Here is a 72,089-nt window from a genome sequence, read left to right as displayed (position 1 = left end):
ATATAACATAAAACATGTAACCGAGAATTTCTAGTATTAATTTATAGTAACAATTTGAATGAAATAAGTGTGTAATTAAATATTCTAGGATTAAAAATGATCGATAATTAAAATAATTAAAACTAAACAGTTGTTTTGAATATTTTTCTACTTGTTAGATATTATTCTAAATTTTAGATCTTTCTGAGTCATAGTCTAAATATTAGATTTGGGTTCTAAATTTTAGACCTGCTTGCAAATATTAACCTAGTTTTACATTTAAGACCTAGTTAACTTCCCGTAGGGTAGTTATAGTAATGAGCCGAAAATCGAAAATGAAATTTTTGCATTTCTCGAAGCTTTGAAGGTTTCTGAACATTTTGGCATACCTCAGAAAAAATAGATGTGTGTGTGTACGCATTTTTTCGGGCGCACGGATCCACCGAATTGAATGGTTCATTTACCATTCGATCCCTATTGATAGGGAGATGTGCTGATTAGTTTTTGGCAAAGGTAGGTCCAGCCGTTATGGAGATACGGAGCAAAGAGTGCAGAAAATACAAATCGAGTTTTTGAGAGAACGGAGTATCCGATTTGAATGATCTAAAAACATTCAATTTGTAATGGTTGAGAGAAGAGGTGATTAGTTTTTGGCGAAGGCAGCTCTAGTAGTTTTGGAGATACCGAGCTAAATGTACAAACATTGCAGTTTTTAAAGGCAAATTGCTGGTACTTTACGTACCGAAAACTAAATTTTGTGAAAACTTTAAAAAAAGAGATTTTTAAGAGCAATGAGATCGATTTATTTTTAACATTTTGATTTTTTCTATATTTTGATTTATTTTTTGAAAATTCTGAACTTTTTTTCAAAGCAAACGTATTGCTTTAACTGCATAGATACGAAATATAGAAGCGCGTAAGCGCCGCGTCGCCGTCTAACGGATAAACATTGGTACGGAACCCACAGGAAGTAAACAAAATTTATACTTGTTGTTAAATCTCTATAAAATATCTAATAATTTGATGTGCGTATGTCTAAACATCATTTTTGACCGTCTTACCTTTTTCACTTGATCTCCAAACCCGCTAAACCTGCCTTTCCAAAAATTCAACCAGTTCTTGTCAATACAAATAAAATGTTTTTTAGTATCATCCAAATCGGTCAAGAACTGAATTAGCATTTTTGGCACTTTTTGTCCCGTATCTTCAAAACGGCTAGACCTGCCTTTGTCAAAAACTAAACAACACGTCTCTAAAAATAAATACATCATATAACAATTTTGAATAATGTTTATTAGTAATATGATGGTAACACTCGTGATGCACACATTTAATAGTGTCCACCATTATACACATTTACATAATGATAAATTATATATTATATATTTATAATAGCATTGAAAATATGTATAATATTTAAAAACAATAATGTAATAGAAGTCATACTTCAAATATGACATGATCGGTTTGTCATTGTAATTAGCATTTAGAACTTGAACCTTCATTAGAGAAATGAAGTAATTGCTGATTAAAAAATTCTATAATATGTTAAACAACGCCTAAACAAATATTGTTTTCACAACTCCACTCATCATGTAATAATCGTGTTTGAAGAACTTCATGTAATTAAAATTAACATACATTCATTGACTGCTTATAAAAGTTATAAACACTTATATAACGCAACTACATAGAGTAAAGTTTTATGGCAGAGCAAAAATGTATAAAGGCTTGAGTGATAGTATAAATTTAAAAGGCTGACTTTGAAGGCTTATTGTACTTAATCTATTAAGAGATAAGGCTTGTAATTTTGGTGTAATAAACCTTAAGGCCTTGTTTAAACGCTAAAAAAATCCCAAGACTTATTTGTTAAAGTATTAAAAGTTAGAAATAATTTAGTAGACCAACGTCATAAACAAATTAACATTTACTAAGGCCATTTTAAGAGACCTGGTGTGCTAAATCTATTAGTACCAGGAAGTTGTAATTTGGGTATAATATACCAATAGAAACAATAATTTAATTAAAGTCATACTTCAAATACGACATGATTGGTTTGTCGTTGTAATTAGCATTTAGAAATAAACCTTCGTTAAAGAAATTAAGTAATTGCTGATTAATAAAGTCTATAATATTCGTTCACACAGTGGATTATGTTAAACAACGTCTAAACCAATATTGTTTTTGCAACTGCACTCATCATGCAATAATTGTGTTTGAAGAACTTCATGTAATTAAAATTAACATACATTCATTGACTGCTTGTATTTTTTTTTAATTTTTCGCTGGCGATATAATCTCATTCTTTGAGCAACTGTAATATCTGTCTTGCCTAAAAAATTGAAGCCATACTTTTATATTTGTTTTATTTATCAAGCCTAAACAAATATTGTTTTCGCAACTTCACTCAACATGTAATAATTGTGTTTGAAGAACTTCATGTAATTAAAATTAACATACATTCATTGACTGCTTATATCATTTCCCTTTCACTTAAATACCACACATTTTTGCATTCCCAATCAGTTAATTATACTAATAATATTATAAAAATATTTCTTATGGCCAAACAAAGTTTGGCAGGCCAACTAGTATATATATATATATATATATATATATATATATTTATATATAATATATATATCTATTGGTGTTTCGTTTCGAATAGCATACGCCCAAAGAATATATAAGTGAGCGGCGCCGTCCTCATGCATTTTACATGATATTACAGAGGCACTAGTACCAGAACACACACACACACACATTTATATATATATATATATATATATATATATATATACATAAAGCGTTTGAACCGAGATACACGACTCTCTTCTGTGTATCTTTTAGGGGTAATCATACATTTCACACTATTACGGCTTTGTATAAAGTTAACAATCACGCTTAATACGATTGCACCTATAATACGCCATTGCAACTTGAGACATTATCAACTTCCTTTATGTTTTCGCCAAAAAATCCGATTTACTAATTTTATATTTTCTCGACGTTTCAAGCCATTCTGAATCGAATAAGACCAACAATTGGAAAAAAGTATTTGTGAACAGATTTTTGACTTTTCGTCGACGTTTTCTCAAAAACAGCTGGACCGATTTCAAAAATTCAAAAGCCATTCGATGTATCTCGATGAGGACTTGGGTTTCTCAGTTTTGTGCGACGATCAGACGAGCCGTTTCTTTGTAATCTGCAAAAAAGTGTAACACTTTTCGTCCGAAAAATCCGATTTGCTAATTTTATGTCTTCTTAAGACATTCTAAACTTGGAAAAAGTGTGTGAGTGTGAAAAGAAGACGTTTTCTCAAAAACGGCTGAACCGATTTCAAAAATTTAAAAGCCATTCGATGTATCTCGATGAGAACTTGGGTTTGTCAGTTTTGTGCGACGATCGGCCGAGCCGTTTCTTTGTAATCTGCAAAAAAGTGTAACACTTTTCGTCCGACAAATCCGATTTGCTAATTTTATGTCTTCTTAAGACATTCTAAATTTGGAAAAAGTGTGTGAGTGTGAAAAGAAGACGTTTTCTCAAAAACGGCTGAACCGATTTCAAAAATTTAAATGCTATTGGATGTAACTCGATGAGGACTTGGGTTTTTCAGTTTTGTGCGACGATCGGCCGAGCCGTTTCTTTGTAATCTGCAAAAAAGTGTAGAACTTTGCGTCCACGTTTTAGCTCACGATTCTGACTCGATTTCAAAAATTCAAAAACTATTCGAAAGATATTGGTTGGGATTGATGCTGATCAGTTTTGGACAAAGATCTGCTGAGCCGTTTCTTCGTTTTTGTTAATATCACATTATAACCAAGCAAACATTCATAAAGTTTCAAAAGATGCACTAAATGTTTAGGCTTGAATTTCACGCCTAAAATAAAAAGTCTGATTTCAAGTACGATTTTAAAGTATACCGAGTTGCTGTAGGTCATCATAATGTTAGTGCCAATTAAAGACCTATCAATTTTGCACATTTTTACTGAATGTCACATTATGCACAGACAAATAATTTAAAAGTTACCAGGGATGCAACAAACTAATACACAAACTGATTACAGTTAAATTTCACGCCTAGAGTAAAAAGTCTGGTTTCAAGTACGATTTTAAAGTATACCGAGTTGCTGTAGGTCATTATAATGTTACCAACTATTAAAAACCTATTGATTTTGCACATTTTTGCAGAATATCACATTATGCACAAATGAATAATTCAAAAGTTACACAAGATGCACTACACGATTAGACTTAAATATCACGCCTAAAGCAAAAAGTCTGTTTCAAATAGATTTTAAAGTGTACCGAGTTGCTGTAGGTCATTATAATGTTAGTACTTATTAAACACCTATTCATTTTACAAAAATTTCTCTGATATATCAATAAAATGAAACTAAAATTTCAAAAGTTACAAGAAATTTAATACAAAAATGCACACAGCGCGCATCCCATCTTTAGACACCACAAATCTCATACATATCAAAACTATTACTACTATATTATAAACAAATATTTGACACATAACTCTGTTATATATATTTTCATTTTTTTTACAATTTTGTCGTCCTTAAAGTGCGAAAAGAGCCCTTTTCCTCGTACCGAGTGTATGGCAAGGAATTTGTAATGAGCCGTGAACTCGGAGACAAGTGTCCTAATATATATTTAAAACAGTCCGCGCGGCCGACCCTGTCTGATATTTTCTATTTGTATTTGCCAAAAGTACAATATCTTAATATATTTTGGTAAAAAACACATGTACACACATGTAAGTATATATCGGCATATATAGATGTAGATATATGCATCTATAAATACGTTAAAAATGATGTAATGCCGGCGTAAAAGTATTGATGCATTTATTTACTATAACTTTTGAAAAATTTATCTGATCAGCCTGGTGTATTTGGGTAATTTGTTTAAAATTAAATTATCTACAAATTTTTCGAACACCACAAAACCCTGCAGTAACTCGGTATACCCATAAATCCCAACAGAAAACGTATATATGTATATATTCAATTTCTCCCACAAATATAAGTTGAACCAAACATCAGTTATTAGAGAGTTTTGGGAAAGTTTTGATATGATGATGTGGTTTGAAGAAAGTTTCAATTGGCCAATAATCTGAATATCATGTACGAGGACGAAACTTCTAACTGAAACCAAAATTCAAACTTTGGTAATTGAAAATTTTTGGAAAATAGATAAACGTTTGAGATAACGAGGTGCTAAAATTGGTACACTGGTAATAGTATTATGGGGTGTATTAAAAGTGGTTTTTTATTCAATAATTCAGAGTCGTAGATGAATTTGATGTAAGATAAAATTTTAGATAATTTATCTATCTAAAATTTTGTCTAAGATTGTTTAAAGTTTTGATCAAAAGTTTGGGAGTTATTAAAACTAATACAGAAAAATAATTCAAAAGTTACAAGAGATGCAACAAACAAATGCACAAACTGGTTAGAGTTAAATTTCACGCCTAAAGTGAAAAGTCTATTTTTAAGTTCGATTTTAAAGTATACCGAGTTGCTGTAGGTCATTATAATGTTAGTACTTATTAAAAACCTAATAATTTTGACAATTTTTGCAGAATATTACATTATGCACAAACAAATTATTTAAAAGTTACATGAGATGTAACAAACAAATGCACTAATCGATTTGGCTTAAATTTCACGCCTAAAGTAAAAAGTCTGAATTCAAGTACGATTTTAAAGTACACCGAATTGCGGTAGCATATTATAATGTTTGAAACTATTAAAGACCTATTAATTTTGTACATTTTTTCCAAATATTACATTATAATCAAGCAAGCATTTAAATTTATAAAAATTTATAAAGTTACACGAGATCCAATAGACAAATACACTAAATAAGTAAGCTTAAATTTCACGCCTAAAGTAAAAAGTTTAGATTTGAGTACAATTTTAAAGTATACCGAGTTGCTGTAGCTCTAGAGTTTTATGATGTTAGAAGGTATTTTAGATTATTTAATTTTGCACAAATTTGTCATATATAATGTTTAAATCGCGCCAACTGTTCGAAAGTTATACATGATTTAAAAAATGAATCTAGAGCTTCATGAGATTATTGTCAGATTCTTACTGAATCCTTATAAGATTTATTATTTTTATTTCCTTATTAGATTTATTTAAGATTCTTATTGGATACTTATTGGATCTTATCAGTTTTTTTTAAAAAAATTCTATTCGGATCTTATTCGATTTTTGCAATTATTGCTATTTCAAATTTGACTCTAGTGAGAAAATTTTATTAGATCCTTGTTAAATTCTTATTGGGTTCTTATTAGTCTTTTACAGGATCTTCTTGGATTCTTACCAAAATCATATTAGATTCTTGATTAAAATAAAAAAATTACGTAGTTAGAAAATGCCAGTGGTTTGATTTTGTATAGTTTTAAGCGCAATTTAAAGTGTATTTAATCTTCTTATATATAAAAATCTCTGAATAAAATGATCCGCTAAAACTCGAAACGGCTAAACCGATTTGGCCAGTCTCAGTCTTGAAAAATTCGTGCTAATCAGTAGGTCGTCGGAAAGGTGAGATACTATTTCAAAATCGCGTAGAAACTTTACATTTTTAATTTGAAATTTTTTGTAGAAGCGTAATTTGAATAGAACAATAGACGGTGGCTAATACGTCAAATGCCAAACGTTTTTGACAAATGATGTTCAATTACTTTTAATAGGATGTTGTAAGTGAATATTATTCAATTTTGATTAAATTGTAGTAAGTAGTTTTGTTTGTAGTTTTATTCATACACAAAAACGTTAGTAAACGTTTTGACGTAAACAAATTGACGGCTTAAAATATATTTTAAAAATATAGAGCTTTGTAATACAGTTATGAAATTATAGTATGTTATTTCTTAATATGTGTACTGAATTATAAAAATATAAAATCAAATATGTTTCTTAAAGAAGAAACTAAAAAATTGCAGTACACACTTGCATTCTCTATTTTTATTAGTTGCGAATTGGCGGTTGGATATGATATGAGAAGTACTTTTGAAAAATGTTTTAAAAATATACTATATTATACTAGAGCTATGAAATTTTAGTATGTTATTACCTAATATATGTACTCAATTATAAAAATATAAAATCACACATGTTTCTAACAAAAAAAGCTATAAATGTGCAATTTTGTAAACAAATGCACTCTTGCACGAGTTGCAAGTCCACGGTTTGATGAGTACATATTTTGAAAAATATTTAAAAATATAAAACGTTGTACTAGAGTTACAAAATTTTAGTATGTTATTTCTTAATATGTGTACTGAATTATAAAAATATAAAATCACACATGTTTCTTACAAAAACAGCTATAAATTTGCAATTCAGTAAAATCATGTAATAGGGCTGCATGTGTTACTACAAACTCAACAATATCAACTTTTTTGAAATGTTAATATGAAAATGCACTTTTTGGCGTTGTAGCACTCTTTTTTGCAAATCATATTTTTCTCAAACACGGTGCTCTGAAAGATCTCATTTGTATCAGTATATACTCATTGGTATTTATAAAAAATTTTCTAGGTTATATTATTTTTTATTTATGTTATTTAAATTGAGAACCTAAATTTGGTATCGATCAAAGGGACATTTTGTCGAATAACATTTTCTCAGTTATAATTTCCCAAAATTTATCAAATAATAGATAAGGATATATGAAGATCCGGGGTTAAAAAGGATCCAGTGAAGCATACTACTATTCATTTCTAAGGCAAATCTACACCCACTAGCTCTCTGTCTATCACCCGTGTAACCAGCGCAGAGCACGATGCTGAATTTTAGGAAAATGCCAGCATAAGGTACCCGTACACGTTATATATATATATATATATATATATATATATATATATATATATATATATAAGAGCAAGTGAGATGAGAAAGAGAGCAGTGTATCGATCCCATAACATCCGGATAATGTACCGGCGGGCTCGAATAAACATATGTGATATGTGTTGCAGTGGGACGAAATCTACGAAAAATCTACTATCTACTCCAGAGTCTATTTTACTATTTAAGAAAGATTTTTTTTACATCAGTACATTTTTCGTACTTCTGGCTTAATTATCACTAGTGGTGTATGGCATCGTGCCTTAAGGCAAATTGCTGCAACTTCGCGAACCGTAACAAAATGTTCGAGAAATTTTAAACGTTTCCAAATATATTATTACAAATTCTGTAACTTTCATTATTTTTGCTATCTTATGTTATTTCTGAGCAAATCAAATGTATATCATAAATCAATGTATCTCCAGAACATTAGCAATCGTCATTTCATTTCAAATTCAATTTCAACTAGCTGTAAGTGGAATTCTGTCTTAGGGCAATTAGGGCATCGTGCCTTAAAGCAAATTGCTGGAACTTCCCGTACCGCAATTCAAAATTCGAGTAATTAAAAATAATCAATAATAATCATCAATAAAAGTTGATCAATGATTTGAAATTTTTAATAGAATTTCGAAACATATTCGAACCATCATGTGCAAAAACATACCGTGTTGAAATAAAAACATAATTTCTGAAATATGTTATAATTAATAAATAACATATTATATATATATATATATATTATATATTAATTATTAAAATATAATAATTAAATAATACAATAATCAAATGATTCAAAAAAATATTTTAACATTAGCAATTCCCAATAAATTAATTTCAACAAATGAGACTGATTATATTTTAAACAAAATGTGACTATAAATACTTAATTATTTTTTATTTGTCAAATTTTACTTAAAATTTAAAATGTTTACTTAAAATGATATAATTTTTATGAAGTACAAAGAAAATGGGAAATAATAAATAGAATTATATATACTGCGGAATATTGAAAACTATTCGTATTCATACTGAAATTTTATTTTATTTATATTTTTATATTTATCTAAATTGAGGCAGTATTGTTCAGTGAGTAAAATAGTATTGTCAATAGAATAAATAAAAACATTGCTGCCGAATAAACTTTTAAAGTCGAAAACAATTTTTGAACTTAATCATATTTTATTTGAAATAATATTTTGTTTGAAGTATATTAGAACAGAATTAAAATGAAAATCTCAATTATTTTCGATATACAAAAACAAAAAATTTTTAATCAATTATTTTGTTAAAGCAAACAGAAAGTTCTTTGAATCATTCAAATCGGACGCTTAGTTCTCTCAAAAACTACATTTTTTTGCACATTTAGCTCTGTATCTCCGAAACCGCTGGACCTGCCTTTGCCATAAACTAATCACCACTTCTCCCCGTCATTACAAATTGAATGTTTTTTGGATCATTTAAATCGGACGCTTAGTTCACTCAAAAACTGCATTTTTTGGCACATTTAGCTCTGTATCTCCGAAACCGTTAGACCTGCCTGTGCCAAAAACTAATCAGCACATCTTCCTATTAATAGGAATCGAATGTTTTTTGAACCATTCAAATCGGTTGATCCGTGCGCCCGAAAACGTGGACAGAATTTTTTTTATCCGAACACATCCATTTTTTCAGAGGTATGCCAAAATGTTCAGAAACCTCTGAAACGTAAAGAAATGTAGAAATTTTCAAATTCGATTTTTGGACGATTACAATAACTCTACGGGAAGTTAATAACTAGATGTGGATTCAAAGATATATGACTAATGTTTTAGATTTTTTAGATTATTTAAAAAAAAACAGCACTTTTATTACAGTATAGTATTAAGCAATATTGTAGCCTATAAAATTCACTACTAGACTTATTACAACAGTTTTTTGTAACTTAATTTTTTTTAACAATTTTATTTTCCAATGTCCGATGTCATTCTGTAGTCTATTTGAACAATGACGCCTTGACAATTTTTTTTTAATATTTAAAAAATTAGTTTTCAATTTGTAGTATAATGTTAAGCAATTTTTTAGCCTATAAAATTTACTATAAAACGTATTATAACACATTTTATATGAATGAAAATTTTAGAACAAAATAAATTGCTTTATATCAGATTTGGATTTACGGATGACCAATGTTTAGTTCTCAAATATTTCAAAAATGATAATTTTTATCATAGAATAGTATCAAGCAATTTTTTTTAGCTTACAAAATTTTCTATAAAGCATGTCATAATAATTTTTTGTTATTCTTGAAATTTTTGAGGAAAAACGCAGATTATACAATTCTACATACAAAATTTGTGAATGTGAAAAAACTCAAATGTATAGTTTGTAAATTTCAATATTTCGAGTATACCGAATTGCTGTAGAGTGGATAAGTATAAGAAATAATTATTTGTTATTTCATTCTGAACAGATTTGTCTAACATACCACTGAGTTATTCTTTATAGTTTTCAAGATATTAATATTTGAACAGACAAATGTACTATAGGTAAAAGAGTTAATTAAAAGTTAATTAATTTGCACATTTAGCTCTGTATCTTCGAAATGGCAAGACCTGCCTTTACCAAAAACTAATAACCACTTTCCCCAATCATTACAAATTGAATGTTTTTTAGATTATTCAAATCCGATACACCGTTCTCTCAAAAACTCGATTTCTTTTTCTGCACTCTTTGCTCCGTATCTCCCTAACGGCTGGACCTACCTTTGCCAAAAAACTAATCAGCACATCTCCCTATCAATAGGAATCGAATGGTAAATAAATCATTCAAATCGGTTGATCCGTGCGCCCGAAAACGCGGACGAGTAAATGCGGACATACAACACACACACACATCCATTTTTTCTGAGGTATGCCAAAATGTTCAGAAACCTTTGAAACGTCGAGAAATGCAAAAATTTTAAAGTTAAAAATATACAACTTCCAACCCTCAACAAATCAAAACTCCTTCATCGTTCCTATGAATATTCAACCCGAATTCTGTTCTAAAATGCACAAGTCTCCCCTAAACAAAAGTAATTAATGAATTGAGTTGTGAGAAATAATGGGTTTTAGAAGAGGAGACAGAGGTGGATGTTTTGGCGGACGAAGTGGCGGTGTCGGACACAATAACCTTATAAAATATTCAAAATGTGGCGGTGCCGAGAAAGATGGACGATTTTTAAAGAATTTAGAACACGGATAAATTTATTTCGGGGAAAAAAAGATATATGATATTATGGGGATGTAAAATTTGGGTTAAGTGATTGTTTTTGTGAACGAAATGCAAGTCTAAATTGGTTTATCTATAAATAACTTCTCGAAGGAGAATTCAAATCCGATTTTATTTTTATTTTTTCTCGATGTTTCAAGCCATTCTGAATCGAATAAGATCAAAATTGGAAAAAGTATCTGTGTGTGTGGAACAGATTTTTTGCCGTAAATCGACGTTTTCTCTGGACCGATTTCAAAAATTTAATAGCCATTCGATGTATCTTGATGAAGACTATCGTTTGTCAGTTTTGTGCGACGATCGACCGAGACGTTTCTTTGTAAATTTCAGAAAAGTCAAAAATTTTTCGTCCATGTTTTAGCCCGCAATTCTGAATCGATTTTGAAAATTTATTCGATAGATATTGGTTGGAAATCTTGCTGATTAGTTTTTGGTAAAGATCGGCCGAGCCGTTTTCTTGTAATGAAGAGTGTTAAACTGGCACCCTACGACTTCATCCTGGCAACCTACAGTATGAACCTGGCATCCTACGACATCATCCTTACATCCTATGACATTATACTGGCACTCTATAACATTCTACCTGACATTCTTCAACATCTACCTGACATTTTTTAACATCAACCTGACATTCTTCCATGTTGATCTGACATTCTTCCACGTCCACCTGACAATCCTCTACATCGACCTGACAATCCTCTACATCAACCTGGTATTCCTCTACATCAACCTGGTATTCCTACATATCAACCTGGCATTCCTACATATCAACCTGGTATTCCTACATATCAACCTGACATTCTTACATATCAACCTGACATTCTTCTACATCAACTTAACACTCTATAAAATTATCCTGGCACCCGTTAACATTATCCTGACACCCGTCGATATTATCCTGACACCCGTCGATATTATCCTGACACCCGTCGATGTTATCCTGACACCCGTCGATATTATCCTGGCAGTCGTCGATATTATCCTGGCAGTCGTCGATATTATCCTGGCAGTCGTCGATATTATCCTGACACCCGTCGATGTTATCCTGACACCCGTCGATATTATCCTGGCAGTCGTCGATATTATCCTGGCAGTCGTCGATATTATCCTGGCAGTCGTCGATATTATCCTGGCAGTCGTCGATATTATCCTGGCAGTCGTCGATATTATCCTGGCAGTCGTCGATATTATCCTGGCAGTCGTCGATATTATCCTGGCAGTCGTCGATATTATCCTGGATATTATCCTGGCAGCCGTCGATATTATCCTGACACCAGTCGAGCAGTCGTCGATATTATTCTAGCAGTCGTCGATATTATCCTGGCAGTCGTCGATATTATCATGGTGGTCGTCGATATTATCCTGGCGGTCGGCGATATCATCCTGCCGGTCGTCGATATTATCCTGACACTCTATAACATTATCCTGGCACTCTATAATATTATTCTTTTACTCTAACATTATCCTGACACTCTACGACATTATCCTGACACTCTACGACATTATCCTGGCACTCCATAACATTATCCTGGCACTCCATAACATTATCCTGGCACTCCATAACATTATCCTGGCACTCCATAACATTATCCTGGCACTCCATAACATTATCCTGGCACTCTATGACATTATCCTGGCACTCCATAACATTATCCTGGCACTCCATAACATTATCCTGGCACTCCATAACATTATCCTGGCACTCTATGACATTATCCAATTTCGATATCAAAAATTATTTTGATAATCAAATGCCTACTGATAATATTTGATACTTTCTTTTCAACAGTTACAATTATTACACATTTTTTATTTTCCATAAAATATTTTTATAATTTTGGATTCAAAAAATTACCCCGGCTAAGCACAGTCTAAGCGCCACTCTGGTACCAATCTTTAGCCAAGTGCATTTAGACTGTTTATGTGCTGGAGCACTTTTCTAATTTTGTGAAAACTATTGAAAAATGTGAAAATGCCGCCAAGCTAAGCACAGTTTAAGTGACAATGTCGCACAGAATTATTTGCAAATGCGTTTAGACTGTGACTATACGGGAGCACTTTTTCAATTTTGTGTAAGCAAAATTTTGTAGGCAAAATTTTTTTTTTGAAATTGTATTCGAAATGATGAATGACGATTGTTAGCGTTCTGGAGATACATTGATTTATGATTTACATTTGATTTGCTCAGATATAACAAGATAGCAAAAATAATGAAACTGACAGTATTTGTAATAATATATTTGAAAACGTTTAAGATTTCTCGAATATTTCATTACGGTACGGGAAGTTCCAGCAATTTGCCTTATTCAGAATGTTTTTCTAGAATATTTTAGAAATCGCTCTAGAAGTTTCACTTCAATAAATTGTAATAATACTATTCTGTCATTTTAAACAAAAGTTCAAAAATTACAAGGGATATAATAAATAATTTGTGTGCCAGCCAATACAATCCACGATCCTCCTATAAATAGTACATCAGGCCAAACTTGAATTATTTCCTCGTTTCGGCGTCATATTTCCGCGTCCTAATTTTTTTCAATTCCGCTAATTCCGCTTATGAGACGTTATTGTCCGGCGGACATAAAAGCGCCGTTTGGAGAGAACACAGATAAAACTGTTAAATAAATGATGCTATAATTTCAAAGCATTTCAGCTATAATAGCTATAACTGCTGCAGCTAGGTAGCCAGGTATCAGGTAGGTAGGTTGGCTAGTTGCTGCTGATGCTGAGGGATAAATGAGGGATAAATGACTCTGTGTGTGTGTGTATGTATGGGAAGAGTGTTTTTGTGTGTGGGAGCTGGGTAGTGTTATTGCTTTCTGGGCAAACACACGGGGAGAGGATAGTAGGAGAGCTGGGGGAAATTATTGTACTCTTTTATCTGCCAGGATTATAACAGTCTGCAACTAGTGGTGTATGGCATCGCGCCTTAAGGCAAATTGGTGGAACTTCCCGTACCGTAATGAAATGTTCGAGAAATTTTAAACGTTTTCAAATATATTATTACGAATACTGTAACTTTTATTATTTTTGCTATCTTATTGTTATATCTGAGCATATCAAATGTAAATCATAAATCAATTATTACATTAACAATCGTCATTTCATTTCGAATTCAATTTAAAAAAAAAAATAGTTGCCTAATTTGCACAAAATTGAAAAAGTGCTCCCGTATAGTCACAGTCTAAACGCATTTGCAAACAATTCTGTGCGACATTTTCACTTATACTGTGCTTACCTCGGCGGCATTTTCACATTTTTCAATAGTTTTCAGAAAATTGGAAAAGTGTTCCGTACATAAACAGTCTAAACGCACTTGGGTAAACATTTGTACCAGAGTGGCGCTTAGGCTGTGCTTAGCCTGGGTAATTTTTTGAATTTTTGATCCAAAATTACAAAAATATTTTATGGAAAAGAAAAAAAAGATTGATCAAGTTTTGTCAATACAAGCATAAACTTCTTTGAATCATTCAAATCGGACGCTTAGTTCTCTCAAAAATTGTATCTGTATCTTCGAAATGGCTGGGCCTGCTTTTGCCAAAAACTAATCACCTCTTCTCCCAATCAAACATACAAAACACACACACATCCATTTTTTCTGAGGTATGCCAGAATGTTCAGAAACCTTCAAAACGTCGAGAAATGTAAAAATTTTCAATTCCAATTTTCTGCCCATTACTATAACTACCCTATGGGAAGTTAAAAAATCATAAATTACATAAAAGGAGTTTAATATTAAAAGGACTTAAAATACTTATAAAGAGCTTGGATGTAAAAGGTCCTAAAGTACTTAAAAAAAGTTTTTAAAATTATCAAGTATCTAAAGTATTTAAAAAGAGTTCGTAATCAGAAGGTCTTAAAGTACTCAAAAAGTTAAAATTCTAAAGGTCTTAAAGTACTTAAGAAGTGTTTAAATGTAAAAGGTTCTAAAGTATTTAAAAATAGTTTATAATCAAAAGGTCTTAAAGTACTCAAAAAGTTTCAAATCACAAAATTTTAAAATGCTTAAAAAGATTAAATTTATTAGAGTCCTAAAGTACTTAAAAAGAGTTCAAATTTGAATGTTCTTGAAGTACTTAAAAAGAGCTTAAATTCATAAGATCCTAGTGCTTGAAAAAGTTTAAATTTTGAAGGCCCTAAAGTGCTTGACGGGTGTTTAAATTTTATTTAAACTTTTATTTTAGAAGGTCATAAAGCGTTTATCGAAATTTTAAATTTAAAAGGTATTGAAGGAGCTTAATAAACTTAATTCTTTTCAGGCACTTTAAGATCTTGATAAATTAAAACTTTAATTTAGAACCTTTTGATTTTGAACCCCCAGATAAATTTAAACTCTTTTTAGACACTTTAGGACCTCTTACATTTGAACACTTTTTGAGTATTTTAGGACCTTGATATTTAATTTTTAATATAAAATTAATTCGACGTTTCGATAATTTGAAAAGTATTCTTCTTCAGGGATTATTTAGAACAAAAAATAAACATACATTTTTACTGTTTTTTAAATATTAAAAAATAAATATCAATATATATATATATATATATATATATATATATATATATATATACATATCATAAAGCCCCTTAGATCATGATTATTTTCCAGTAACAAAGACAAGCTGGATTAAGGTGTCAGACCTTTGTCATTTTAAACCCTAAAACTCTTTGGGTGAGCATATATTTAGTACCTTTTCGGGCCGACATTAGGAATTTTATGAATTTCAGAATAAATGTTCATATTAAAAATATTTGGTAATAGAAATAAGAAGTCTAATAATATTTAGTAAAATACAATAAATAAAATTGCAAAATTTTTGGCAAAAAATATAATATAATAAAGTGAAGACTAATTTGAGATTTTAAAGTATACTGAGTTGCTGTAGGAACTTATGTTCTTACAATACATAATTTTAACTTAAAACTGTCTTGAATCTAACTAGAGAATATTATATTTATATTTATATTTATATTTATACAACACAATTGTACAATTATAGATATTATATGGTACATAACTTAAATTAATAGATAATAATACAATATGAAAATGAAATATAATTTAGAAAAACAAATGTTCACTTAAAATCTTATTCTAATTTTCACAGAATTTTAAGTAGGTTATGATTAGATTCTAAATGGATTCTAATTACTCTAAGTAGATTATAAATATATTCTGAGTGAGTTCTGAACAGACTAACTGAAATTGTACTAGATCCTAAATAATTTTATACAAGATTTCCAGTAGATTTCCATTAGATTTTTACTAGAACCTCTTCAGATTATGACTTTATTCTCATTAGATTTTTGTTAGATTCGTTAAAGTTTCTCATAAGATTTGTACCACATTCTGATAAGGTTCATACAAGATTTCTAATAATAATAGAAATACGAAGTCTAATAATATTTAGTAAAGTACAATAAATAAAATTGCAAATTTTTTTGCAAAATCATATAATAAAGTGAAGACAAAAAATGCAGTTTTGAAGTATACCGAGTTGATGTAGGAACTTATGTTCTTAAATCATATTATACAATACATAATTCTAACTTGAATCTGTCTTGAATCTAACTAGAAAATATTATATTTCTCGATCTATTATATTATTTTATTTTATTATTTAAGTAGATTATGATTCTAAATGGATTCTAATTACTCTAAGTAGATTCTAAATAGACGTTAAATGGGTTCTGATCAGACTTTAACTGAAATCTTACTAGATCCTGACTAATTTAATACAAGATTCCTAGTAGATTTTCATTAGATTATTATAAGAAACTCTTCAGATTGTGACTGAATTCTTATCAGATGCTTGTTAGATTCGTTCTAGTTTCTCATAAGATTTGTATCACATTCTGATAAGGATCATACAAGATTTTTACTAGATCCTTACTACAATCTTATTATTTTTTTACTTTTTATTAACTTCCTTATCAAATATCAAATTTAAAGTCGTTTTATTCAAAACTTTTATATCGGAGTGTATATAACTGTTTTAATAGAAACGTAGTAAATAAATTTTTTGGAAAGGCAGGACCAGAGGTTTCGGAGATACATAGGGAAAAGTAAACAAAAAATGATATTTGGCAGTCAAAAATTATCATTAATGTAATAATAATTAATTTAAAAATGTGTAGACAAATCCTAACTAGTTTTATATAAGATTCCCAGAAGATTTCTATTAGATTATTACTGGAATTTTTTCAGATTTAGCCTGTATTTTTATCAGATGTTTGTTAGGTTTCTTATAAGATTCTTACCACATTCTGATAAGATTCCAACTAGATTCTTAGTGCATATATTCTTTCATATGAAATTTTTGAGTTATTTGACAAAAACCAAAAAAAATGTCTCGAATTTTCATCAAACTTACATAGAATTCGTATTAGATGCCAACCAGATTCCAATTACGTTTGTATTAGATTCCAACTAAATTTGTTTTAAATCCTCACTAATTTCTTATTAGATCCTGACTAGATTCTTACAAAAAACGTATCAGACTCAGAATAAACTCTAGATTTTTTCCTTCTAAATTTTTATAAATTTATTACGATGAAGACGTCGGCGATTAAACAGTAGTAAAATAGAATGAAAAAAATAATAATTAAATATTTTTACTTATCTTTTTATTAAATTTACAAGTCCTTTTAAGTTTACAAGTCCTTTTAAGTTTACAAGTCCTTTTAAGTTTACAAGTCCTTTATGAATATGATACCTTTTCCAACTATTGGTTTCATTCAAAGATTTCAAATCGTGTAGTTTTCCCGCAAATTTTCCGGATGCTGGAAAATGAGGAAAATGCGCCTGCGTCGCAGGCATCAATAACACACTGTTTCAGGAGAGAAAAGAAACATTGTACCAAAACATTTGGGATAGATAAGGAGAGAATAGATTGTTATATATATATATATATATATATATATATATATACATATATATCAAGTTTAGATATAATAATAAACATAAGAGCGATGATGATGTATAAAACGCATTTATTTATCATATCTCTTGTAACTTTTGACTCGTCCGTTTTTTATTAAAAGTATTTTTGACAAATCCGTGCAAAATTGAGTGGTTTATAATTTTATTTAAAGTTGTGATGCCCTACAGCATCTAGGTATACTTTAAAATTTATTCCAAAGAGCCGAGCGTTTATTATTATATAAATCAAAATATTGTTACTGAGATTGTAGAAAGTACATATTTATTTGTTATATCTCTTGTAACTTTTAAACCCAATGTTTTATATAAAAGGTATATTCGGCAAATTTGTCGAAAAATGAATGGTTTATAATATTGTCTAAGGTTGTGATGCCCTACAACAACTCGGTGTACTTTAAAATCTGTACAAAAGTATGATATTAACTGCAGATTGTAAATGCAGCTTTTGCTTGTGAACTAGTATTTGCGCATTTATTTATTACATCTATTGTAACTTTTAAACCGTACGTTTTTTACTAAAAGTATTTTTGATAAATCTGTGCAAAATTGAATGGTTTATAATTTAGTCTAAAGTTGTGATGCCCTTCAGCAACTCGGTATACTTTAAAATCGCCGACGAATATAAAATATCAATATGATATGCTAAAATTAAAAAATATCAAAAAAAAAAATAAAGTCAAAAGAAAGCAATTTTATAAGAGACAAAATAAATAAATAGTTCAACTCTGATGATGAATATTTTTGACAAAATACCAGATCAAGGTTGTATACAGTGTTATCTGTGTACAAAATGCACTCAAAATTTATATTTACCATAATGTAGGTATTTTGAGACCTCCTGGCTCAAATTGCTCAAAGTCAATGTGGACCTTTATGCCCCCGCCCTACCCTATTATAAAATAAATATTATAATAAATAAATACAATATAATAATATACAATACAATTAAAAAATCTATTGTTCGATATTTTTTTCTATATTGTTTAATTATATTAAAGGTACTACAACCACAAAACAAGAGAAATTAATCCTGTACAGACCATATAAGACATTACAGGGTCCTTTTCTAGTATATATATATATATATATATATATATATATATATATATATATATATATGTATATATTTATATATGATGCGAGCGTGACCTCACAAACGTAGAGGTCTTCGACCAAACATAGCTGCTACATTTATATATATATATATATATATATATATATATATATATATCTCGAAAATTTTATTATAGACAGAGAGCTTAATACCTGATTACTTCAATTACATTTGGAAAGGAATTTCTAGCAGCAAATATATACCGAAACGAAAGATTTAACTGAAGGACGTTTCGCAGATTCCTGTTTCATTCAACTTGTTAATTGATTGTTTTAAAATTTAGTTAATAATTCTATTCTGTTTTAATACTTAAAAAATTTTATACAATATTATAATAAATAATAAAATAATATATTTCTGAACAATTTAAATGAGTAAATTGATCTACTAGCAAGTTTCTCGAAAAAAAGAATCAGATTTAACTTAAAGACGTTTTGCAGAATCCTGTTTCATTCAACTGTAAATCGATTGCTCTAAAATTTAGTTAATAATTTTATTCTGTTTTAATACCTAAAAATTCTTATACAGAACTATAATAAATGATAAATTATAATTTTTCAAAAACTCAAAAAAGATATAAAAAGAAAGATTTAACTGAGAGTCGTTTCGCAGAATCCTGTTTCATTCAACTGTAAATTGATGGTTTTAAAATTTAGTTAATAATTCTATTCTGTTTTAATACCTAAAAAATCATATGCAGAATTATAATAAATGATAAATTAATATTTTTCTAGTCCTCTATATATATATATATATATATATATATATATATATATATAAAAGAAAGATATAACTGAAAGACGTTTTGCAGAATCCAGTTTAATTCAACTGTTAATTGATTGCTCTAAAATTTAGTTAATAATTCTATTGACATAATATATAATGAATTAATAATTTTTAAGTTGCCTTAGGGTAAGTTACATTAATCGCAAAATAATTAAAAATAAAAAAATACGTTTGAAAGATTTCTGAACATTTTGGCATACTTTAAAAAAATCGATGTCTAAGGATATAAATTTGGTATAAGTTTCGTCGACGATTTCGGGAACACGGATCAACCGATTTGAATGATTCAAAAGACATTTGGTTCCTATTGATTAGGAGACGTGCTAATTCGTTTTTGGCAAAAGCAGGTCCAGCCGTTTCGAAGATACAAAGCAAAAAGTAAAGAAAATACAAATCGAGTTTTTGACAGTACGGAGCGTCCGATTTGTTTGATTCTAAAAACATTTTAATTATGTGTATTGACAAAATAAATAATTGATTAAATTTTTTCCAAGGACAGGACCAGCGGTTTCGGAGATGCTGAGGAAAAAGTAAAAAAATGCCATCTGGCGGTCAAAAATGATCATTAGACATATGCACATCAAATTATCAGATATTTTATAGAGATTTTAACAATGAGTACTAATTTTGTTACATTTTTTTGGATTCCGTACCAAGATTTTTAATTTTTAAAGTTTACTTATACAAATTCCAAAATTTTCATAATTTTTTGTTCCAAATTTTCAAATATATACATAGTTTTATCCTTACAATATAAATTTTAAACTCACAATTCAGTTTAAAAATGTAAATATTTCATATGAAATGTTATTTTTAGTTTTTAGCGTTATTTTAATCGTAAAAATTTATCCTCAGATGGATTCATTCGGATCTCTTGTTAATGTAAACATTCTTCAGTATTTTACACGAAAATATCGTTGTTATATAATATATAAGCAATAAAATATATAGTATGTATTTATCCATTTGAAAATATTTAAAACAATTGTTATCAATCATTCTTCAATATTGATTATTAATTGTTTTTACCTCAAATTTTCAAAATTGGATCAGGAAGTTCCAGCAATTATCCTTAAGTCACAATGCGATACCCCCTAGTTCGCTAGATATTTTAAAAAAAGAATTTACCTTTCGGATGGAGAGCTCTCCTTCTAAACATTATGAGAGTAGGTACACTCATCTGTATATATATATATATATATATATATATATATATATATATATATATATACTCGTATATATATATATATATATATATACATATACATATATATAAATGTGTATGTGTATATAAGTGTGTAATGTTAAAACACACCTAGATTTTCAGACACACAGACACGAAATGCTGGAAATGTGAAAACTCTCTCTCTGTGAGATCACACACTCCTGTGATGGTGGTACGTACGCATAGGGGAAAACACAGTGGCGTAGGTAAAGGAAATATTTCATTGACTAAAATAAAAAAGAATGCGCGTACATGCGATTGAAGTAAAACTTATTTGATACTGTACAAGATGGCATTTAAATGAAAATAAATAGATCATATAACAATTTTGAATAATGTTTATTAGTAATATGGTAACACTCGTGATGCACACATTTATTAGTGTCGTCAATTATTATACACATTTATATAATGATAAATTATAAATTATATATTTATAATAGCATTAAAAATATTTATAATATTTAAAAACAATAGTGTAATTAAAGTCATACTTCAAATATAAGATGATCGGTTTGTCATTGTAATTAGCATTTAGGACTGAAACATCTTCATTACAGAAATGAAGTAATTGCTGATTAATAAATTCTATAATATTCGTTCGCACAGTGGATTATGTTAAACGTTTTCGCAACTTCACTCATCATGTAATAATTGTGTTTGAAGAACTTCATGTAATTAAAATTAACATACATTCATGGACTGCTTGTATCTTTTTTACTTTTTCGCTAGCGATATAATCTCATTCTTTGAACAACTGTAATAACTGTTTTGCCTAAAAAATATTTTCCTTTATAATAACTTCAAAGATTTATAGAAACTACAAATAATATAGAAATAATTTCTATTCAATAAACTTACGTTTTATATACGGCCCAAATGTTTAATTTGTTTTATTAATTACAAGGAGAGTAAAATATTCTTCTGATTCGGGCATTTTTCATTAAGGGGGTATTCTATTGTAGAAATTAAAAAAAAATCGTTTTTTTTTATTTCATATTTTCAAACTTTAACTATCTAAGAATATGGGTACGAGGAGGTTTTTTAAAAATTTGAATTATTTTCGGAGATATAGGCATTTTACTGACTAGGTCTTCACACTGGTTTGCCTTCACGCAAAACTTTAAATGCGTTTTTCTCAGAACATTCTTTTTCAGTACTGTTGACACGATTTCTCGAGTTTTAATCGACCGATTCACTTGAAATGTTCAGAGAGTCTTGTTTATAGACCTATCTATAGCCCGAACTAGGGTTTATCCCCAAATTCCAATTTTTACTATTTTTAAAAAATTCGAGAAACTCAGAAACAAAACAGTAAAAAAACACTTTTTTTTCAAACAGTCGCCAATTTGTAACAAAAAAATTATTTCACTCATCGCTAGTTTAGGCGAGCGCGACATCATCGTAGATTAATAATCTTTTTATTTTTTGCATTTCCGATGGCTAGGAGGGTCGAAATCATGTCAAGACTGAGGTGCCAATTTTTTGAGACCACCCACTTTTTTGCCAGTTTTTACAATTTTCAACTTTTTTATTTTTTAATTTTTGTTTTGTATTTTAATAATTATAATAAACAAGTGGTAAAAAAATGGATAGTAAAAACATTCATTGCTTTCTTTTATGACACTTTAAAAATGACCTAAAATTCATCGCTCTACACTAGAATACCCCCTCAAATCAAGATTTGTACTATGATGTAACTTTAAAATGTTTATTTATCTATGCCGATTTTCTTGTTGATATCGGTACGCATACAACGACAGATTTCTATTCACATACACGACGACTAATCACAATCGGCCCGTATAGAAATGATATCATCGAGAGGGAATGACGAATCATTGGCACTCGACTCTTATCTCATCTGTCGTAACGCACTTCCGTTGCATTTGTACGGATTTACACCCAAGTCGCGCTTGAAGAAGTTTTACTTCAAAATTGTAGACGCTTTGCAGAATCGTGTTTCATACAACTATATAATACGTTAAAGAATAGCATTAACAAGAGAAATGATACTCAGTTTTCTGCAAAAAGTAAGTCTTACATACGTTTTGGCACCTCATTTGACCCTCTTCAGTGCAAAACAAACAAAACTCACCCAAAAACTTTCTCATAAAATAATTTCCTCATATATCTGTTTTCCCCTACGCCACTGTCCCAGTCCTACCCAGCATGCGCACCGCGATCTCGAGATAAACCATCCACCGCGACCCTCCACCGCGCCGCCCCTGTTTTCCGACGCGCGCAACTCCGCCGACGTCTCCACCGTAAACGAAATATCATAAACCTACCCTCTGGGCGTACTACTGACTATCTCATAGAACATTATTAGACAAAATTATCAGTCGAAATAGACGAATAATAGATTCACATATTACTCTGTTAATCATTCGTTTCGAAACGTTCGATGAGCATGGATGGCGGCGTATGAGATAGGATCCGGAGCAATGATGACGACGGTGTTGCCCGGAGTCTCCGTGATGCTGCCCGGAGTATGTATGATGGCGTTGTTTTAGAAGGAAAAGGGAAAAGTTGGTTGTTTCGTTGTTTTTAAGTAAAAGTGTAAAGGATTAAATTTTGGTATTATGGTGGAGGAGTATGTTTAGTGGTGCTTAATTTTGTGAAGTGTAGGATAAGTGGATTATTAACTGTTTTAGGTAAGTATTGAATTAATATAAGGCTGTACGTACAAATTTCTAATTTTAGAGTAATTGTGCTTATTTTGTGTTGCTTAAATAATTAACATTATGTAACAGGATTCTGCAAAACGTCCCTGAAATAAATTGTTTTTACATTGTTATATTTTTTAAATTATTTTTTCAAGTGAATGTGCTTATTATGTGTTGCTTAAATAATTTGTTATTATTATGCGCTGAAGATGATTCAAATGGGTACCCAAAACGTATGGCATCTTGATTTTTGAAACAAACACGTATCATTTCTTCTATTAATGCATTATAATATATAGTTGTATAAAACAGGATTCTGCAAAGCGTCCCTGAGATAAATCTTAATTTGTTGAAAAAATATTAAAATGAAATTAAAATTGAATGCTTTTCATACATTAGTACAAAATTAAAATATAATAACAATATATTTTTCTAATTCAAACCGTTTTAGTTAGTCTTCGTTATTACTATAATAATTAATATAAACTGTTTTAAATAATTTTTAACAAAAAGTGAATTTATGGAAAATGCAAAATGAAATAAAAATTGAATAAATGAGAATTTTTTTCTTATAAATATTACATTTGTAATTTATTACATATTGCATTTTTTGAAACTCTAAGATTCTGCAAAACGTCCTTGATATAAATTGTTTTTACATTATTAAATTTTTTTTAATTATTTTTTTAAGTAAATATGCTTATTTCTAGCTTAATTTTATATTTTTATGCAATTATAAGACTCCACATTATGTTTTGTTTCAAATGAACAATTGTGCTCATTTTTAACTCAAGTTTTTTATTATTAAGCTATTATAAGGCTCCTCATATACAATTTTTTTAAATTATTTATCAAACAAATAATTGTGTTTCTTTTAGCTTTGTGTATTTTTTGTATTGCTGAAATTATTAGTAATTTTTATGTCCTGAAGATGATTCAAATGAGTACCCAAAACGTATGGCATTTGTTTTTACTATGTAATCAGTACTTCGTAAAAACAAGTATCATTTCTTTTATTAATACTAGTTTTGTTCTTTATAATTCACAGTTGTATGTAACAGGATTCTGCAAAACGTCTCTGAGTAAAAGCTTTTGTTTATATATATATATATATATATATATATATACATACATATATATATATATATATATATATATATATATATACATTAACAAAGTCTAGTAGTCGGGCATAACATCAATAAAAAACATGATTTTCTTTCAAAAATTTATTTTAAATCCATACGTTTCGGCTATAATCCTAGCCTTCATTCAGTGGAAACTAAAAATAAAATTAAACCTAAAGTAATTGAATTGGAGTGAAAAGAAAGAACAAAATAGTAAATAGTACTTACAATTAGTTTACTATGTACTACTTTACTCCAATTCAATTGTTTGAATATAATAATTAAATAAAATATTCGTTATTATTATGCACTGAAGATTATTCAAATAGATAAGTAACATTTTTTTATTAATTCTAATTTTTCTTTATAATATACAGTTGTATGTAACAGGATTCTGCAAAACGTCCCTGATATAAATTGTTTTTACATTATAATATTTTTTAAAATTATTTTTTGAAGTAAATGTGCTTATTTTGTATTGCCTAAATTATTATGCACTGAAGATTATTCAAATGAATACCGAAAACGAATGAGAAAGTTTTGTTTTTATGGAAAATAATGATCTTTTATTTTATGAAAGATAATGGGAAAGTTTTGTTTTTATATAAATTTTTCTATATAAATTATTTTTTCAAGGTAAATGTCCTCATTTCTAGCTTAATTTTATATTATTATGCAATTATAAGCTTCCTTAACAGTTTGTATTTTAAGTAAGTTATTGTACTCATTTCTAGCATAATTTTCCTATTATGCAAAGAACAAGTTTCATTTCTTTTATTAATGCTAGTTTTATTCTTAATAATTTACAGTTGAATGTAACAGGATTCTGCAAAACGTCCCTAAGATAAATTTATATATATATATATTTCTCTTATATTTTTTTTTATTATTTTTTTAAGTAAATATGCTTATTTTTAGCTTAGAATTTTATATTCGTAAGCTTCCTTAACAAGTTTTATTTCAAGTAATTCATTGTGCATTCAAGTATTGAATTATTATAAGACTCCACATATAAATTTCTAATTTTAGAGTAATTGTGCTTATTGTGTGTTGCTTAAATTATGAGTATTTCTTATGAATTCAAAATTCTATATTTTACCAGTATTTCGCAAAAAACAAGTATCATTTTTTATTAATTCTAGTTTTGTTCTTTATTATTTACAGTTGTATGTAACAGGATTCTGCAAAACGTCTCTGAGTTAAAGCTTTTGTTTATATTATATATATATATATATATATATATATATATATATATATATATATATATAGAATAAAACAGCCAATGCGTCGAATGTAGAAAATTTATTTTAATTTTTTATACGTTTCGTGACTAGATGTGTCTCATCATTCAGCTAAAAGAAAATTACATTATAAAGAAAAAGCTTTTAAAAAAATGAATTTATACATTGGAAAAATTAATTGAAAAAAACAACAAATTATACACACCAGATCAGGAAAAAACAAACTTTTGTTAGTAAAGTGTGTTTTTTCCTAAATATAATATAAATCTTTGTTTTTATATCTATTTTTTTATCGTCAAATTATTTTTTGAAGTAAGTGTGCTTATTTTGTGTTGCCTAAATTATTAGTAATTATTATGTACTGAAGATGAATCAAATGGGTACTCAAAACGTATTGCTTTTGTTTTTGCTATATAATCAGTATTTCGCTAAAAACAAGCACAATTAATTTATTTTATTAATCATTCAGGTATCATTCATTTTATTAATCATTCAAGCATCATTTCTTTTATTAATGCTACTTTTATTCTTTATAATTTACAGTTGTATGTAACAGGATTCTGCAAAACGTCTCTGAGTTAAAGCTTTGTTTTTATATATATTTATTTATTTTAAAATTATTTTTTGAAGAAAAATGCTTATTTTTTGCTTATAATTTTATATTCATAAGCAGTTGTAAGATTCCACAACAGTTTTTATTTTAAGTAAGTTACTTTGCTCATTTTTAGCTTATATTTTTATTATTAAGCTATTATAAGGCTCCTCATAATTTTTTTAATTATTTCTCAAACAAATAATTGTTTAAATAAATTTTATTAGTGCTAGTTTTTAACATTTTAATATATAGTTGTATAAAACAAGATTCTGCAAGGCGTTACTTATTTCTAGCTTATATTTTCATAGTATCAATTATAAGGTTCCACACTAACATAGTTTTTTTATTTTTGATTTTAGCAAGCCTTTAATTTGTTTATTCAATCCTAATGAGCACTATATGCATAAACATTATTATTGTAAACGTTTCGATCCTGAATTAGCGTCATCAATTTGCACTACATTCTAAAAAAAATACAAGGATCAAAAAAAATTGTTTCATTCTGTACGTTTGTGCCATCAATTTGCCCTTCATTCTATACAAAAACTAATAAATTTTGCTTCATTCTGTACGTTTCGACGCTATATGTGTGTCATCATTCACAGACTCTGGAATACTGTATGCATAAAAAATAGTTTTTCTGAACATTTCGATTCTAAATGCGTGTCATCATCTTGCAGTTCGTTCCAAGAAAAACACAAAGTGTAAAATTAGTTTCGAAAAATAATTATTCTGAAAGTTTCGATCCTAAATGCGTGCCATCAACTTGTTCTTCATTCTATACAAAAGTAATAAAATTTGTTTCACACACTTGCGATTGAATACTGTATGCACCAACAATAATTATTCTAAATTTTTATTTCAAACAACACATTTTAATATAATATTATATGTATAAACGCTATTTTTTCTGTACGTTTCGACGCTGTATGTGTTCCATCATTCACAAATTTTCGAATAATAATGCACGAAAAATAATTGTTCTGAACGTTTCGATTCTAAATACGTGTCATCAATTAGCACTTCATTCTAAGTAAAAACAAAAAATAATAAAATTGGTTTCATTCTGCACGTTTCGATGCTATATGTGTGCCATCACTTACACACTTTTGAATATCATTATTTTATTGGTGCGAGTTTTTAACATTTAAATATTAAAATTGAATCTTTTTCATACATTAGTATGAAATTAAAATAAATACAAAAATAATATACAATATATTTTTTTAATTAAAACTAAAACAATCATTATTGTTAATAAATTAATTAATATAAACTGTTTTGAATAATTTTTAACAATTATTAACTTTACTCTGTACGTTTCGACGCTATATGTATGCCATTGTTCAGCACTTACTATAAAATATAACACAAAAATTACACATAATTTTTGGAAAATTAATGAACAAATATCATTATGTTATTGATGCTATAGTTGTTAACATTTTAATATATAATTGTATAAAACATGATTCTGCCAAGCCTTTTTGAGATAAATCTTAATTTGTTGAAAAAATATTAAAATGAAATTAAAATTGAAGGCTTTTCATACATTAGTACAAAATTAAAATACAAAAACATAGAATATAATAATAAATTTTAAATAATTTTTAACAATTATAATCAAACATAGGAATGAACGTAAATTTATGGAAAATGCAAAAATAAATGAAAATGAAACAGAACGTATTACATATTGCATTTTTTATAATTATAAGACTCCAATACTAAATTTAATTTAAAATTAATTTTATATTTGCGAAAAAAGCTGATATATATATATATATATATATATATATATATATAAATATAATATTTATATTAAAATGCTGATTTTGAGAGCCATGTCTCTCATCATTCATCCAAAATATAAACAAATTCTTTGTTAATAATAGATTTTAAATAAACCTTATGGTACATATGGTTTTCTGAACAAATAATTTGAACTAAATAAGTTTTTAGTCTTTCAAGGTGCACACAACAATATACACCAACAAATTACTATCATCAATTATAATTTTCAGTGAATGTTCAATTAAATTTTTAGTGAGTGTTTTGAAATATTTTCAAGTTTAAGGTAAAAAATTAACCCTAAATTTTTAAATAACCAAAGATTTGTATAAATAAACAAAATAAACAAAAAAAATCATTTTAAGATAACTAGATAACTGAAGATAAACAAAGCACAAATTTTAAATCTTTTTTTTATTTTTTTTTTTTTTTTATTTTATTTTTATTAAAATTTTTGGACATTTGTATTGTGTTTTTAGTCTTTTTATTATTGAATTCGTGTATGTCATAAAATACTTTATTTCTTGAAAATTTTAACTTCTTGAAAAGTTTAGTATTTGTTATCATAGTAGACACTTTTAAGTATAAAATATTTAAATTCCAACATCGTAGTACAAACGGTGCGACCAGTAAAAAATATTAACTAGTTGGTTTGGTATTTTGCCTTGAGGCAAGTTACATGAACTTCCCGAAATGTGTAAATAATCGACTTAATCAAAAAAAAATGTGTAAATAATATACTTCATTAATCCTACTTAAAAAAAAAAACGATAATAATTTTAGCAAACTTTGACGAATTTTTAAATTAAACTACTTGTCGTTAGGCCGTAATATTACAGTAAGTTCTATAAGACCATAATGTCTATCGCCAAAAAAAATTCCATGAAAATCGGCTTAAATTTTTTTTTCAACAGTTAATTACAAGAAAACGGCTCGGTATTTTCACCTAAAACTAATCAGTATCATTCCCAACTAATATCTTTCGAACAGTTTTGATTTTTTAAACGTTCGGTAGGATGAGCTTAAATGTGGATGAAATTTTTTTCAAATTACAAAGAAACGGCTTGGCAGATCGTTGAACAAAACTGACAAACGATAGTCCTCACGAAATACATCAAATGGCTTTTAAATTTCTAAAATCGGTTCAGGCGTTTTTGAGAAAACGTCGATCAAAAGTCTAATTTTGACAAATGCCAAAACCATACTGATTTTTGCAAATTTTGACGAATTTTTAAAGCTGAACCAATTGTCGTAGGGCCGTAATATTTTAGTATGATCTAGAAGACTATGGTATCTACCGTCAAAAAAATAATCATAAAATCGTCGAAATTTTTTTTTTAACACTTTATTACAAGAAAACGGCCCGGCCGATCTCTACCAAAAACTAATCAGCACGATTCCCAACCAATATCTTTCGAACGGTTTTTGAATTTTCAAAATCGATTCAGAATTGCGGCTAAAACGTAAACGAAAAATTTTTCACTTTTCTGCCATTTATGAAGAAACGGCTTGGCCGATCGTCGCACAAAACTGACAACAATAGTTCTCGTTGAGATACATCGAATGGCTTTTAAATTTTTGAAATCGGTCCAGCCGTTTTCGAGAAACGGCGATTTACGGCCAAAAATCTGTTGGTGCACACGCACACACACAACACACACACACACACACACTTTTTCCAAATGTTGGTCTCATTCGATTCAGAATGGCTTGAAACGTCGAGAAAACATAAAATTAGCGAATCGGGTTTTTTGATGAAAACATAAACTTCTCCTTCGGGAAGTTAAAAATTAGTTTATTAATGACAATTATTTATTTTAGCAAGGTGCTTAGGGGCACGTTTTTGCGCGTGTTTCTCTTAAAAAAAAAAGTATCTTGAATTTTAAACATAAATTTGCATGTTTTAGTATTTGGTATTATAGCAGACACATTTAAGTATAAAATTTCAAATTGTAAAAATAAATACATTAATTTTAGTATTTTGTGTTATAGTAGACACATTTAAGTATAACATAATAAAATTGCAACATCGTAGTACAAACGGTGCGACCTCCAAAATTGATTTCATTGAAACAAAACTATTATCACACTTTGGTGTGTGTTTGTTGAAAAAATAATTATTAAAATATAAAGACCAATCTATCAATTTTAGTATTTGTAAAATATTAAAATTCCAAAGTTGTAATACAAACGATGCGACCGCCATAAATTATTTTATTAAAACAAAATTATTATCACACTTTAGTATGTATTTGTTGAGAAAATAATTATTATCCTAAATTATAAAAATAAATTTATAAATTTTCATATTTCGTGCTATAGTAGATACATTTACGTAAACAATATTATATATATATATATATATATATATATATATATATATATATATATATTCACACGTAACACATACTAGAAGCTGACAACATGTTCGTTTGGAATAAGCTTTTTTATAATAAAATATATTATTGATTTTAATTTTACAATTTTTTAAAATTTATCATAACTCGACGTTTTATCAATTTTTTGTTTCATATTTATTTTTTCGTGCAATTTTCGTGTGTTTTTGTGTTTTTTTCAAATTTATTTGTATGGTGAGTTTCTTTACATTTGTTTATTTTATGGTTGTTGTTCATATATACTTTTCATATATTCTTTCACTATTTGTTTTATTTTTTTCCATATATTTCTTTTAGAACTAATTTATTAAATTGGTTAGATTTATGTTTTTTTACATGTTTTTATCTATTTTTGTCTGTAATTATGTATTTTTTATATTGTTTTAAATTGGAACCCTGAAATATTTAATTATAGCACTGAAAAGATGGGTCAAATCAAGACCCGAAACGTATGGTTTCTTAATAAAAACATTTTATTTCAATAAAACTGTTTTTAATTACTGGATGGATGCCCAAGAACAATTTTATCATGTTATTTCACCATCTGAAGAAAAACCTCTCGCTTTATATATATATATATATATATATATATTATATAAACGTTTTGAAACTACATGTGTGCCATCATTCAACAGAAAGAACTGACTATGTATTTAAATCCTAAACAAAACTACCCTAGGAAAATAAATCTTTATACAATATTGCCCATTCCCAATTTGTATTATTTTATACTAAATTAAATTTATCTCCGTATATCTCTTACTCGATTTTACCCCGATATCCCCTATTTTTATTCCCAAGTGAGAGACAACATACAGACATACATTTGTATCATTGCACTTATAAAAATTTGATGGCGCTTCTACTGAATAATAGAGAACGTTTGTGATATATACTCTTAGGGGGCAAAAAATGGGGCAGAATGGGGCTGAATGGGGTTGAATGGGGATGGATTTTGTGTGGGGGATAAACAGACAAACAGACGGACAGACGGACAGAAATGATGGACTCGGATATCTACAATTGTACAGAGGAAAATAAATACAAATGTAATAGACATCTGAAAGAATTGTGGGTTTTGAATTGTTTTTACAGGACGCACCGTTTGTACTACAGGGTTGGAATTTTTGTGCAAGGTACTTCAATGATTCTATTATAAGACCAACAAGCAAAATTTGCTAATGTGTTTTTGCATTTTGAGATGAAAATCATTTTCTCAAAAAGCACACGCAAAAGTGTATTGAAAATTTTGTATTACTAAAATAATTTTTGGTGGCCGCACCGTTTGTACTACGATGTTGGAATTTTTGTGCAAAATACTTCAGTGTATCTTTTATAAGACCAGATACTAAAATTTGCTAATTTGTTTTTGCATTTTAAGATAAAAATCATTTTTTCAAAAAGTACACGCAAAAGTGTGTTGAAAATTTTGTATCACTAAAATAATGTGTGGAGACCGCACCGTTTGTACTACAGTATTGAAATTTTAATGTAATATACTTGAATGTATCTGCTATAACATCAAACACTAAAATTTGCACATTCATTTTCACATTTTGAAATAAAAATGATTTTCGACAAATATACACACAAGAGTGTGTTAATATCGTTGTTATTAATAAATTAATTTCTATTATTTCTACAGGCCGCACCGTTTGTACTACGATGTTTAAATTTTAAAATTTGACACTTGTAAAAATGTACTATAAAATCATATACAGAAATTTACAAATTAATTATTAAAATGTTAATATTTAAAATATTATTATTTATAATTAAAATGATGAAAATTATTTAATTTAAGATAACAATATTTAATTTAAGATACAATTTGTTTTGAAATAAACGTAATATTTTGTTTGACAAAATCTCTTGGACGGACTGTTTGTACTACAAACTTGTAATTTGACTGAATTATTTTTTAATATGCCTAGTAATACAACAAATATTAAAATTAACATTTTTTTTACAAAATATGAAGTAAAAACATATTTATTGACTCTTACACAACAAAATATGAAATGACAAAAGTTATTATTAAATTAAATTACTCAAGGCTGGTGGCAAAGACCTGTTTTTGGATTTATAAATCATTAATAATATTTTATTTATAATATTTAATTTTTTAAATCCATCAACAAATAAATAAAGTCACAACAAACTAATGTGGAATAACAAAAATTATTGTTTGAATAAATTACTCAGGGATTTAAAAACTAATTAATATTAAATAAAATTTTATTAAATTTTTGCTTATAATTAATTTCTTTGTATCATAAACAATTTTTATTTTTATTTACTTTATTATTAATTCAATAAATCACCTAATGGCGACAGTTAATTAAGATAAAAATTATTTAATGTAAGAGAACAGTTGTTTTAAATATTTTATTCAAAAAAATATATCTTAGGCCCACCTCGTTTGTATTACAAACTTGTAATTCGTCTAGACTATTTTTTATTATGCCTAGTATTATAACAAATATTAAAATTAACATTTTTTTCACAAAATACAAAGTAAACTAGTGGGGTGGGTGGCATCGTGCCTTAAGGCAAATTGCTGGAACTTCCCGTACCGTAACGAAACGTTCGAGGAATATTGAATGTTTTCAAATAGATTATTATAAATATTGTATTATTGTCTAATATTTATAAGAATTATATAAACTGAATTGCAGAGTTGAAATTATTTGTTTAAAGTATATTAGAACTATAGTCAGAATTAAAAATAAAATCTGAATTATTTTCAATATAAAAAAAATTAAAAAAAAAAAAAAAAAAAAAAAAAAAAAATGGTACAAAATTTTTTTTCCAAAATCAATTATTTTGTTAAGACAAGCAGAAAGTTCTTTGAATCAATTGAATCGGACGCTTAGTTCTCTCAAAAACTGCCATTTTTTGTACATTTAGCTCTGTATCTCCGAAATGGCTGGGCCTGCCTTTGCGAAAAACTAATAACCCTTTCTCCCAATCATTACTAATGGAATGTTTTTTAGATAATTCAAATCGGATGCTCCGTTCTCTCAAAACTTCGATTTCTATTTTCTGCACTCTTTGCTCCTTATCTCCGTAACTGCTGGACCTGTCTTTGCCAAAAACTAATCAGCTCTTCTCCTTATTAATAGGAATCGAATGTTTTTTAAACCATTCAAATCGGTTGATCCGTACGCCCGAAAACGTGGACGAAAATTTGTATCCATACATACATACACACACACACACACACACACACACACACACATCCATTTTTTCTGAGGTATGCCAAAACGTTCAGAAACCTTCAAAACGTCGAGAAATGTAAAAATTTTCAATTCCGATTTTCGGCCCATTACAATAACTTACCCTACGGGAAGTTAAAACATATTTATCGAGCTCTTACACAACAAAATATGAAATGACAAAAGTTATTATTAAATTAAATTACTCAGTACTGGTGTCAAAGACGTCTTTTTGGATTTATAAATTAATAATAATTTTTTATTTATTATATTTAACTTCTCTGATTAACAAATTTTAGTTTTATTTAATTGTTATTAATTAAATCCATCAACAAATAAATAAAGTCATATATAAAATTATGAAAAAAATGTAACATTTATCTTGTATTTTTTATCAATTTTTTCAAGTATTCTTTTCAAGTTGCTTTTCATGTATTCTTTTAATTCCAAAAGTCATTAATGAAATAATAATTATATCAAGATTAATCTAATTACTAATTCATGTAATATTTACTGATAATTTGTTTACTTTAGACGAATTATTTTGTTTCACCTCTTTTTTCTCTAAATTATAAATGGAGAAACCTGCCGGAGAAAATTCCGGTCGAGACTTTTGTTTGTTCGAAAAACTTTCTTTCGGACGTCATTAAAACGAAGTCTTTTCATTTAAAAGTTTTCTGTCGAGAATATTAAATCAGTTTTGGAAAAATATAATAAATAGGATGAAGATAAAATGAAACTAGTGGTGTATGGCATCGTGCCTTAAGGCAAATAGCCGGAACTTCCCGTACCGTAATGAAATATTCGAGAAATTTTAAACGTTTTCAAATATATTATACTGCAACTTTCATTATTATTGCTATCGTGTTATATCTGAGCAAATCAAATGTAAGTCATAAATCAATTTATCTCCAGAACATTAACAATCGTCACTTCATTTCGAATTCAATTTCAAAAAAAATAGTTGCCTAATTTGCACAAAATTGAAAAAGTGCTTCCGTATAGTCACAAGTCTAAACGCATTTGCAAATAATTCTGTGCGACATTTTCACTTATACTGTGCTTGGCTTGGCGGCATTTTCACATTTTTCAATAGTTTTCACAAAATTGTAAAAGTGCTCCAGCCAGTACATAAACAGTCTAAACGCTCTTGAGTAAACATTTGCACTAGAGTGGCGCTTAGACTGTGCTTAGCCTGGGTATTTTTTTAACTTTCCGTCGGGTAAGTTATTGCAATCGTCCAAAAATCGAAATCGAAAATTTTTACATTTCTCGACGTTTTGAAGGTTTCTGAACATTTTGGCATACTTCAGAAAAAATGGATGTGTGTGTGTGTGTATGTATGTATGTATGGATACAAATTTCCAGTCACGTTTTCGGGCGCACAGATCAACCGATTTGAATGGTTCAAAAAACATTCGATTCCTATTGATAGGGAAAAGAGCTGATGCGTTTTTGGCAAAGGCAGGTCCAGCCGTTTCGGAGATACGGAGCAAAGAGTGCAGAAAATAGAAATCGAGTTTTTGAGAGAATGGAGTATCAGATTTGAATGATCTAAAACACATTCAATTAGTAATGATTGGCAGAAGTGTTTATTAGTTTTTGGCAAAGGCAGGCCCAGCCATTTCGAAGATACGGAGCTAAATGTGTACAAAATGGCAGTTTTTGAGAGAACTAAGCGTCCGATTTAAATGATTCAAAGAACTTTCTACTTGTCTAAATAAAATAATTGATTTTGGAAAAAAAAATTTTTTTTCAATTTTTTTTTTCAAAAAAATTTTTTTTTGTATATCGAAAATAATTCAGATTTTACTTTTAATTCTGACTATAGTTCTAATATATTTTAAACAAATAATTTCAACTTTGCAATTCAGTTTATATAATTCTTATAAATATTAGACAATGTTACAATATTTATAATAATCTATTTGAAAACATTCAATATTCCTCGAACATTTCGTTACGGTACGGGAAGTTCCAGCAATTTGCCTTAAGGCATGATGCCATACAGCCCAGCAGTTTGAATTTTTAATCCAAAATTACAAAATTTTTATGTAAAATAAAAAAAAAGATGTAATAATTTTTTTACCATTAAAAGCAAACGGGAAGTTAAAAACAAATCAGTCAGTTTATGTTTCAGCAGTGTCTCCCTCTATCTTTTACGATCCATTACAAATGTTGGGTGTCCATTACAAATACCTGTCTACATTATAGTGTAAATGGGAATTTTTCCGAGGGCACACGTCGTCGTTTTTTATGTATATTTCATTTTTATGTCCGTTTTTATGTCGTCATTATTTCGAGTGCGGTGGAGCAATAGAAGAAATGGAGCAATGGAGCAGCTGAATATTTCAAATGATAGATAGTAAGAGACGAAGACGCATCTCTTATTTAAAGACATTAGAATGAGGTGGAGATGAATTTTTGGGGATGCTTTTGATACTTGAAACAGATATTTGGGGGCAGACTGTCTGGAAATGATTTTAATATTATTTTGCACGTTTTGGAACTGTATGTGTGTCATCAGCAGGAAGTTCAGCACATTCTTAGTTGATCGTTTATTTAATAGTACACATTTTTTTTATTACTTCCCGTAGGGTAGTTATAGTAATGGGCCGAAAATCGAAAATGAATTTTTTTGTTTTCTCGACGTTTTGAAGGTTTCTAAACATTTTGGCATACCTCAGAAAAAATGGACGGTGCCATACAACACTAGTTTTTAATATTTTTTGTTTTTCTTTTGCAGCAAGCTACGCCTTGTAGCATGTTTCAAAATGGCCTTTGGTAGAAAAAGTATGGACTGTCATTCCTGCTCCATATCATCACCATCATAAATCAAGGTAAGGAAATTGACTCATTAAAAACTAGTTGGTATTGGTATTTAGCCTTGAGGCAAGTTACATACAACTTCCCGATATGTGTAAATAATCGACTTGATCAATAAAATATAAATTAATTTATGAGTCATTAAAAGTATTCCGAGTGGATTCATTACACATAATTGAAAATGAGCGAACACGTTAACTCGGAGTATTTTCTAACAGCAAATTTTCACACAATCAATGATTTTTATAATTAAACCAGTTTCCGTTGGACTCTAGTGATTTGTATGTTCATTAAGACAAAGTACTCTATCGTTACACCAAATGAATCGTCTAATTTTAATTTTAACAAACGTCAAAAAAAACTACTCATTTCTCAAACTTTGATGAATTTTTAAAATTAAACTACTTGTCGTAAGGCCGTAATAATTCAATAAGTTCTATTATACAAGACCATGATTTATATCGGCAAAAAAAGTTCCATAAAAATCGGCCTAAATTTTTTTTCAACAGTTAATTACAAGAAAACGGCTCGGTAGATTTTCACCTAAAACTAATTAGTATTATTCCCAACTAATATCTTTCGAACAGTTTTTGATTTTTTAAAATCGAGATCGGTAGTTTGAACTTAAATGTCGACGAAAAGTTTAACACTTTTTTTCAAATTACAAAGAAACGGCTTGGCAGATTGTCGCACAAAACTGACAAACTTTAGTACAAAAAAAATGAAAAATCAATAAAAAAAAATAAATAAAGAAATATTAGATACATTTTGATACATACTTTTTAATATAAATTTTAGTTTTAAAAGCAATTAAGTTTAAAACTCGGGTATTGTCTGTTCCGAGTAATTTTATTTAATTCTAATTGTTTTTTTGTTTAATAAAATACGATTTCAAAAAACTGAGAACGTCTATCGAATTTCTACATAGACGTGTCCTTTGTTTACTCACAAAATTTTCTCTCAAAATAGAAAATACTCTCATACTTGCGACCAAATTATGCTTAATTGTTTTTGAAGTCTGATATAATAATTCCAAGTTTTTTTTCTTCAATTGTGGTTTCTAGGGTTTAAAACTCTTTTTTTTTAGTTTGAGTAGAGGAAGTTACTTCTTCAAGAAGAAGTCACGCTGATTTAAATTAATGTATACACTGGTATAAAAATCTAAATTATTATATACAAAGCTTTTTGGAAACTGTTGCAGACTGATAAGATATCAAATGCTAAAGAAATGATATGATTTCAAGAATCAAAATGCTTTCATCTTTTATATTTGACTATATTTGTCATTTTCCATGTATACAGTGAAAACCGAATTTTATCACTAAAAAACCGGTTTTAGAATTCTATAATTTTCGCCAAAAAACCGGTTTTTAAAACCGGTTTTTGAAAACCGACAAACCCTAGTGTCCACCGCCAAAAAAATAATAATAAAAATCGTCGAATTTTTTTTTAACACTTCATTACAAGAGATCTCTACCAAAAACTGATAAGCACGATTCCCAATAAATATCTTTCAGAATTGTGGGCTAAAATGTGGACAAACCATTTTTCACTTTCCTGCTATTTACAAAGAAACGGCTTAGCTGATCGTCACGCAAAAATGATAAACAATAGTCCTCATCGAGATACATCAAATGACTTTTAAATTTTTGAAATCGGCCCAGCCGTTTTCGAGAAAACGTCGATTTACGGTAAAAAATCTGTTCACAAACACACACACAGATACTTTTTCCAAATTTGGCCTCATTCGATTCAGAATGGCTTGAAACGTCGAGAAAACATAAAATTAGAGAATCGTTTTTTTTTGATGAAAACAATCTTCTCCTTTGGGAAGTCAATGAAAAAAATATGTAAAATTTAAAGTTTATGTATCTAGGTGGATTTTATCGGTTACATTTTTTTTTATTTAGCACTATTCTGTTGAGATTTTGTTATATATTATTATATATTATTGAAAAGTATATAAAATCGTTTATAAATCTGTATATAACAATTTTTAAATGTTAGAACAAAATTATATGCAAATAATTCCTCAAACTTTAAAATTAATTAAATCAAATCTACGTAAGGCGTCCATATTGTTATAGCTTCAAACGCTTTGATTTATATTTTATATTTTATTATAATTTAATAAAAAATATTATAAATATTATATATCATTAGAAAGCTGATAAAATTATCTATAATTACAAATGTAAAATTTACTGAAATTAATATTTTTTGCGCTCGTTCAAATTATGGTAAAATGCAATATGTTGCAATATTTTCTCGCCTTTGCTATTGGATTTTCCTAAAATCTTACTTCTTCCTAGAATCAAATTAATTAATAACTGATATCGCCTAATTTTTTTAGCATTCTGATAAGGTCATAATAAATGTACTTTTTAAATTATATATAAATATACATTTGTAGCAAAGTATAATTTTTCCCCCAAAAATTATGAATGATCTTCAAAATTTAAAGCTAAATAAGAAATAAATTTGTGGTTAATTTGCTTAAAGACCAATTAATTTTAAATAAGACGCAATTTTATAAAATGCTTCATATATAGATATATATATATATATATATATATATATATATATATATATATATATAATATAATAATTTGCACAATTAGTTATAGTTCAAAGAAACCTCGATAAATTCTTATACTTTCATAAAACATTTCAAAATAAACCATATACTGGCACCCGATAATAAGATTGCTCATATAATTATAAATTATAATTATTATTATTATATAAATATCGCAAAATATATAAGGTGATTCATGTAACAAGAATTTAGTTATAACATTTTGTAACGGGTGGTCCTTAATATAGTTCTCGATTTTTTTGCTCCCAGGGCATCAAATGCTTCCAAAATAGTGAAGTAACATTCTGGGAAAGTTATTTTCCAATGAATTTTGTTCTATGAATTTTTGCAATTTATATTAGGTTGTCAAATATCTCCCTTCCGCTTTTTTACTATTGGTTTATAATACAAAAAGGCGGAAGGGAGATATTTGACAACCTTATATAAGTAATTATAGATAATTTTATTAGCTCTCTAATGATATATAATATTTATAATATATTTTATTAATTATAACAAAATAAATTAAAATATAAACCAAATCGTTGAAGCTAAAACAATATGCCTTACGTAAATTTAATTTAATTAATTTTAATGTTTGAGGAATTATTTTTATATAATTTTGTTCCAACATTAAAAAATTGTTATATACAGATTTATGAACAATTTTATAAACTTTTCAACGATATATAATAATATATGGGAACTTAGACAAAATGTCAACAACATTATAAAAAAATGTAACCGATAAAATCCATCTAGATACCAAAACTTTAAATTTCATGTATTTTCCTTATTTAATTTTGTTTGAAAAGTTTTTAAACGTTATGTATAGATTTGTAGATAATTTTATCAGATTTCGAATGATATATAATTTTTGTAATATATTTAATTAAATTATAACAAAATAAATTAAAATATAAACCAGACGATATCTCAGGAACCGTATGAGCATTTTGTAAAATTCAAAACCTGTTTGTCTTGTACAAAAAAAAAAACAAGAAATATGCACAATGTCCAAAAGTCGCCAAAGACACAAACTTGATGGAATCTCCATCTACGTCAAGCAGCATCTACCCAAATATGGTACTAATGCAACTGATGCCAATTTGCAATTTAGTAGTTGAATATATATAAATATTTCTTTTATCATCCATTTCCAATTAACAATGACCACCTAATCAAATCTGACCAAATTTCATTTTGCAGTTGTAACAGATGAACCCCGATTCACAGAACCGATTCCGAATGTCACGGTAGCAGTCGGGCGCGATGCCAACTTACCCTGCGTCGTCGAGAATTTAGGAGCTTATAAGGTAATTAAGTGGTAACTTTTAGTGCATTTATCAAACCGACAAAGGTGCGAAGACAATGGGATTGTAATTGCAAATACACAGAGTGAAATGTGTTTTTGGAGTTAATTAAACAAAGACAAAATACAAGATTGGTAATCTAATTTGTTGATGAAATATGGAATTCAAAGTCGTTTTATGTAAAACTTTTATATCGGAGTGCATAAAGTTATTTGACTAAAACCAAAAAAATGTCACAATTTTTCTAATTATTGTGCTAAAGAATGAAATATCGAATTCAAAGTCGTTTCATTCAAAACTTATTTAGTAATGAATAGATGATTCGGGACATTTATGTGGTTTTATTCCTTTTCAGTTAGACAGGGTGAAACTAGATAAAATTTACAATATTTCCTAGAGACCACTTTTATATACTCCAATATAAAAGTTTTGAATAAATCGACTTTAAGGGGTTGTTCTTTTTTTATTTATTTTTTTCCGATTTTGAGATTTTTTGATATTATGAAAGCTCAAAACCTTAGAAATCATCTCAATATCTATTTTTTTGACGAAGTTATAGATTTATATATCCCCATATCTATGATCCTCTGAAACCGTTTTTTTCATCGCTCCGCGAGCTATTGCATGCCAGCTGCTCTCTTTTTCATTATAATACCTCATGCACATGACCTTTTAATGTGTCAGCATCTTTGAACACCATGGTGTATTTAGTACATTAAATTAAATTGTGTATTTAGTACATTATATTAAAAACTTTAAATACGTTTTTCTCAAAATGACTTTTTTCAATGCGGTGCCACAAGTTAAAAAAAACTATAAGTCGTAGTTTTTTTTTCTTTGTTTCGGGCGATGCGCAACGGATTTATCTGTGGCACCGCAAATTAGATCGATTTTGCAAGGCCGACTTTGACGACCCCTGGATAAAAAATGACAGCGAAAAAAAAGAAAAAGAAAATTTCGTAATATTCTATAATTTTGTAATTTTTGTTTAAAAAAAACCGCATGTCTCTATGACAAATACATTCGAGAAAAACAAAAACAAATACCTTGCATTTTTTGTAAAAAAAAAAACCCCCTTAATAAACTTATATATCTTATATATAAAAATGGAGCTCTCTTTCAAATGTCCGAATAAAACTCGAAAACGGCTGAATCGATTTGGCCAGTCTTAGTCTTGAAAAATTCGTGCCAATCCAGAGAAAGTCTAAAAGGTGAGAAATTATTTCAAATCCGCGTAGAAACTTTACATTTTTAATTTGAAAATTTTTGTAGAAGCGTAATATAAATAAAACAATGGACGGTGGCAATTTCGTGAAATGTCAAACGCTTTTGACAGATGATGTTCAATTACGTTTAATAGGATGTTTTACGCGAATATTATTTATTTATGATAAATTTGTAGTAAGTAGTTTTGTTTGTAGTTTTATTTATATACAAAAACGTTAGTAAACAGGCCGCAAGTGTTACTAGAGACTCAAAATATAAACTTTTTTGATATGTTAATATGAAAATGCACTTTTTGGCATATTTTTCTCAAACACAGTGCTCTGAAAGATCTCATTTGTATAATTATATACTTATTGGTATTTATAAAACATTTTCTAGGTCATATTATTTTTTATTTATCTTATTTAAATTCAGAACCTAAATTTGGTATCGATCAAATAGACATTTTATCGAATAACATTTTCCCAGTTATAATTTTCCAGAATTTATCTATCGAAGAATAGATAGTAATATATAAAGGTCCGGGGTTAAAAAGGTCCACCACCGATGTGTCAAAAATCAGTAAAGTCAAGCATTGTTTAACAACAATATTTGAAAGTAGAGGGAAAAAAATGTATAGCCAGTTACAAACTTGATTTGAAAACGATAATCTTTGAAATGGGGGAGATAAACGGTAATATTTGAAAATCCATAATAAAAGTATTTTCTTCCGTTGGTAGTTTTAGCATTAGTTAAAAATGTAATTATTTTGTAAAATACCTTTAAAATTACACCTTACAAGTTACCCCGCATATAGGATAAAAAGGTCTTGATAACAAATTTTTGGAAGACATCAAACAAGCACAGTCAGTTTACTGAACGTAGTCAGATAGGTCTTATTCGTTTGATATGTCTTATTTGTTGTGATATAATTGTTATGGTTTTCACAATATAGTTTATATTTGCTCAAAGTCAAATTGGACCTTTGTGTCTCGCCCTGCTCTACATATATACTTTTTATTAAATTTATTTTAATTCATCGAATATAACTTGAAACTTTTCAAAAAGCAGGTCAAAGAAGAAATACTTAATTTTTTATCTCTCCTCGCAAAAATTTGAAAATTTTGTATAAGCTCAGTTGTATTATTTACAATTATACACAAAATCCAGAATCCAAAAAGAATCTGAATAACTTGAAACGTAATCAATAAGTCGAAAGACCAAAAAAGACTCGGATTGGATTATACGATGTTTTCTATAGAAAGTGTATAAAACTTGCAGTTTGATTGTATTGACAAAATATAGACAAACTAATGGGGTTTATTGTTTTTATAATACCTCATCATTGTATATAATAGCATTCAAACAACACATCCTTATGCACTTAAAGTATTAATATTTTTGATTCTCTAGAAATGGTTTAGAATATACCATATTTAGCAAAACAACGTTTGCCGGGTCAGCTAGTAACTAATAAAGTTTATCAATTACCATTTACTATTATCTATTCCCAGGTTGCCTGGATCCACATAGATCGTCAAATGATCTTGACGATCCATCGTCACGTCATTTCACGTCTACCACGTTTCAGCGTTTCTTACGACAATGCCAACACCTGGTTATTGCATGTTAGCCAGGCGCAACAGGAGGACAGAGGATATTATATGTGCCAAGTCAATACAAATCCTATGCTGAGTCAAGTTGGATACTTGCAAGTAGTCGGTAAGATGATTAAAAAAAAAACTAGTGGTGTATGGCATCGTGCCTTAAGGCAAATTGCCGAAACTTCTCGTACCGTAATGAAATATTCGAGAAATTTTAAACGTTGTCAAATATATTATTACAAATACTCTGTAACTTTCATTATTTTTGCTATCTTGTTATATCTGAGCAAATCAAATGTAAATCATAAATCAATTGCAAATCTCCAGGAACATTAACAATCGTCATTTCATTTCAAATTCAATTTCAAAAAAAAAAAATAGTTGCACAAAATTGAAAAAGTGCTCCCGTATTGTAACAGTCTAAACGCATTTGCAAATAATTCTGTGCGACATCTTCACTTGTATTGTGCTTAGCTCGGCGGCATTTTCACGTTTTTCATGACGGATTCTAACAACTTGGACGAACTGGTAAGTGAAAAATTAAAATTCCCAAATTTTTGTATTTGCTATCATAATAGAGATATTCAAGACTAACATACTTAAATTACAGCTTTATACTACAATCAGAAATATTTTTAAATATTTTTTAAACTTTTGTCATCGGCGCGCCAACTAAAAGCAATATTAAGCTCATGGCGCACTAGTCCCATAAAAATATAAATATCTTCTATTACATGTAAAAATTCAGCAATTTTAGTATCGATAGTCATAATAGATATATTAGAGATTAAAATTCTTAAATTACAAGTTTCTATTGTCATCAGAACTATTTTTAAATATTTTTCAAACTTTTGTCATCAGCGCGCCAACTAAAAGCAATATTAAGCTCATGGCGCACTAGTCCCATAAAAATATAAATATCTTCTATTACATGTAAAAATTCAGCAATTTTAGTATTGACAGTCATAATAGATATATTAGAGATTAAAATTCTTAAATTACAAGTTCCTATTGTCATCAGAACTATTTTTAAATATTTTTCAAACTTTTGTCATCAGCGCGCCAACTAAAAGCAATATTAAGCTCATGGCGCACTAGTCCCATAAAAATATAAATATCTTCTATTACATGTAAAAATTCAGCAATTTTAGTATCGATAGTCATAATAGATATATTAGAGATTAAAATTCTTAAATTACAAGTTTCTATTGTCATCAGAACTATTTTTAAATATTTTTCAAACTTTTGTCATCAGCGCGCCAACTAAAAGCAATATTAAGCTCATGGCGCACTAGTCCCATAAAAATATAAATATCTTCTATTACATGTAAAAATTCAGCAATTTTAGTATCGATAGTCATAATAGATATATTAGAGATTAAAATTCTTAAATTACAAGTTTCTATTGTCATCAGAACTATTTTTAAATATTTTTCAAACTTTTGTCATCAGCGCGCCAACTAAAAGCAATATTAAGCTCATGGCGCACTAGTCCCATAAAAATATAAATATCTTCTATTACATGTAAAAATTCAGCAATTTTAGTATCGATAGTCATAATAGATATATTAGAGATTAAAATTCTTAAATTACAAGTTTCTATTGTCATCAGAACTATTTTTAAATATTTTTCAAACTTTTGTCATCAGCGCGCCAACTAAAAGCAATATTAAGCTCATGGCGCACTAGTCCCATAAAAATATAAATATCTTCTATTACATGTAAAAATTCAGCAATTTTAGTATTGACAGTCATAATAGATATATTAGAGATTAAAATTCTTAAATTACAAGTTCCTATTGTCATCAAAACTATTTCTAAATATTTTTCAAACTTTTATCACGACTAAAACCAACATTAAGCTCATCGCGCATTGGTACCATAGAAATATAAATATTTTCTATTAAACGTAAAAATTCAACAATTATAGTATTTATAGTCTTAATAGATATTGGTGCCATAAAAATATATATATATATCTTCTATTAAATTTAAAAATTCAGCAATTTTATAATTTTCTGTCATAATGGATACATTAGAGATTAACATACTCAAATTACAATTTTTTATTGTCATCAGAACTATTTTTAAATAATTTTCGATTTTTGGCCCATTACTATAACTACCCTACGGGAAGTTAAAAATCATATAAAATGTCATTGGTGCATCCAAAAAAATGTCAACTAGAACAAGTCCAATTTTTTTGTAAAAATAGATAAAATGAATGGTGGTGAATTCATCATTGGAGTTTATACATGACAATTCCTATTTTTATGCAGCATCATATCAATAATAATATCTTATCTAGGCTCCATTTTAACTAATTTCACCAAAATTTTTGCGCAAATCCTGAGAACTCCATCAGCCCATGACCTATTCCTTACACAATCCTTAGAATTAGATCAGTCTCTAATCGTGCTTTATCTATCTATTTTACTAATTATCAATTATTTCCCCAGTACCTCCAAATATTTTGGATGAAAACAGCACGCAGTCTGCGGTTGCAGTTCGAGAAAACCAGAACATCACTCTAACTTGCAAGGCTGATGGTTTTCCTGCTCCTAAATTGATGTGGAGACGAGAGGATGGACAAGGATTTACTGTGGATCGACGCAAAAAAGGTAAAAGAAAAAAACACATTTGTTGCAATTGTCTCATCCACAAAAGTCAGAAAAATCAAACAAGACAAAAGAAAGTTCCAGGCAACAAATCCTTGCACAAAGTGTTAATGAAAATAAAATTATTTCCACCATCTCCCACAGTCCTTTACCTTTTGGCATAGTTTTTGGATCCATCCCCCATTTTAATAAACCTGTCATCCCTCTCTCATCCATAAAAAAAACTGCCATGAATAAGCAATTCTCATTCCTCCTCTACCATGATGTGACAGTATGGGAATAAATGATCTCCAACATTTATCATATGACAACTCAAGATTACCCCCAGATGATATATGGAATTACGGTGAACCCTCCACAACCCTAACCACTTCCCCCATATCTTTTTGATATCTGAATTCGCACCTAGAAAAAGTTGACACAGGGTAATAAATTTATCACATTGAAGATGAAATTATTTTTGCAAGTTTAATAATACGTGTGTTTTTGAAGTAAAACTTCTTTAGGCGCGACACGGGTGTGAATCCGTACAAATGCAACGAAAACGCCAACGTGAAGTTGAAGACTACGACGCTAGTAAGCGCAGCTATCGCAATTATTCGATATAGTCTGCGAGCAAAACAAAAATACATCAAATGTCAAATCATATGTCAAAAACAAAACAAAATGTGTCGACTTTCACTTGAGTTTTGTATTTAGCTCGCAGTCTCTAAACATTTTTTGAAGTAAAACTTCTTTAGGCGCGACATGGGTTAGCAGTATAATTCGTGAGTTAATAAAAATGTCAGGATCAAAAGAATATTTTATCGCGTCCCCCCATAAATAATTGTAGTGCAAATGATCGCAAATAAATAATGAAACAAAGGAAAAATCTGCGCTGCGTAAGAAATGATAGCTTTGGCTATGTATGTTTTGTATGTGATCGACTTTGGCTTCAAAGTGACTTAGAAATATCAAATGATGCTCAAAAACAAATTCTTAATGGTGTTTTTTGAATATTGATTTAAATAATCAAATTGGATGTCAAACTTGTCGAAAGATATTAAATTCGGGTAAAATTCCCATTTTGTGTAAATTTAACGGGTTTGTATTTTCACCTTCAAATTATCTACCTAAACTAGATACTGTATCTGAAAGGTTAATTTCACCTAGGTTGATAATATGGTTAATTTATTACCTCGTAATATTGATGATGATCATTGCATTAACGTTCACATAAAAAAGCAAATGATTCATAGATCAAACAATGTGCAGGGCTTGATAAATAAAACAAATATAAAAGTATGGCTTCAATTTGTTAGGCAAGACGGATATTACAGCTGTTCAAAGAATGAGACTATAACGTCAGCGAAAAAAAAAATACAAACAGTAAATGAATGTATGTTAATTTTAATTACATAAAGTTCTTCAAACACAATTGTTACAGGATGAGTTAATTTGCAAAAACAATATTTGTTTAGGCGTTGTTCAACATAATCCACTGTGTGAACGAATATTATAGAACTTATCAATCAGCAATTACTTTAAAACGATCATGTCATATTTCAAGTATGACTTTGATTACATTATTGTTCACAATCATAAATATATAATTTATAATTTATCATTATATTAAATGTGTATAATGATTGACGACACTAATAAATGTGTGCATCACGAGTGTTACCATATTACTAATAAACATTATTCGAAATTTTTATATGATGTATTTATTTTTACTCAACTTAAATTTGCTACAATATAATTGCAAATAAGTTTTACTTCAATCGCGTGTGATCCTTACGCGCACTCCTTTTTTATACAGTTGACACAGGGTAATAAATTTATCACCCTGAAGATGAAATTATTTTTGCAAGTTTAATAATACGTGTGCTTTTTCCTAGTTTTGGTGCACGATGGTGAGCAGTTGCAACTGAGTAGAATATCCAGGACCGAAATGGGGGCGTATCTCTGTATAGCAACGAACGGGGTGCCGCCGTCTGTTAGTAAAAGGATAATAGTGCATGTAGAATGTAAGTATAAAATATCTTAATTCCGTCGGTTTTTATTTATACTGATGGTTTATTTTGGGTCACAGTTCCCCCCATGATCTGGGTCCCTAACCAGTTGGTGGGTGCTCCTTCGGGGACCGATGTCACCATCGATTGTCACACGGAGGCGCACCCAAGGGCCATCAGCTACTGGGTCTATAATGGAATGATGGTACTGCCCAGCAAGAAGCACTTCACAGAGGCCATGGAAAATAGTTACAGGTAAAAAATTATAGAGTTCATCTGGTCTGGTCAAAAAATTCTTGGCCAAGTACACCTAAGTCTGTTTTTACACGGTAGATTGGTTCCAGAAGAAGCCGTGTAAAAAAACAAAGGGAAAAAAAAAGACATTGATCTTATACAAAAATGGATGATTTGTTCCTAATCTCTAAAACCTATTAAAATTAGTGAAAAACAAGAATTTTCAAGAACAAGAATTCATGTTTATTTTAATAATAATTCCCCTAAATTAGTGCTATTCACATTTGCTTTGACCAGTAAAAATTGTTTGTACGCGCTAAAGGGGAATTCACTTAAATCTTTAAGCTGGTGTTCGCAAACTATCGATACTATCGATGGTTTCAGACTTTTTTCTTTCATAAGTACTTTTTTGTGATATGAACATACTTCGCAAAAATTAAATTTGACAAAAAAAAATTAAGTACATAAAATTTCGAATCGTGCTAAATGGAATAAAATCGTGTAAAAAAATTAAAAATATTCAATTTTATACCGTGTACAAAAAGACCGTGTAAAAACAGACTTAGGTGTACTTGCAAGAATGTAGAGTTTGTTTCTTTGCATTTTTTTTACAAATTTTTTTTGAGCTCAGAATTCCCTCTTTTGATGATCTCTTCTACAAAATTTCTTCTCCTGTTATTTTTGAGGGTGCTCGTCACTCTTGAGATTGCTCTTCGCCCTTGAGGGTTCTCTTCAATTTATTGACGTAAAACTTCTTTAGGCGCGACATGGGTGTAAATCCGTACAAATGCAACGAAAATGCGTTACGGCATATAAGATAAGATAAGAGTCAAATCCAATGATTCGTCATTCGATCTCGATGATATCATTTCTATACGGGTCGATTGTGATTAGTCGTCGTGTATGTGAATAGAAATCTGTCGTTGTATGCGTACCGATATCAACAAGAAAATCGGTATAGATAAATAAACATTTTAAAGTTACATCGTAGTACAAATCTTGATTTAATGAAAAGTGCCTGAATCAGAAGAATATTTTACCCTGTTCCTTGAAATTAATAAAACAAATTAAACATTTGTGTCGTGTACTAAACGTAAGTTTATTAATTACAAATTATTTCTATATTAAAATAAATAATGTTTTTATAGACAAGACAGATTCTAAAGCTGTTCAAAGAATCATCAAACGACAGAGAAAAATAAAAGGACTCTACTGACGAACAAACATAAATTTAATCTTCTACTCTACTGACAAGCAAACTCTATTACAATCTAGTTGATAAAAAGGGACTCAACTGATGACTAAATTTAAAATTAGTAAATATAAAAACTGAAAAAGATCTCCACTAACTGGTATAAATATAAAAGATATAGAAAGGAAACATAAAAAAGGACCTTACTGACGAGGAAACTTTAGTTTTTGATCAAAAAGATTGAACTGACGAGCAAATAAAAAATCGAGTAGTTAAAATATGATCATAAATTTTATCTTAAAATTAAAAAAGCGATTCTGCTTACAAGCCAACAAAGTTCTGATCGATAAGAAAATATAAAAAGGACTCTACTGACAGGAAAACTAAAAAAGCAAAGTTTAATTTCAACTTAAAAGAAGAAAAAGGACTCTACTGGTAAGCAAATATAATCTAGATACTAAAAGGGACTGTACTGATAAGCAAAAATATTAATGAAAAATGTTTTGTGAAAGGGACTCTACTGACGAGCAAATTTTAATTTCAATCTAGAAGAGAAGAAAGGGACTCTACTGACGAGCAAAATATGAATAGAAAATGTCTCTAAAAAGAACTCTACTGACGAGAAAACTCAATTTTAATTTAAAATATTTAAAATTGGACTTTACTGGCGACCAAATTTGAAATTCGTAAATATAAAAAAAGACTCTACCGTCGAGCAAACTAAAAATTGACAAAAAAGACAAAAGGGGACTCTACTGACAAATGAATAACAAATAAATAATATAATAGAATAGGGACTCTACTGACAAGTGATCAAATAACTTGATAGAAATGTACAAAATTGATCTAAAAGACAAAAAGGGACTCTACTGTCGAGCAAAATTATTTATATATAATGACTTGAAAAGCGGATTCTACCGACGAGCAAGGTTATAAAAAGGACTCTACTGAGGAGTAAATTAAACTTAATTTATATATATATATAAGATTTAAAAAAAAAGTAAAAAAAGTCTGGAAAAAAGTAAAAAAAATACAAGCAGTCAATGAATGTATGTTAATTTTAATTACATGAAGTTCTTCAAACACAATTATTACATGATGAGTGAAATTGTGAAAACAATATTTGTTTAGGCGTTGTTTTACATAATCCACTTATAATAGAATTTATTAATCAGCAATTATTTCATTTCTCTAATGAAGATTCGTTTCTAAATGCTAATTACAATGACAAACCGATCATGTCATGTTTGAAGTATGACTTTGATTACATTGTTGTTTGTAAATGTTATACATATTTTTAATGCAATGATAAATTTATAATTTATCATTATATAAATGTGTATAATTGTCGACACTAATAAGTGTGTGCATCACGAGTGTTACCATATTACTAATGAAAATTATTCAAAATTGTTATATGATAATTTTATTTTTACTTAAATGCCATCTTGTAGCAAATAAGTTTTACTTCAATCGCGTGTGATCTTTACGCGTACTTTTTTTTAATATATTTGTTTGATTTTAGGGCTCACATGAAGTTGACGATAAGGGACATCCAATCAGCCGATTTCGGAAACTACAGATGCATATCAAAAAATTCTCTTGGAGAGACGGAGGGCTCAATTAGATTATACGGTAAGCAAATGAATAAAATCTAGTAATAACAAATGAATATTAAATTTAATTGATTAATAATTTATTTTTTAGAAATAGTTATGCCGTCATCTCCACCTAAGCCGACTGATGCTAAAATATCCAAAGACGGTGAGTAGAAATACAAAGACCTAGAATTCCACTGATAGGATTTAGACCACGCTCTTGTAAATAAATATTGTTCACATACACTGATACATAGTATACAACTATTAGTCGAAACGTATGCTTAGATGTATTTTTCCCTATTTTTATATGTCCATTAATATGTCTTTTATCCTCTTAGGTTCGAAACGTCTGAATTCCAACAACAACCACAGAATGTCACCAGGTGAAAATTTAGCCCCAACCAGAGGCGTCCCTGCGCCCTCTTATGCAGTTACCCAAACCGGTGGAGGGGCCTCCTCCGTAGGGCATGGTTCCCTTAATACCGACTTTCCGCTTGTCGAAAATGGTGCATCCTCAGGTAAAAAAAATAAAAAAAATAGTAACAGTATAAATAAAATAAAAAATAGTAATAGATAGAAAAAATAAAAATAAAATTGTTATAGTTGATATAGAAAATGGGTTGATGAAATTGGTAGAAGAGATTTATGGAAGAGGTTATATAAAAATTTGGCATCTTTTGAGCAAAAATAAAAAAATAAAAAATATAGTAACAGGTAGAGATAATAAAAATAAAATTGTTAGAGTTGATATTGAAAAAGGGTTGATGAAATTGGTAGAAGAGATTTATGGAGGAGGTTATATGAAAATGTGGCACCTTTTGAGTAAATTTGGAAGGGCTTATAGGTCTAAAATAGAGGTTATTAAGTATCTGTTACCCTTAAGGCCTTCTTAGGGCTCTTGGAATCGTAGTAAAGAAGTTTTTAGGCCCTAAATGCTGACAGATCCTAAATTTTTGGCTTACAACTAAAATTATCAAGGAATTTTTGACAAAATACAGAGCAAGCAATCATTCTTAGAATTTGTCCTGTAGTACTTTGAATTTTTTTTTAAATTCACCAGGTTTTTAATAGTATTGTAATATTGACAGAATATTCTTTAGTATGTCTACTATCAGCGCAAACACTAAAACTAATAAATTTTTCAACAAAACTTGAATTATTTAGGATTTCTGGAACAAAAACACAACTAGGTAGCATCCCTAGAATGTGTACTGTGGTTAAGAAAAAATAAATTTGTAAAAAAGATTTATAGAAGAGGTTATATTAAAATTTGGCATCTTTGAACAGATTTGAAGGGCTTATAGGTATTAAATAGAGGTTATTAAGGATCTATTATCTTTAAGTCCTTTTCAGAGCTCTTAGGGTCCTATAAAAGGAGTTTTATTAACCTAAAATGCTTATAGATACACAGCAAGCTATCATTCTTAGAATTTGTTGTGTACTACTTTGAAAAATTATTATAATTCACCAGATTGTCTGATAGTGTTGTAAAATTGATATAATATTCTTTAGTATGTCTACTATCAGCTCAAATACTAAAACTGATAAATTTTCAACAAAACTAGAATTATTTCTGGAACAAATACCCAACCAGCTTGCATCCTTAGAATTTGTCCTGTAGTACTTTGAAAAATTTATTATAATTCACCAGGTTTTCAGATAGTATTGTCATATAGATAGAATATTCTTTAGTATGTCTACTATCAACACAAATACTGAAACTGATAAATTTTCTGACACAAATTGAAATATTAAGGATTTCTGGAACAAATACACAACGCGCTAGCGTCTTTAAAATTTGTCCTGTAGTACTTTGAAAAATTATTATAATTCATCAGATTGTCTGATAGTGTTGTAATATTGGTTGAATATTCTTTAGTATGTCTACTATCAGCACAAATACCAAAACTGATAAATTTTTCTTGAAAATTAGAATTATTGAGGATTTCTGGAATATATACACAACCAGCTAGCATTCTTAAAATTTGCTCTGCACCACCACTACTTTGAAAAATTATTATAATTCGCCAGGGTTTCAGATAGTGATGAATTATAGTTAGAGCATTCCTTAGTATGTCTACTATCAGCGAAAAAACTAAAACTCATAAATTTTTCAACACAACTTGAATTATCAAGGATTTCAGGAACAGATAGACAACGAGCTAGCATTCTTAGAATTTGTCCTGTAGTACTTTGAAAAATTATCAAAATTCACCAGGTTTTCATATAGTATTGTAATATTGACAGAATATTCTACAATATGTCTACTATCAGCACAAATACTAAAACTACTTAATTATTGAAAACTTTTGGAAATATCAAAGATTTTCTGAGAAAAATTCACACATTTTGGTCAAAACTTCTAAAAAAATGTAGTTTTTGACCAATTTTTTGATAATATTTAATGCACTATAAAAGATAACATAGGGAAACTATGCTAAAATATTACATAACATGTGTACTATGTCCACAAATTTTTAAACTGCCGAATTTTTCAAACACTTTTTGTAATATCAACGATTTTCTGAGCAAATATGCAGAAAACAGTCATCAATTTTTCAGACAGCACTTCATCTACAAAAAATATTGTATTTTATCAGGATTTTCTAAATATTTCTCAAATCTTAACAGCTAGAGTATTGCAATTTTGTTAGAATATTGTTCAATATGTCTAATATGTGCACAAATTTTAAAACCAGAAAAAAACTTAATACTTTTAGGAAATATCAAAAAATTACCTAAAATTCAATCACCAGTTTGTATCCAAGTTTGTACCTACCCCATATAATTTTTACCAAAACCCTAAGTGCACAATTATTCCCAACACTCCCCCAAACAATTCTTACAAACATTCCACCAATCTATAACTAATATTTGATTTTATTTTTCAGATTTTACGTTAAAAAGTATTCAAAAATGGTCTTCGATGTATACCCTGCTAGCGCCTGCTTTCCATATCATCTTGAGTAATTATTTATATTAATAATAAAAAATAAAATTAAAAACAAAACACACATAAACACAAAAATACATATTTACAAAAACACAAACACACACAAACATATAAATCTAATTGTTTATATACCGTTTTTAATTTAATTGTAAATAGTTTATAATAATAAAATTAAATATAATATTTAAAAGAATATAAATAAATTAAATAAATTATAATAATAATAATTATAATAAACTTGATGATGATATGTAAACGAGGATATGTTTAGATACACAATAAAAATTTTAAAAATATTTTGCATACGTTTCGAATAACAATTTGTGACCACTTCAGTAAAAAACATACAATTTCATTATTAAAAATTAATTTTTTGAGTTTCGTTGCGTTTTTCAAGTATACCGAGTTGCTGTAGAGCATTTTGATGTTAGACAAATTTATAAACAATTGAATTTTAAACAAATTTGTAGTATAAATCATTTTTGTTACACAAACCGTTTAAGAGTTATGAATTTTACAAACCAAAATTGCACCGAAATCAATTTTGAACTTAAGAACCTACAAGAGTGTGACTATCTTTTGTAAGAAAATACATATTCTTTGTCAGTAATTTATTATGTAAGTTTCAGTGCGTTTTTGAAGTATACCGAGTTGTTGTAGAGACTTTTGGTATTAGAAAATATTTTGAATAATTTAATTTTAAACAAGTTGTCTAAATGCACCATCAAAATTAAACGAATGGTTTAGGAGTTACAGGATGTATAAGAAAGTGGTGCATTTACATGTATGGGCACGTTTAAAATTGATTTTAAAGTATACCGAGTTGCTGTAGAGCTTTATGTCGTTAGACAAATTTATGAACAATTTAATTTTGAACAAATTTGTGGTATAACTCAAATTTGTTACGAGAACCGTTTAAGAGTTATGAATTTTATATATAAATCAAAATTGTACCGTAATCCACTCCAAAATTTTGGCATGTTTGATATCGATTTTAAAGTATACCGAGTTGCTCTAGAGCACATATTTATTAGAAAAAATATAAATAATTCAATTATAAATAAATTTGTCTCATAAACCACTTTCATTACTCAAACGGTTTAAAAGTTATGAATTTTATGAAACACGTTTGCACCGAGATAAAATTTCTAATTAAAATGTTATGAATTTCACTGAAGATGGTCAAAAATTGCTCCCAGAAATGTTTGGATTGTATAAAACAAAATTTTTATTAAAAACCACTAATATTAATTAATAATACGTTATTAATTGTTACCATGTTTAAAAATAATTATTTACAAATTTTGTTGTTAATAAATAATTCTTTATTGTTTAGTAAATAAAATTGTACAAAAAATGTGCAAAATGTTATGGAATTATTTAAAAGAAATTAATTTATAATATATGAACACATACATAGTTTATATATAGTTCAAATTATTTAATTTTTGTAACTAAAAACATATCATACATAATTTCTTTTATACGTATTGACATATCTTTAACATATCCTAAATGTAAATATGAAATAAAATTTAATTATTTGGAAAAAATATTAATTGTTGAAAAATATTAATTTTTGAAGTCATAAAGTTGTTTTTTTTTTAATGTAAATCTAGAAAAATGTGTAAAAATATTAAATCTAGTTTATAATTAATTTGTTATAATTTATTATCAAAGTTGCGATATTAATAATTAAGGAAGGAAGGAAGGAGGGAAGAGGGGAGGGAAAAAAGAAAGGGAGGGAGGGGAAGGGAAAAAGGCAGCAAGGTCATTAAGGGAGGGGGGACGGGGGAAAGGGAAGGGGAAAAAAGAAGGCGGAAGAAAGGAGGAAGGAGAGAGAGAGAGAGAGAGAGAGAGAGAGAGAGACAGAGAGAGAGAGAGAGACAGAGAGAGAGAGAGAGAGACAGAGAGAGAGAGACAGAGAGAGAGACAGAGATAGTGACAGAGAGAGACAGAGACAGAGAGAGAGAGAGAGATAGAGATATATAGATATAGAGATAGAGACAATATATATATATATATACATATATATATATACATATATATATATTATATATATATGTATGTATATATATGCATATATATATATAAATTAATTTAAGTATATATTTATTTATTTATTGTTGTATCTAAAAATATACAATGCATATATATGAGCAGATCAATAAAGCAGCTTTATAACAAAAACCTCTGAAACATTTATTAATTATTCACAATTTTGTATCTATTTTTGGAAAAACAGATCGCTAATTGAATTAAAAATCCGCCGAATCAAAAAGTTGAATAGACTGAGAGCAGGTAAGGTAAAAAAGTGTAACTAAATCTCAAGCCGGAATAAATAAAATTGTGAGTTCATTATTAATATTTAACAAATTTATATATGTATTATTTTTGCTTATTTGTACTTAAAAGAAATCTTGAATATTAATAAATTATGAATAAAAATATTTAAATAATAAATATAAATTATTATTATTTTTATTATATTGAATAAAAATGATAAAATCAATATTGCATATTATAGAAGAGATTTAAATTGCATATAAATTTATAATTTTTATTTTTTATTTGTTTAAAATTATGTAGCAAAAATGAAATTAAACAGATTTATTATATAAACAATTATAATTGTTATGTGAATAATTATATTTACGAATAAAAAGTTTTAAACATATAATATTTTTTGATTCAAGTATATTAAACATAAAACAAAAAATAAATTTGTTATTATTTTCAAGACGTAGTATAATAAAATTTTTAAAATATGTGATTAAAAATATATTTTTTACTAATTTTTGAATAAATTTAAATTAATAATACGACTCGATTTTAAACTGAAAGACTTTTAGTTTAGATTTTTTACTAAAATAATATTCGAATTATAAAAATCTATTCTTACTATATATATTAACGCTTTTTTAAATTTTTTTTTCATTTCATTAAATTTCAAAAATTTTATATATTTATTCAAAATACAGATACAATGTAGTAATTTAAACTAATAAAAACTTCAAAATTCACATAAAATTATGAATTTTTCCACATTTTCAAAATTCAAGTGAACTAAAGTTTATATTCAGTCAAAAAATATATTGTTTATTTATTATATTATTTATATTTAATATATATATATATATATATATATATATATATATATGTCGATTGATATCGATTTATATATTTATATTATTTTAAGTTACAAGTTGTTAAAAAATCAAGCAAAATGATATAAATTAATTTTTTTACTAAAGACTTTTTTTTACTAAATATTTAATATATTTCATAACTCATGACTTTTAAACCGTTGAGTAATGATAATGATTTATGAGACAAATTTATTCAAAAACAATATTTTAAAATAAATCAAAACCATTTAAAATACAGACAAGTTAAAATAATATGTAGAATGAGTGTACTTTAAAGAAATATTAGACTATTAAATTACTTTTGTAATCTACAATTACAAAAGAAACTAAATCAGAACAATATTAGAAAAAAAAACAATTAAAATGCAGATATGTTAAAATGATATAATTATAATTTAATTTAACGATTTGCTCAGAACCAGACTATTTTATTTTCAGTTCAAAATTAAAAACAAAACATGTTTGCTTAATATGTTATTTTCTATATTTATGTATGTATGTTTAGTTCATTTCTATATATATCTATCAAAAAAATTGTTTTTCCTGGTGTGGTATGCATATCTATTATTCTTTAATTATTTTAAATATGAATTTAAATTTATATTTTTAAATTCTATAAATATTCTTTTAGATACTGATTAAAAAAATTTGCTGAATGATGACACACAATCCGTGTCAAAACGTATATTATAAATAAATATTTTAATTTATTTCTTTTTTTTATTTCGACGATTGGCTAAAAATCAATATTCAAGATATGTCTCAACGCCGAACAAAAAAATCTAATATATATATATATATATATATATATATACATTAGGGTGGTCCTTAAAATGGTCATTTTCGAATTTCCTTGCTCCCAGGGGCTCAAATGGTTCCAAATTGATAAAAAACAATTCTCTGAAAGTTTTAGCTCTTAATATTAACGTTTAGACAGAGCGCAATTCAATCAAAGTTTTGTATGGAAATAGCATGAAAAATTTTTTTAGATGTAATTTACCGAACAAATGAATGAATAAAACTCATTCATTTGTCGCTAAGTTATACCGAAAACATTTTTTTCAAATTTTAAATTTTTAACTATGCTCTTTCCATACAAACTTTGATTGAATTGCGCTCTATCTAAACGTTAATATTAAGAGCTAAAACTTTCAGAGAATTGTTTTTTATCAATTTGGAACCATTTGAGCCCCTGGGAGCAAGGAAATTCGAAAATGACCATTTTAAGGACCACCCTAATATATATATATATAATTATTTATAAATTGAGTAATTTTTCCATAAGCTCTCCTACTATTACCTAATTGTATCGACGTATAATTCAGAGTTGAGTTTTATCGAAACTTTTATAAATTGCCCGAGGAAATCAAATTGGCAGCAAAATGCTGATTTCATGTAATGAATTAACTCTTTTATATAAAATTCAATTATATAATTATATTATCAATTGATATATATATATATATATATATATATATATATATATAACTTGTCTCGATAAGAAAAGTTCTTTTTTTTCAAACCTTTTCATTTATTTTATTTCAATTTAATAGTTTTTTTAAATTTCGTGCTTTGTAAATTGTATAGTAATTGGTGCATTATATTTTCCGTGTTTTTTGTTTTTTCTACAAGTTATTTGTATGCACTGAAGATGGGTCAAATCAGGACCCGAAAAGTTTGACAATCAACAAACATTTTACTTAAATAAAATAGTTTCAATTAATAGATGGGTGCCCAAGAACAACTTTATTATATTATTTAACCATCTGAAAAAACCTCTCAATTTATATATATATATATATATATATATATATATATATATATATCGACGTTTCGGAACTAGGTACGTTCCATCTTCAAGACATCTGTCAATAAATATGATCTTGATAAAATTTAAAAACGAATAATATATTTAAGAAAAGCAAAAGATGGTGGATTTTTTTTATATAAAATGAATAAATTTGTGGAAAAGATAATATTACAAAAATATGACAATATAATTAAAATGAAAATAATAAAAATAAATGAGTGGTTTATATAACAAATTATCATAAATTATTGGAAGGTTTCAAAAAAAGGGTAATAAAAACACAATTAGTTACCTGTATGATTGATTATACACTAACACTTTTTCATTAAAAACGATATTTTATCAATAAAAAGTGTGTTTTTATAAATTTCTTTTCAGGCAAAGAACAAATTTTGTAAGTCAAATTATTTTTTAAATTGTGTCTTTTTAATAACCTCTTAAAACACTATTTTCATGATATAAAATTTTAAGAGTAAAGTCGGTAAGTAAATAGAAAATTTGGGACATTTTTTTTGGTTTTTGTCAAATATCTCACAAATTTTATATGAGAGCACTAGTTTTCAGTTAAATAGAGTGAAACTAGATAAAATTTACAACATTTACTAGGAAACACTTTTATACACTCCGATATAAAAGTTTTGAATAAAACAACTTTGAATTCTATTTTACATTATTTAGCAATAAATAGATAATTCGGGACATTTTTTTTGGTTTTTGTCAAATAGCTTAAAAATTTCATATGAAACTACCACTTTTTAGTTAGACAGGGTGAAACTAGAAAAAGTTCACTAAATTTCCTAGGAAACACTTTGATACACTCCGATACAAAATATTTGAATAAAACGACTTTGAATTAGATATTTCATAATTTTGAGTTTTTTTGTTTACGATGCATCACACTTGGGTCATGCTGTCTCATTCTTTTGCAAAGATACATTATATACATATATATATATATATATATATATATATACATAACGTTCCTTTACATCTGCATATAATTCCAAGATGTGCAAGAAGTTTTTATTCCTTCACCGGAACAAGAAATCGGCCAAGATTTCCGTCTGCAATGTACCATGGAGTTAAATTATACCATAAGAAGTTAACTCTGGCAGAATTCGCATAGCAAAATGTTGGCGAAACCACATAAACCATATTTTATAGAATCACATAATAATTAGATTCAGTTGCATTCGTCGCCATACACTCCATGGTGGAGGTTTTTACCATAATTACCACCGGAGAAGATTATTAAGATCAAGGAACTAAATTTTTTTTGGGCAATAATAAAGGTTATAATGAAAAAATTATCTAATATACTAGATGATCCGACAGACGTTGTCCTGTAACCACATCTACATTTTTTTAAAATCCCATACTAATATTTACCGTTCAGTTAAAAATAATAATTATTGTTTTTCGAATTACTATTTACACCAATATATGAGTGATGTTAAAATGTAGAACTGCTTCAAACAAAATTATGATTCTCAATTCCCACAGTTAACACTTTAATTATCCCTTTAACAAATATTAAAATGTGTTCAATAAAATTGTACATTAAAAATTATACACTTCAATTTATAGAAAAAATTTATTTCCAATAGCTCATTTTATTTTAATGCTAAGGGTTATACAATATTTTTAGTCATACCTGTAGATGTGGATGTATAAATAAATGATTTTTTGTTTATTCACGACTAAAACATTGATTTTCCAAATTTATCACACAGAAAATCATCGTCCGCCTTTGTGATTTATAGCATAAAATATACGTATTGGAAATTAAAGTGTTTTAAAAGGTATAACAAATTTAGAAAGAATTAATATATAGCATTTGCGGTAAAGGTACAATATCACATTGGATTTTTCTACCCAAAATAATTGCTTCAATAATGTTGCCTATAATTGTTATAATTCGTATCATATTTTAACTGGCTTTTAGTAATTTTAATATCCTAATTACATTTTTTTCACGAATAATTCAATATACATTATTACTTAAGTTCATATTTGAAGTGAATTCATTTGTCAAATCCAGTTCACGTGTGCCCTATTCAACCTACGATCAACAAAATTATTGCAGTAAATGGAGTGGAAAAAAAGCGTGTGCCCTGCAATTTTTTACTGTGCTCCAATTTGCTTGATATTTTAGAAATAGGCTAATCTAAATCTTAAGTTCAGAAGTTAAAACAATATGAACTCCCTCACCACCCTCGCATTAATTGGATTATAACTCTTTTAATTCTGATTTTATCAGAACTTGTAATATACTATTTTAAATGTGATTAAATGAGCTACAACTTTCTCTATTATAAATTTTACATAAACTTTTTTTATTTTAAAATGGCATAGGGTTAAAGAGCTCGATAGACACTCTGGTTGGACAGCCGCGCACTCTTGAAACAATCATAACTCTATCAATATTTGTGTAACAGAAAAATAATAAAAAGCAATAATTAGTCAGAAAAAGATCTTGAATTTTCATCTATATACCTTTTTACGTATCTTTTATTTTTTCAGAGATTTAATAATAAGGAATTGGTTGTTGGTAATAGATTTTTTTTTGTGAAATCATGAGTTGTTCGAAAATCGTTTGTACTAAAGTGGTGGTATTTTCTAGAATCCATCAAGATCTTCTAAAACCAAGTTAATTTTAGATGGAATACGATTATTTTTGATTTTGGTGGAAATGGCACTCATAAACTATTTGATTTAAATGAAAAAAACATAGTATGCGTCTTTTATTTGCATGATAGCTCACTCATTTTACACGCAGAAATACTTATTTTAAAGCTTATTTTGTGCACAATAAAATCCTATATTTATATGTAGCCTAATATTGTTCCTAGAACACTTTATAAAACACCGATTTATTAAGATTGTGATTGATATAATTTTGATCATTATATGATTTTCGTTAAAAGGTATATTTTTGAAGATATTTGCAAAAACGATGAAAAACGTCGAAAAGGAACGAGTTTTCAGTAGCCAGTAACTTGAAAAGTATTTGCTTTTTAGTAAAACATTATTAAACATTTTCTCTTATAATTAGTCCTTTTATCGTTACCGATGAAAAGAAATGTCATTCCCCGGGAAATGTTTGGCAAATGACAGTCTTCATTTGTTTTTAATATCAAACAATGCCCCAAATATTTTCAATGTCAAACAATGCTAAGCGGTTTTTTGTAATTTTTTCCATTTATTTCTACAATATAACTATATTTCTATGAACGAAAAAATCCTAAAAAAATCTCTTAACAAACTTCAGGAAGATTCATGAAAATCCTAATAATCGTTTAGGAGGCTTAACCTTTCATACTCCATTACAGAAGAATTTTATATATATATATATATATATATATATATATATATATATTATATACATACATGTATGCTTGCTGAATTATATATTACATTTCGTGTAATAATTTAACACGTTGCTTTGTGCGAACAAATATGCATCACACACTTGGCAGCATCTCTCAAATATTTAGCTATATATATATATATATATATATATATATATATATTAGGGTGGTCCTTAAAATGGTCATTTCCGAATTTCCTTGCTCCCAGGGGCTTAAATGGTTCCAAATAGATAAAAAACAATTCTCTGAAAGTTTTAGCTCTTAATATTAACATTTAGATAGAGCGCAATTCAATCAAAGTTTTGTATGGAAATAGCATGGAAAAATTTTCAAAAATTTAAAAAATGTTTTTTAAATGTAATTTAGCGAACAAATGAATGAATAAAACTCATTTATTTGTCGCTAAGTTATACCTAAAACATTTTTTTTTAATTTTCAAAATTTTTTCCATGCTCTTTCCATACAAACTTTGATTGAATTGCGCTCTATCTAAACGTTAATATTAAGAGCTAAAACTTTCAGAGAATTGTTTTTTATCTATTTGGAACCATTTGAGCCCCTGGGAGCGAGGAAATTCGAAAATGACCATTTTAAGGACCACCCTAATATATATATATATATATATATATATATATATTTGTATGTATATTTATGTGTATTATTATATTATATCGGAGAAACATCTGGCAGTTTGTCAAATGGTCCGGAATTATCGTCAAATGATTTGTAACTGTAATAATCGTCGAACGGCGTTGAGAAGGAATTCATATTGGAGGCGATCGTTGTTATGTTCTAGAATTATTGCAATGATAATAGTTATAGTCATAATAGCACCACCTTATACTAATACTAATACAAGGGTACCCCAGATCTACAACTAGAGCAGAGGTAGTAAATCTACATATTTGCCGGATAGAGATTCATCAAAGTTTTTGTTTTGTTTAATGGGACTAATAAAGAATCACACTTTCTTTAATTCTTCTAATTTTTTTTTTAAAATTCATCGGTGACTTGTGCCTAGGATTTCAGTTCCCTGTTTTTTATATCATTTTTTTTATTAACATGCTCGTTTATTGGTTGTGAAAACTGTGAAAATATCTATGTATTATTATGTACGATCAGGCGTATTTTACATATAAACAAGATGATGAATTTAATTCTTTTTCTGACATTTTTTTTTTTTTGGTTTTTGTCAAACAACTCAAAAATTCATATGGAACTACCCCTTTTCAGTTATATAAGGCGAAACTAGATAAAATTTACAACATTTTCTAGGGAACACTTTTATACACTCCGATATAAAAGTTTTGCATAAATCGACTTTGAATTCGATATTTCATCATTTTTTAGCAGTAAATAGAAAATTCGGAACATTTTTGTGGTTTTTGATAAATAACTTACAAATTTCATATGAAAACACTATTTTTAAGTTAAATAGCGTAAAATTTAGATAAAATTTAAACAATAAATACAATGAAAACAATATATTTGATAAAAGTGAAAAATAGTGGATTTTTATATAACATAAATAAATTTGTGGAAAAATAACATTACAAAAATATGACAATATAATCAAAATGAAAATAATAAAAATAAATATGTGGATTATATAACAAATAACAAAATATTAGAAATATTAAAAAATTAGAAAGTTTTGAAAAAAGCCTAAGAACAAACAGAATTACCGGTATAATTGATTATACACTAACACATTTTCAATGAAAACTATTATTTCAATAAAAAGCGTGTCATTATTTAGCAATAAATAGAAAATTCGGTATAGTTTTTTTGGTTTTTGTCAAAGAACTCAAAAATTTTATATGGAACCACCTATTTTTAGTTAGACAGGGTGAAAGTAGATAAAATTTACTACGATTCCTGGGGAACACTTTTATACACCACAATATAAAAGTTTTGAATATAAATAAATTGATGTTGCACTTTTAGTGAACGAGTTAAAACAGCAAATAGTAAGTACCACAGTTCGGTGGCAAATTGAAAGTCTTATATAAAGGATTTTTTGAATTTCTAAAATATCTCAAATCGTTCTCGAGATATTGCATTTTTGAACATTTCGATTTCGCAAGATCCATATTGATTTTTTACAACTTATAAAATTTGCAAAGTGTAAAAATGCAATTTTGTAAAAACTATTGCAAATATTTTGGTGATTGAAAAAGTTGTTCTAATAAGATTTTTGATTTGCCATCGAATAGTAATACTCTCGATTTCGACTTTTTACTAGTTCATCAAGAATATGCATTATACATAAATAAATCTTCAGGATTTGGAAAAATAATTAACAAATGCAAGTTGATACTACATTAATAGTCAAGTCAGTTAATATATTTTTAAAGTTAATGTATTATTACCGATTGTGTTATTTGATGTTTTCAATATGAGTGTAACTTAAATTTTATATGAAAGCATCCCTTTTTACGTTAAATAGGGTGAAACTAGATAAAATTTACTACATTTCCATTAAATCAGTTATGTACACTCCCATATAAAGGTTTTGAATAAAACGACTTTGAATTCGATATTTCATTCTTAAGCAATAAATATAGAAAATTCGGGACATTTTGTTTGGTTTTGGTCAAATAACTCAAAAATTTCATATGGAAGTACTATTTTTTAGTTAGATATGGTGAAACTAGATAAAATTTACCATAGAAAATGCCATTTGTACCTAGTTTTTGTTAATTCCCCGACCTCTGTCTATCCATCACATCATCATCATCATCATCACAATCAAAACAGTGGAGGAGAATCCGTTCCACGAAGTGCCAAAGTCTTTGAACCGGTAGAGATTTCGGGGGGAGCAGCTCCAGTGGTGGCGGTCGTCCCATTAACGTCAGTAGGATGTCTGTTTGTCTGTTCGTCTGTTTGTTCGTCTGTCTGCCTGTGTGTTTGTTGTGTTGTGTTTAACGGATACCTGACTGCTTGTTAACAGCCAACCTATTGTTTATTACGACACAAAGCCACGCACGTTGATTGCGCCGACGTATGATCTATAGGCATTCACTTGGAAATATATTCGATATATGGGATATAGAAATTTATACATGATTATATGTATATATATATATATATTATATATATATATATATTGGAATTTTCAAACATATATTGCATTTATCAAACTTTCGATTTCAAATAAAAAATTATAATATGTATATTCTGGGCGAACTTGTAAAAATAGAAAATCAAGAGTATTACTATTCGATGGCAAATTAAAAATGTTTTTAGAACAACTTTTTGAATCACCAAAATATCTGCAATAGTTTTCACAAAATTGCATTTTTACACTTTGCAAATTTTATAAGTTGTAAAAAATCAATATGGATCCTGCGAAATCGAAATGTTTAAAAATGCAATATCTCGAGAACGCTCTGAGATATTTTAGAAATTCAAAAAGTCTTTTATATAATACTTTCAATTTGCCATCGAACTGTGGTACTTACAATTTGTTATCTCAACTCTTTCACTAAAAGTGAAACATTAATTCGCATACTCATATAGAAAGTATCAAATAACACAATCGGGGATTATTTATTTGTAAAAATATATTAATTAACTATAAAGATACATACTATTGCCTTGCATTGTTAACTATTTCACCAAACTTAAAGAATTATTTAAGTATAAAGTATACTTTTGATGAACTTGTGCTAATTGGAAATCTATTCGGTGGCAAATTAGAAATGTCTATAGAACAACTTTTTGAATCACCAAAATATCTGCAATAGTTTTTACAAAATTGCATTTTTACACTTTGCAAATTTTATAAGTTGTAAAAAATCAATATGGATCCTGCGAAATCGAAATGTTTAAAAATGCAATATTTCAAGAACGCTTCAAGATATTTTAGAAATTCAAAAAGTCGGTTATATAACATTTTGAATTTGCCATCGAACTGTGCTAATCACGATTTTAACTCTTTCACTAAAAGTGTAACATTAATTTGCATACTCATATAGAAAGCATCAAATCCTGAAGATTAATTTATGTATAATGTACTTTCTTGATGAACTAGTAAAAATTGGAAATGCCTTTTGCCTCGGGATATGTAGAGATAACATAGCCTCTGGCCTGTGCAAAAATACCTAAAAATTTTTTCACAGTTTTGCGAAACAAAACTCTCATTATTTTTCTTACTAAAAAAATTCATGATTATCGACTGGTTAGTTGTATCAATGTTTGTGCAAAATTCTGTGATGTGTACGCATTTTTAGATATAAAATACCATGTTCAATATCCACTGATGATGACATTAAATTGAATGTCGAAACGTTTGGAATTAAAGATTATTTTATAAATTTTGCCTTTCTTTCTTGTTTGATGTATCGCCCTCAAGAACTCACTCATATATTTCAACATCAAAATTAACTACTAAATCATATACATATACATATATATATATATATATATAACATATGTGTGTGTGTGTGTATGTAATATTTCGTCGACAGGTCAAACCTCAAACACTTTGATCACCAACATATCCATTAATTTACTAACAGATATAAATTGACAGGAATTAAATTGATGTCAAAATAAACCGTTTCCATGTTAATTAATTATTAGTTGCAATACTAATGGAAATGGGTGTGATTTATAGTAAGTACCTACTGTAGATAAATCGTCCAAAAATGAATGTAGTCATTAAAAATATTAACGAGCACGTTATAATATATATATATATATATATATATATATATATATATATATTTATATATATTTATCTATAAAAATAGACTTCTCGATCAAATGATCCGCTAAAACTCGAAAACGGCTAAACCGATTTGGCCAGTCTTAGTCTTGAAAAAATTGTGCTTATCAGTAGGTTGTCGGAAAGGTGAGATATTATTTCAAAATCGCGTAGAAACTTTACATTTTTAATTTGAACATTTTTGTAGAAGCGTAATTTGAATAAAACAATAAACGGTGTCTAATACGTCAAATGTTAAACGTTTTTGACAGATGATGTTCAATTACTTTTAAAATGTTTTACGTGAATATTATTTAATTATGATTAAATTGTAGAAAGTAGTTTTGTTTGTAGTTTTATTTATCCACAAAAACGTTAGTAAACGTTTTGACGTAAACAAATTGGCGGCTTAAAATATATTTTAAAAATATAAAGCGTTGTAATACAGTTATGAAATTATAGTATGTTATTTCTCAATATGTGTACTGAATTATAAAAATATGAAATCATATATGTTTCTAACAGAAGAAACAATAAAATTGCAATACACACTTGCATACTCTATTTTTATTAGTTGCGAAACGACGGTTGGATACGATATGAGAAGTACTTTTGAAAAATGTTTTAAAAATATACAATATTAAACTAGAGCTATAAAATTTTAGTATGTTATTACCTCATATATGTACTCAATTATAAAAGTATAAAATCAAATATGTTTCTAACAAAAAAAGTTATAAATGTGCAATTTTGTAAACAAATGCACTCTTGCAATATATGCAAGTCCACAGTTTGATGAGTATTTTGAAAAATATTTAAAAATATAAAACGTTATACTAGAGTTACAAAATTTTAGTATGTTATTTCGTGATATGTGTACTAATTTATAAAAATATAAAATCACACATGTTTCTTACAAAAACAGCTATAAATTTGCAATTCAGTAAAATCATGTAATAGGGCCGCAAGTGTTACTAGAAACTCAACAATATCAACTTTTCTGAAATGTTAATATGAAAATGCACTTTTTGACGTTGTAGCACTCTTTTTTGCAAATCATATTTTTCTCAAACACGATGCTCTAAAATATCTCATTTATTTAAATATATACTCATTCGTATTTACAAAACATTTTCTAGGTTATATTATTTTTTAAACCTAAATTTGATATCGATTAAAGGGACATTTTGTCGAATAACATTTTCCCAGTTATAATTTTCGAGAATTTATCGAAGAATAGATAATAATATATGAAGGTCCAGGGTTAAAAAGGTCCACCACCGTTGTGTCAAGAACCAGCATTGTTTAACAACAATATTTGAAAGTAGAGGGAAAAAGATGTATAACCAGCTATAACCTTGATTCTTATGACTTTGCTATCGGGAGATAAACGGTAATCTTTGAAAATCCATAATAAAAGTATTGTCCTCCGTTGGTAGTTTTTTAGCATTAGTTAAAAATGTAATTATTTTGTAAAGTACCTTTAAAATTAAAATAAGATATTAAACTTTTCAAAAAGCAGGTCAAAGAGGAAATACTTAATTCCATTTCTTACATTACAAATATTTCACCTCTTAATATTATTATTCATAAATATATCAATTTCTATTTCCAATTTGCTCATTTTCAGTTCGTCGGAGCGAAAATTGCTACGATAAGTATTTATTTCTGTTTGAAATACAAACTAACTCTTCTGTCGATAAGAACTTCTACTAGTTCTTCTGATTCTGATGATAATTAGTAAAATGTACAAAGTGGAAAATAATTCCACCGTCTTTTGTCATTTCACTTGATTTCTTGTTGTTGAATTATTATTGAATTGAATTGAACAAACTTTGATCGTCTTTTAATTGGAACTTGTTCGAGGGATCGATTTTAAAAGATGTAGTAGGTAGATATATATATATATATATATATATATATATATATATATATATAAATATATATATATAAATCTCGTGTCACGATGTTGGTTTGCGATGGACGCCCAAACTACTGGACCGATTTTAAATTTTATTGGCTCATCGTGTGTATATATATCCAACTTAGGTTATAGGAAATTTTGAAATGTAAATTTAAAATATAAATACATAATTTTTATAAATTTCAAAAAAATTTGACAGAAAATGACCAAAAAAAAAACAAAACACTAAAATGACAAATGTCAAAATTTATGGAAAATTCGAGGATTAATAATTTTGAAAAAACAAATCGACAGTTCAAAAAATATAATTCAAAAACTTATACATATATAGATATATCCAACATTTATATTCAAATTAAACGATATGCTATATTTAGAAACACTGTTTATAGTTTTAAATCTAATTATAAATCAATGTTTATAAATTTAAATAAAAGTTGACATTAAAAACACGTGAATTGACATTTGACAATATTTATACAAATTATTAGATAAATAGATTTATAATTTATATTTATTTGATTTGCTTACGAAATTAATTCGGATACCAAAACTTCCTTCCATTATAGATCACAATAAAAAAACGACATATTAAATTTAATATTAATAATTAACAAAATTTTGATAGTTCAGAAAAATTGAATTCTTACCGACTTCAATAAGAAACAAATACATTAATTATTCCAAGTTTTGTTATAGGCAATATTGTAGATACAAAACATTAATGAAAAATATATTATATCACATTATATTAAATTTCAACCAAGAAGGAAATATTTATTTAATTTTATATTTTTTATAAATTTCCATAAATTTTGACAGAAATTTACTGAAAAAAACAAAACACTAAAATGACAAATGTCATTATTTATGGAAACTTCGAGAAAAAACGATTTATGATTTCTGAAAAAAAAATTGACAATTCTAAAAATATATTATTTAATACTTATTGAAAAAGGAACAGATATATTATAATATATCCAACAGTTATATCCAAATTAGGTAAAATGCTATATTAAAAATAATAGAAATATATAATGTTTATAGATTTAAACAAAATTTTGACAGGTCAAAAGAATTAATATTTTTAACGAATTTAAAGAAGAACAAATACATTAATTATTCAACTTATATTACAAATCACATTTAGGATACAGAATAATAAAATTTATCAAATTTAAATAAATTTGGGCGGTTACGAATTTAAAACAAATGCCGAAAATGACGTTTGTTAATATTCCGGGAAATTTATGAATAAATTGATTTATGATTAAGATTTAATTTGCTTAAGTTGTTCATTCAGGTAAACATCACAAAATAATATAAATCATGATTGAAAACTGAATATTATATCATATTATATTAAATTTCGAAGTGCCAACAATCAAACATAGATTTGGACTCGAATTCCTCAGAACTTTATCCATGTTAGTTTCAGGGATAGTATGAATATGAATTTATAGTCGGAAATTTATATATAAGTGTTTTGTAAGTAATCACAAATTAAAAAAAAAATGCATTGAAATTGATAAGTGTCTAATCATAAATTTATGGAAAATTTTCAAAGAAAATATTAGAGGCTTATAGAAAGTTCCCAATAGTATGTGAAACCATTCCTAAATAAAGCATTGTAGAACATGTTAAAATGTTAGCTAGAGGTAAATAGGACGTAATACCAAATAAGATATAACAAATTTATAAAAATCACTTGGTTATTAACTTCCCGTAGGGTAAGTTATAGTAATCGCAAAAAAATCGAAAATGAAAATTTTTATATATCTTTACGTTTCAGAGGTTTCTGAACATTTTGGCATACCTTAGAAAAAATGGATGTATGTGTGTGTGTGTGTGTGTGTGTGTGTGTTGTATGTGTGTGTGTATGTGTGTGTGTATGTGTGTGTGTATGTATGTACGTGTGTGTATGTATGTGCGGATACAAATTTTCGTCGACGATTTCGGGAACACGGATAAACCGATTTGAATAATTCAAAAAACATTCGATTCGTATTGATAAGGAGACGTGCTGATTAGTTTTTGGCTAAGGCAGGTCTAGCCGTTCCAAAGATACGGGGCAAAAAGTGCCGAAAACGGTAACTCAGTTTTTAAGAGAACGGAGCGTCCGATTTGAATAATTCAAAAAAACATTTACTTGTATTGACAAGATGAAGAATTGATTAAATTTTCATGAAGGCAGGTCTAACGGTTCGGAGATCAAATGAAAAAAAAGTAAAAAAATGCCATTTGGCGGGCCAAAAATGATCATTAGACATATGCACATCAAATTATCAGATATTTTATAGAGATTTTAACAATAAGTATGAATTTGGTTTACAGTCCTATGGGTTCCGTACCAGTGTTTACGCGTTAGGCGGCGACGTGGCGCTTTACGCTCTTTGATAATTTGTCTTTATGCAGTTAAAGCAGTACGATTGCTTTGAAAAAAAGTTTAGATCTTTCAAAATATGTCACAATAAGGAAAATATTTTTTTTTTCAAAAAAAAAAAAAATAAAAAAAAATTTTTTTTCGAAAAAAAAATTTTTTTTCAAAAAAAAAGTAATTTTTTGTCCAATTTATAGTTTTTCAAAAATCTTATTTTTTCGAAGTAAAATTTTTTCAAAATTGTTAATCGTTTTTTAAAAAAAAAATAATTTTTGGTACGGGAAGTTCCAGCAATTTGCCTTAAGGCACGATGCCTTAATTGCCTTAAGACAGAATTCCACTTACAGCTAGTTCATTATACATTTTGTAATGTACTCATTTATTCAAATGTTTAATTATTTTAGTTTATTTATTATTTAAG

General features: G+C 27.8%; 1 protein-coding gene across 1 annotated transcript; it reads left to right on the top strand.

Moving 5' to 3' along the window:
• Positions 1-23,614: 23,614 nt before the first annotated feature.
• Positions 23,615-54,398, top strand: LOC113389723 (lachesin-like). The gene is made up of 11 exons (XM_026626737.1): positions 23,615-23,656; positions 36,990-37,041; positions 40,815-40,921; positions 43,639-43,846; positions 46,188-46,349; positions 48,230-48,358; positions 48,424-48,598; positions 51,295-51,404; positions 51,477-51,533; positions 51,709-51,888; positions 54,262-54,398. Exons 1-11 carry the CDS (start codon positions 23,615-23,617, stop codon positions 54,351-54,353), a joined length of 1,314 nt encoding a protein of 437 aa, XP_026482522.1. The 3' UTR covers positions 54,354-54,398.
• The last annotated feature ends 17,691 nt before the right edge of the window (positions 54,399-72,089 follow it).

This window comes from Ctenocephalides felis, unplaced genomic scaffold (genome assembly GCF_003426905.1).
Source record: "Ctenocephalides felis isolate EL2017-DRISC unplaced genomic scaffold, ASM342690v1 CF-g0.4_SCAFFOLD_03573, whole genome shotgun sequence".
Taxonomy (NCBI): Eukaryota; Metazoa; Arthropoda; class Insecta; order Siphonaptera; family Pulicidae; genus Ctenocephalides; species Ctenocephalides felis.
Note: the sequence above shows the minus strand (reverse complement) of the source record. Positions and strands in the feature narration are given on the sequence as shown.

Excerpts from the sequence above, each read along its gene's own strand:
- LOC113389723 (XM_026626737.1), top strand. The coding sequence starts at position 23,615 with ATGACGACGGTGTTGCCCGGAGTCTCCGTGATGCTGCCCGGA. Across the intron at positions 40,922-43,638 it reads AGAATTTAGGAGCTTATAAG|GTTGCCTGGATCCACATAGA; the intron begins GTAATTAAGTGG and ends ATCTATTCCCAG. Across the intron at positions 51,405-51,476 it reads GGGCTCAATTAGATTATACG|AAATAGTTATGCCGTCATCT; the intron begins GTAAGCAAATGA and ends TTTATTTTTTAG.